Source organism: Onychomys torridus, chromosome 8 (assembly GCF_903995425.1).
Source record: "Onychomys torridus chromosome 8, mOncTor1.1, whole genome shotgun sequence".
Taxonomy (NCBI): Eukaryota; Metazoa; Chordata; class Mammalia; order Rodentia; family Cricetidae; genus Onychomys; species Onychomys torridus.
In genome coordinates, this window is record NC_050450.1 from 41,671,249 (window position 1) to 41,742,471 (window position 71,223).

General features: G+C 44.4%; 2 protein-coding genes across 5 annotated transcripts; one reads left to right on the forward strand and one right to left on the reverse strand.

Annotated features, from left to right (window-relative positions):
* The first annotated feature begins 2,172 nt into the window (after positions 1-2,172).
* Kif3a (kinesin family member 3A) lies at positions 2,173-41,175 on the forward strand. Of its 4 annotated transcripts, XM_036194876.1 has the most exons (19): positions 2,173-2,332; positions 5,128-5,401; positions 17,487-17,631; positions 17,744-17,828; positions 20,114-20,219; positions 22,758-22,897; positions 23,413-23,610; positions 23,875-24,049; positions 25,725-25,823; positions 27,216-27,287; positions 29,238-29,246; positions 31,953-32,109; positions 32,495-32,675; positions 32,863-32,973; positions 33,378-33,503; positions 36,200-36,253; positions 36,569-36,637; positions 37,159-37,283; positions 39,349-41,175. In XM_036194876.1, exons 1-19 carry the CDS (start codon positions 2,327-2,329, stop codon positions 39,395-39,397), a joined length of 2,181 nt encoding a protein of 726 aa, XP_036050769.1. In that variant the 5' UTR covers positions 2,173-2,326; the 3' UTR covers positions 39,398-41,175. The 4 variants fall into 4 exon arrangements, with proteins under 4 accessions (XP_036050769.1, XP_036050770.1, XP_036050771.1 ...); XM_036194877.1 differs by lacking the exon at positions 29,238-29,246; XM_036194878.1 differs by lacking the exon at positions 27,216-27,287.
* Positions 41,176-52,209: 11,034 nt separating this feature from the next.
* Il4 (interleukin 4) lies at positions 52,210-58,296 on the reverse strand. The gene is made up of 4 exons (XM_036195111.1): positions 58,165-58,296; positions 57,857-57,904; positions 53,657-53,809; positions 52,210-52,320 (listed from the first exon to the last, which is right to left on the reverse strand). Exons 1-4 carry the CDS (start codon positions 58,294-58,296, stop codon positions 52,210-52,212), a joined length of 444 nt encoding a protein of 147 aa, XP_036051004.1.
* Between the last annotated feature and the right edge of the window lie 12,927 nt (positions 58,297-71,223).

Genomic DNA, 71,223 nt, shown 5'->3' on the forward strand with positions numbered 1-71,223 from the left:
ATAAAGACATCTTTTGCTGGGTGGTGGTGGAGCTTGTCTTTAATCTCAGTACTCAGGAGGTGGAGGTAGGTGGATCTCAGTGAGTTCAAGGCCAGCCTGGTCTACAAAGTGGGTACTAGGACAGTCAGGACTGTTACACAGAGAAATCCTGTCTCGAAAAACAAAACAAAACAAAAAGAATAAAGACATCTTTTAAAAACTTTAGGGCCAGGGTTGGGGATTTAGCTCAGTGGTAGAGCGCTTGCCTAGCAAGTGAAGGCCCTGGGTTCGGTCCTCAGCTCCAAAAAACAAAACAAAACAACCAACCAACCAAACAAACAAACACTTTAGGGCCAGCACGATTGCTGGGTGCTTGCTACTAAGCCTGGCTTTAGTTCCATTGTGAGATCCATGTTGTGGAAGAAGAGACTGCCTCTTGAAGTTGTCCCCTGACCTCCACCCATATGAGTCATGGCATATGAATATTGGAGCACACACTCACATAAATAATACACAACTTTAAAGAAATGATAAGGTATTTTTAGAAAATATGATTTTTGATTGCTTTTGTATTTTATTCTGTGACAATGGATATCTTAAAAAATAGGTTAAGTGAAAAAAAAAGAAATGATAAGGTATTATCATGGATTAGCAACAGTTGTGAAATGGTGGTCTACTTTATCTTAAGAAATGGGCCTCTCCTACTCAGCATCATTGAGAAATACAGAACATTTTACTGACGTTCATGGCCAATTGTGTGATGTATTGAGGAACTTTTTTTTAAAGATTTATTATTTTTATTTATTTTTGAGACAGAGTTTCTCTGTGTAGCCCTGGCTGTCCTGGAACTTGATCTGTAGACCAGGCTGGCCTCAGAGATCTGCTTGCCTCTTCCTCCGACTGCTGGAATTAAAGGCATATGCCACCACTATCCGGCTATTTTTAAAAAATTTTTAAATTAAGTGTATGTGTGTGCCTGTGAGTGAGTATATGCATGTGAGTACAGTACCCACAGAGACCCGAAGAGGGTGTAGGATTCCGTAAAACTGGAGTTCTGATGCCTGACCTGGGCGCTGGGACCCTAACTCCAGTCCTTTGCAAGAATAGTATGTACTCTCAACTGCTGAGCCATCTCTCCAGCCCCAAGATGAGCGCTTTGAATGTTAACACAAAACATGTTTTATAATTATTTGCAACTTACACTTTCCCATGATGGAAATGCCTTTCATGCTTCGTAGGAGTCAAGAATCTCTCTGAGAGTTTAAGGTCAGCATGGTGAGACCCTGTGTCAAACCAAAACCAAAACCAACTCTCCCATAACTGAAAAATCCAAACCAGTTCTGTTGAGCAAGTGGCTATTTAGAAGAAGCTTCAGCTTTAAGCCATTCTCATGGTTGGATACTATTAGGTTTCAAACCCTGGACAAATGACTGAGGTGCCAATTTAACATATCAAAACTTCTCCAGCTGCCCTTCCTTATATAATCCAGCCATTTTGGCTATTTCAGTTTCTTTGCCCAGGCTACCCCTCTTGGTCAGCAGTTCCTCTCTCATCTCTCCTCTCTCCCCTTCCTCACATGGCCAACCTAGTCTGGTCATGTCCTCCTCCTCCTTATTATTTTTTAATTCAGATACCTCAGGCCAGAAATAAACCTCTGTCTTCAAAAAGCTCAGTTTGAAACAGAATTGCTCAGTAGTAGGGCTGTTGCCCAGCCTGCCTAAGGTTCAATTCAGAGCACCCCGCGCAACGCCCTCACCTGTCTAATGGAGCTCGAGACACTCAATTTAACAGTTGAGGAGTGCACAGACGCACACGTGTATGCACACAAAGGTCCCGCATCACAACTTTTTATTCAAAGTCTCAAACTGCTGGTGCAGGCAGATAGCAGAGATAAACAGAACCCAGCCTCTGATACTCCTCATGAAATAAGGATGAATCAGAATCTGATGCGCTATTATCCACTGTTATTTTTAATATTTGGGACAGTGCCAGCGCCAGAAGCTCCTCACAATCGGAGCCGGCCAGGTGTCCCCAGGGCCTCACCGTGAGCCACCTTTCCAGCGCGGAGGAACCGCACAGCGGCGCAGGCGCGCTGCCTCGGTCCGGCGTCCGTGGAGATGGACGCGGAAAGCCCTTGCGCATGCGTTCTTCAAGAAGCCGAGGGCAGCGGAGATTGGGCGGGGCGAGCTCAGAGTGCGCCTGCGCACTGCCCACTGTCGCTGAGTGAGCCGCAGTCTCTAGAGCACCAAGGTGTTTCGGTCTCCCGCGGCCAGCCTCGCCCGCAAACCCGGTGTTGTTGGGCTGCATCCCGAGCGGGGACATTGGCGGAGCACGGGACGCGGCCACCATGCCGGTGAGGACGGCCGCTCGGCCGCTGGGGCTCCGGCTCATCGTGGCGGCCCTGCTCGGGGGCGCGGCCGTTGCCATAGAAGCGCGCGGCGGGCGGGCGGGGCAGGGCGGCGGGGCCGCGAGGCCTGGGCGGGGAAGGGCGGCGGGGTGGCCGGGCTGGGGGTCCTGCGAGCAGGGAGCGGGGGACGGGGAGACACCTGGGACCCGCCCTGTCGCCGCACTGCGCGCTGCATCCCGCCGGGCCCGCGCTGCCTGACAGAAAAGCGTCGCGCGGCAGCGGGGGCTTGGTGGGTGCGCGCGGCCGCGAGGCTCGTGCGGATGCCCGCGACCCCAGAGTCCACTCCCGGTCCCTGACTCCCTGGGCAGTAAGCTGTCAATCCTCTCGGGCGCCTTAGCTCGTGGTGCAAAATGTAACCCGTAGGTGTCTTTGTGTGACTACGCGGTGGCGATATGGTTACCTTCAAAAATTTCACCGATCGTTATCGTGCCATAATAAGGAGGTGGTTGGAAGTCTCACTGGAGAAGGCTGGAGCCATAGAAGCCTATTTATTGGTTACGAGGCTCCTGACAGCTATTCAAAATGTCCGGACTCCTAGTTCCCACACAAACTTCTTGTGGTTTTTATCAGACACTTGAAGGACAGCGCTTGACATTCAGCACAAAATGCTCAATGTTTGTTTTTATTTATTGCTTTCACGGTATTCATTCAATAAATACTGGGCACCAGCCGTGTATATATGCTAACCATGAAGGTGGTAGGGTTGGTTGAGCAGTACTTGCCAGGCGTTTTTTAAATCTAATTTTATGTTATGTGCATGAGTATTTGCCTGCATACATGGATGTGCACCACGTGCCAGAGGAAGGCAGAAGAGGTCATGGGAGTCGGGACTGGACTATAAGCAGCCGCGGTGAGCTGCTGTGTGGTGTTGGAAACCCAACGCAGGTCCTCTGCAAGAGTAGCAGGGCTCTTAACCACCGAGCCATCTCTCCGGTCCCATTTGTGGAGTTTTTTGACTTTGGAGAAAGAGAATCTTGCGTTTTGAGGCAGAGGTCAAAACCATACATACTAACAGAGAAGTGGGTGAGTGACATATGATAGAAATAGGCTCTGGTGAATTGAAAAAGGTTACCATAAAGGAATGCTGGCTTATGAATAACAGATGTACTTTTGTTTTCAAAAGACTTAAATTGCAGCCTGGTGGTGGTGGTGGGTGGTGGGTGGTGGGTGGTGGGTGGTGGGTGGTGGCGGCGCTGGCGGTGGCAGCACATGCCTTTAATCCCAACACTCACCAGGCAGAGGCAGTCGGATCTCTGTGAGTTCCAGGATTTCCAGAGCTGTTACACAGAGAAACCCCCGTCTCAAAACAAAACAAAAAAACACCCTTCCCCCAAAAGAATTCAAGGCTATTCTTGACTTCATAGTGAGTTCCAGTCCACCCTGTGCTTCATGTGACCCAGTATCAGAACAAAACAAAAATACTTTGAGCCCAATAAAAGAATTTTATGGGCTGAATTCAGCCCCTTGACTACTTGTTTGGAACTCAGGTGAAGATAGAATGACAGACATCAATCAAGGATCAAACAAGAGTAAAACTGTATCCTGGAAAAGCAGAATGTGCTTTTAGAGTCTATTTAAAAAAAAAAAAAAAAGCATTTGACCTAGTCAGAGAAGTGTTCCCAAAGGAAGTGTCTGTGGAGCTGAAAACTGAAGGAAAAATAGATATTATCTAAGTGAAGAAGGATGTGAGGGATGTTCTAGGCTGAAGGACTCCAGGAAAAGTTCCTGAAACCCAGGGAGTTGTAGCTGAGAGGAGGCAGAGTATTTTGTGAAACCTAGAAACCTTTCCATACTACCTTAGCATTTTTTATTTTGGGCTTGTCATCTGTAGGAAAGTTTTACATTGGAGAGTATCCTGATTTGATTTGTGTTTACACCATCATGTAAGAGGACAGATTGGAGGGCAGTTCAGTTAGATAGATTCAGGAGTGTAGTTAGGAGATTGTAATGCAGGGCCCCGGTCATGTGACTTAGCTTAGGGTGATGAGGCTGAGCTGGAGAGCAGCATATTGATAGTAATAGGATTGTTTTGACTTAGTTTCTTAGTCATGTAAAATTTTGAAAATCAAAACTTTATACAAGCATTCGTTCATAAGACATTTTCCCCTGTATGTCATTGGCCTTCTCTGTTTTTAAATTACTGTTGCTTTCTGTAGAGAGGGTAAGTCATGTTTGAGTGTTTCATATGATTTTTTTTTTTTTAACAAATGCATTCTAGAAAATGAAACTAGATGTAATGGGAGAGCAAAGGACCTCATACTTTTTTGGTTTGTTTTGAGACAGGGTCTCTCTATATGTTATAGGCTGGTCTCAAACTCAGATCCACCTGCCTCTGCCTCTTGGAGTACTGGGATTGAAGGTGTACGCCATAGAGCCTAGCTTGACCTCTTCCATTCTTGATAAAACTTGTCAACCATGTTCAATGTGCTTTCTTTGCAGGCAGAAAATTCAGAGGATGTCGGGGACTGTTGAGCAAATGTCATACATACTAGTTCATTTTCTGCATCTGAAGCATTTACTACAGATGTAAACTAGAGTTTTCTCTCCTCTCTTTTGTATTGCAAAAGAAATTTCTTCTTTGCATCCTTTCTGTTATGTATAGATCTTTAATTGCATTTAACAAAGTCTTGTGAAGTCTTAGCACATTCAGGGTGCTGAGGTGGAAAAGTAGCATATTTCAATTATAAATTTAGGGCAAAATGAATGTTCTTTTCATTCTTTGTAAACGTTTTCTCTACCAGATCAATAAATCCGAGAAGCCAGAAAGCTGCGATAATGTGAAGGTGGTTGTTAGGTGCCGGCCCCTCAATGAGAGAGAGAAATCAATGTGCTATAGACAGGCCGTCAGCGTGGATGAGATGAGGGGAACTATCACCGTCCATAAGACCGATTCTTCCAATGAACCTCCAAAGACGTTTACTTTTGATACTGTTTTTGGACCAGAAAGTAAACAACTTGATGTATATAACTTAACTGCAAGACCTATTATTGATTCTGTTCTGGAAGGCTACAATGGTGAGTGAATATGCAGCTTGCTTAAAAAAACAAAAACAAAAACAGAACAACTTTATTATTGTAAAAGCAATGCCCAGAAAGAGAAGTAGCTTACCTATTGCAACTTTTATGGTTGTTTAATGAGTTATGGATATTGTCATTGTGTATGACGGTTGGATACAAGTTGTTAATTGTTAATGGTCAGGAAAAAAAGCTGAACAAGGAGATTAGATTCAGAGTTTTTGTTTAAAAAAAAGAAAAAGGAAAAAGAATATAGATATGAGGTAGATCATTGAATCTACTCTGAGAAAAAAGATAACGAAATAATAGGATAAATGGGTAGATCATTAAATCCAGTCTAAAAAGAAAAAGGGGAAGATATAAAATGACAAAAGGTAGATTATTGAATCTATTATGAAAAGAAAAAAGAGAGAATATGGATGTAAGATAAAAAGGGAGGTTATTGAATCTACTTTTAAAAAGGAACTACTTGTTTTACATAGGATAAGTAATGAAAATTTTTTGTCTGAGTTTATCAAATGTTACTGAACTGGACATTGTTATATATTAATGAAGTTTTTTGTCTGAACTGTCAAATGTTAATGGACTAGACATCGTTAATGTAATTCTTTTTTTGTTTTTGTTTTGTTTTGTTTTTTTGTTTTTTGAGACAGAGTTTCTCTGTAGCTTTTGGAGGCTGTCCTGGAACTGCTTTGTAGACCAGGCTGGCCTTGAACTCACAGAGTTCCACTTGCCTCTGCCTCCCGAGTGCTAGGATTACAGGCTTGTGCCACCACCTCCCAGCCATTAATGTAATTTTTGACTGTATATTGTATATACTTATTGGATATAGTTTTTCTTGTATTAGTTATAAGCTTTTTAAATTTTAGACAAAAAAAGGGGGAAATGTGGTGGTATTGTGTTCCCCAAAATATTGTGTACCCTAATAAACTTATCTGGGGTCAGAGAACAGAGCAGCCACTAGATATAGAGGCCAGAAAATAGTGGCACACACACCTTTAATCCTAGCATTCCAGAGGCAGAAATCCATCTGGATCTCTGTGAGTTCAAGGCCATACTGGAAACAGCCAGGCAATGTGACTCACACCTTTAATCCTATGAAGTGAGCTTTTATATCCCAGGAAGTGATGGCAGAAAGCAGAAAGGTATATAAGACGTGAGGACCAGGAACTAGAGCTGGTTAAGCTTTTAGGCTTTTGAGCAGCAGTTCAGCCACTAGCCTGGTTAAGCTTTCAGGCTTTCGAGAAGCAGTTCAGCCAAGAGGCATCCAGTTTGAGGAAACAAGACCAGCTGAGGAACTGGCGAGGTGAGGTTAGCTGTGGTCTGTTCTGTCTCTGATCTTCCAGCATTCACCCCAATACCTGGCCCCAGGTCTATTTTATTTATTAATTTATATATTATTTATTAATAAGAACTCTTTAAGATTCATGCTACATCTGAATCTTAAACAAAATGACCCCTTTTTTGTCTAAAATTTAAAAAAGCTTATAAGTAATACGAGAAAAACTATCCAATTAGTATATACAAAAACAAAAACAGAACAACTTTATTATTGTAAAAGCAATGCCCAGAAAGTAGCTTACCTATTGCAACAACAGCTTGATAAGTTATGGTTAACATATACAGCTGTGGGGCCTCACCACAGTCCTGTTTTAGAACCCTAATGTCATCCTCAAGCATTCCTTTCCACCCTGCAACCTCCCCTCTGCATCCTTTGATCTGCTGTCTTTGAAATTTCATTTAAATAACATAATAAAATGCCATTTTTTAAAATTTGTAAACATTTATTTTTATTTTATGTGTGTGAGTATTTTGCATTCCTGTAGGTCTATGCTTGCACCGTGTGTGTGCAGTGCTCATGGAGGTCAGAAGAGGGCAGTCAGTCCTGGGACTGAAGTTAAAGATGGTTGTGACCACTGTGTCAGCACAGTGTGGATGGGTGCTGATAATACAACCTGGTCCAGAGAGGGTTTCTCTGTGTAACAGCGCTCAGGTTGGCCTCCAACTCAGAAGTCCGCCTGCCTCTTCCTCCTGAGTGCTGGGATTAATGCCGTGCCCCATCACCACTGGGCTAAAATGCTTTCTTTTTAAATGCTGTTTCCTTTCTCTTTGTGTAATGTTTCTGAAGTTCACCTGTCTTTGCATATTATCAGGACTTTGTGACTTAATGAGAAAAAAGATTTATTTTTTTATATTATGTGTGTGAGTGAATGTTTGCTTGTATGTATGTGCATCATGTGCATGCCTTGTGCCCTCAGAGGCCGTAAGAGGGCATCAGATATGTGAACTACCATGTGGATTCTAGGAATTACACTTAGGTTCTCTGGAAGACCAGCAAGGGCTTTTAACCTCTGAGCCAAGCTATCTCTCCAGATCCTACCCATTTTATGTTTTTATTTTCCCCTGAGACAGGGTTTCTCTGTGTAGTTTTTGTGCCTGCCTGGATCTCACTTTGTAGACCAGGCTGGCCTCACAGAGATACATCTGGCTGGGATTAAAGTCTTGTGCCACTACCACCTGTCTGTGATTTTTTTTTTTTACACTACTGAATTGTGTTTTTTGTTTTGTTTTGTTTTGTTTTGTTTATTGAGACAGGGTCTCATATAGCCCAGGTTGACCTTGAATTTGTTAATAGTTCGAGGCTAGCCTTGAACTTCCTGATTCTCCAGTCTCAACCTCTGAATTGCATTCCACTGTATGTATATAACACACTCTGTCCATTTACCAGTTGATGGAAGTCCAGTCTTTTTGCTAAGATAGATAATGCTGCTATATGTTTTTGTAAAGATGTAAAGTTTTTCTTGGATAGATGCCTAGAAATTGGATTGTCAAATGGTAAGCACACATACAGATACATATATAGATACCCAGTTACTCCAGCATTGTTTGATGGTGGTGGCGTGTGCCTTTAATCCCAGCACTCAGGAGGCAGAGGCAAGCAGATCTCTGAGTTTAAGGTCAGCCTGGTCTACAGAGCAAGTTCCAGGATAGCCAGAGCTACACAGAGAAACTCCAAAATAAATAAATAAATGAATAAATGAATGAATAAATAAATAAGTAACAAATAAATAAAATAATAAAACTAACAAGAAGTTTATTCTTTTGCTGTTTTGGGGGTGGGGGAGGAACATCAAAAATCAGTTGACGTGATTGTGTGTACTTGCTTTTGACTGCTTGTCCTATTCCATGTCCAGTCTGCCTTGATCGCTGTAGCTTTGTAGTGCTGTTGAAGTTAGGTAGCAACTATGAAATAGCAATCATTCTCCAACTTGGCTGGGATTTTTTTGTTTTTTGTTTTTTTATTTGTTTTCAAAATTGGTTTTGCCCTTTGGATTTTCATATAGCTTTTCTAACCATCTTAGCAGTTTCCATAAAATACTTTTTGGGGACATTGATCACAATTGTGTTGACTTTCTGTATTGACACTATTGAGTCTTCTGCTTTGTTAACAAGACTGTTTGTCTTCCTTAAACTCTTTCACTTGCAATAGTTTTCATGTTATTCTTACAAACTTGAAAAAATTATGTTACTTATGTGAGGACATGTGTGGTATGGTATATGTATAACAACCAGAAGACAACTTGGGGGAGTGATTTCTTGCCTTCCACTACGGGATCCCAGGGATCAAACTTAGTTGTCAGGTTTAGTGGTAAGTGTCTTACCTACTCAGCCCCTCTTCGCTTACTTCTTAGCATTCTGTTGTGAATAGAACTGTTTGCATAATTTCATTTTGCGATTAAGTATTGTTAATATACAGAAATGTAACAGGCAGTAGTGGTACACGCCTTTAATCCCAGCACTCAGGAGGCAGAGGCTGGTGGATCTCTGTGAGTTTGAGACCAGCCTGGTCTACAGAGCAAGTTCCAGGACAGGCTCCAAAGCTAGGAAAAGAAACCTTGTCTCAGAAAAAACAAACAAACAAAAACCCCAAACACAACAACAACAAAATACACACATATATGTGTGTGTATACATATATGTATATAAATATATATATATAAAATATATATCTGTATATATACAGAAAAGCATTTAATTTTTAAAGGGTTTTTTCTTATTAAGTTAAAATTCAAGTGACATAAATCTACTCATCATTTTACAGTATAGGATTCATAGGCTTTCAGTGGATCACAGTGTTCGTAGACTGGGAAGGAATCTGGATCTCAGTTTCAGCCACTTGAGTCCTCAGCACCACTGCTTGCTGGAGTCCTGCCCTTGCAGTTCATGGAAAGGGACTCACATACCAAGCAGTCTTTTGTCTAACTTCTTTCATTAGCATAGTGTTTTCTAGGTTAATTCTTATCATAGAATGTATCAGTATTCATTCATTTCATACCAAATAATATTCCACTGTATAGATGCATTTTGTTTGTATATTTCATCAGTTGAACATTTAGGTTGTTTCTACTTTCTAGCTGTTAGGAATAATGTTGTTAAGCATATTCTTGTACATGCTTTTAACTTTTCTGAACATAACACACCTAGAAGTAGAGTTGCTGAGTCATGGGGTAACTTTCTTTGACCTTTTGAAGAATTGCCAAATGGAATTTCACAGTGACATCACCATTTTATATTCTACTAGCAATATGAGCATTCCAGTTTCTCCATGTCTTTGCCAGCATCTGTTATTGTCATTTTGATAGCATTGGCCTAATGGCACAAAGTGCTGTCTCATGACTTGCAATTGATTTTGTATATTTATATGTTTTATATATTATATATATTTATATATTGCAGAATGCAACCTTGCTAAACTTAGTTATTCTAGTTGATTTTTAGTGTTTGTCCCTAGGGCTGGGGGTGGAGATCAAATTCAGACCCTTATACTTAAATAAAAATTCTCTAGGATTTTTCTACATGCATAATTATATTGTCTGCCAGTAAAGACAGTTTTTACTTTTCTTTCCAATCTTTTGTCTTTAATTTCATTTTGTTGCCTGATACCCTGGCCAGAAACTCCAGGCAATGTTGAGCACAGTTGGAGAAAGTGGACACTGTTGTCTTCTGATCCTAGGGGAAATGTACTCATTCTTTGACTGGTGAGCCTTGTGTTAGCTGTGGATTTTTCACAGATGTTCTCAGTCAGATTGAGGACACGCCTTTCTTCTAGTTCAGTTTGCTGACAGGTTTGTTTTGCTTTGTCTCTTCCAGAATGTATGTTGCATTTTTTCAAATGCAGTCTTGTTTTTCTTTTTAAATTTGCTATTAGGTTTTATAAGTGAAGCCAGCTTTGTCACTTAGTCATGAAGTATTGTTCTTTTCAAATACTGTTAGATGTGATTTACCAAGTTTTTACTTGAAATTTTGCACCTGTGTTCATGAAGTATTAAAAATATCATTTTCTGGAAATGTTTTTTCTAGTTTGAGTATCAGAATAATGCTAGTTTTCTTAAAAGATTTTTAATTGTATATGTGGGGGGGGGCAGAAGGTGTGGGATGCTCTGGAGCCGGAGTTACAGGTGGTTGTAAGCTGCACAGTATGAATTCTGGGAATGGAATTTAGGTCCTCTGCAAGAGCAGCATGTGCTCTTAACCCCTGGGCCATCTCTCCAGCCTCTAGCTCTAGTTGCATATGACATGTTACAGATATTCCCTTTGCAGACTTCTAGGAGACTTTGTGTAGAATTAGTATTGTTCCTTTAGATATTGGAAAGCACTCATCAGTGGTGTAGGAAGGCTGATAAACTCTTCAGACGAAGTTATTCGAGTGGGTCCCTGCCCACCCAGGCTTCAGATGCGGTTGTATTGAGTGGGTCCCTGACCACTCAAGTTCTCCCTTTTTCTCTTGAGTGAGTTTTGCTAATTTGTCTTTTATAGAATTTGCCATTGCAGTTGTCATTTTAATCAGGAAACTGTTTCTCTGTGTTCGTGACTCTGAGTGTTAGAATGTGGTGCTAACCTTTCTGGTCCCCACGTGGTGATTTGTGTCTTCTTTTTCCTGACTAGTTGACTAGACATTTGTACTTGGGCTAGTTTCCACTTTTCCTATGGTGTTTCATGTTTTCTATCTTACTGATTTCTGTCATGATCTTAATTGCTTCTTTTCTCTGACTTTGGATTTAATTTGCTCTTTCTCTTTTCATTGTTGTCGTCGTTTGTTCAATGCTGGATCTTTCTATGTAGCCTTGGCTGTCCTAGAACTTACTCTAGACCAGCCTGGCCTGGAACTCAGAAGTTCTTCCGCCTCTGCCTCCTGAGTGCTGGGCTTAAAGACATGAGCCTCTATACCTGGTCTCTGTTTTCTTAAGGTGGGAACTAAGGGAATCATGTCATCCTTCTAATGTAGGAATTTAGTAATATGCCCATCCCCATATAACTGCTTTAGTGTCATCTAAAAGACTTTGACATACAGACCATGTTTTCACTTACATCTATTTCAGAAAGCTTTCTATTCTACTTTGTGTGTGTATGTGTGCACAGGTTTATGTGTTTGCACCTTCATGTTTGTGCCAGCATGCATTCATGTATTACAAGGCCAGAGGTCAACCTTGAGTTTTGTACCTCAGGAGGGAACTCCCTTGTTTTTGAGATAGAGACTGGGGTAGGCTACTCGTGAGTCCCAGAATCCTCCACAGTGTTAGAATCCAAGCTTTCTATGTTGCGGTTGAACTCAGGTCCTTCTGCCTGTGTGGCAGGCAAGCACTTTACCAACTGACCCATTTATCTCCCAGCTCCTTGATTCCTTGATACTTTATTTATATGTGTTATATATATTTAGTTGAGATATTTTATGGTTTTCCAGAGGGTTTTCTGTTGATTCTATGCTAATTTCATTTTAACTAGAAAATTTCATTTTAACTTTGTGTGATTTGAATCTTACTAGGTTTAATGAGACCAGTTTTCTTATTAAATGCTTTGTGTATACTTGAAAAGGCTGTGTGTTCTGCTGTTGAGACAGGGGTGTTCTTTTTAACATTTACTAATCAGTTGGTTTGTGAGTATTGGTCAGCTCTTCTTCTCTTTGGTCTACCAATCATTGAGAAATAATATCTGAGTATATTTTCTGATTTGCTTTGTTGTTGTTGTTGAGCAGGGTTTCACTAGGAACTGTTGGCTGTCCTTGAACTCAGTGCTGGGATTAAACATGTGAACCACTATGCTGGACTTCCTACTTTTCTTTCTTTTTCTTATACTTTGGAGCTCTGTGAGAAGGTGCATGAATGCTTAGGATTTATTGCCATCTTGCCATCTTGATGACTTTTTTTTTTTTTTTTTTACTGGAGCTGAGGGCTGAACTCAGGGCCTTACACTTGCTAGGCAAGCGCTCTACCACTGAGCTAAATCCCCAACCCTTGATGACCTTTTTTATTGAGAAATTATTCTTTCTGTTTTGGGCTTTTTTTTTTTTTTCCTGCCCTTAGAGGTTCACGCATGCTAGGCAAATGCTCTACCACTAACCTACATCCTCAACTCTGTGAAATCATCCCCTTACTCTTTGCTCTGGAACTGGCTCTGTCTGGTATTGATATAAACACTGTGGCTTTTTTTAAATTGGTGTTAGCATGGTGTGTCCTTTCTCCATCCTTTTAATCCATTTGTGTTTTGATATTGAAAGTACATTTTCTTTTTCTTTTTTTTTAATGGTTTTATTTATTATGTATACAGTGTTCTGCCTGCATGTCTGCCTACACACCAGAAGAGGGCACCAGATCTCATTACAGATGGTTGTGAGCCACCATGTGGTTGCTGGGAATTGAACTCAGGACTCTGGAAGAGCAGTCAGTGCCCTTAACCATTGAGCCATCTCTCCAGCCCACTAAATTTCTTTTCTAAAAAGTGTACATGTGTGTGTGTGTGTGTGTGTGTGTGTGTGTGTGTGTGTGTGTGTGGAGAGAGAGGGAGAGAGGGAGAGAATTGGGGGAAGGGTGTGTACATGTCAGGGTTTGTGTGGAGCAGAGGACACCTGTGGAGTTGACCCTCTTCTTGCACTTCACAGTAGTTCTAGGGTTCAAGCTCAGGTGACCAGGTTAGCATGACAAGTGCCTCTTTGCCCGCAGAACCTTCTCAGTGTCCTGAAAGTGGAGTTCTAATGAGGAGCTGCAGTGAGTCTGCCCCACTTCATCCCAACTATCCTTCTCTCAGTTGCCTGGAAGACTTCTCGCTTTATTGTTGGTTTCATTTTATTTGATTGTAATATGCTTATTAAGGTCTTTCTTATGTCCATTGTGTTTGTAGTGTTAAACTTTCTGGATTTGTAGATTATAGACTTCATCCATTGTGGGGAAATTTTCTGCTGTTCTTTCTTCAAATATTTTTAGTCTTCATCCTCCTTCCTTTTGGAAACTGCAGAGATACATAGGAGCACTTGAAACTGTGCTATGGCTGCCCGACCTCCTCTGCCATCCTCCTTTGCCCTTGGCACTCTCACTACAGTTCCCATCCCCCACTATGATCTCTGTCTGGATGCCTGGGGTCTTCATGTCCCACATCCATGTTTCCAGCCCCGTTGATGTGCTTGGACACTAATTCTGGCCACTCTCAGTTGACTTAGTTTTAGTTGACTGATTTATTTTCTTTTTTATATATAAAATATTCTTTTTTAAAGATTTATTTATTTTATGTATATGAGTGCTCTATCTGCATGCCAGATAGAGGGCATCAGATCCCACTATAGATGGCTGTGAGCCACCATGTGGTTGCTGGGAATTGAACTCAGGACCTCTCCTCTGGAAGAGCAGCCAGTGCCCTTAACCACTGAACCATCTCTCCAGCCCCGATTGATTTCTTTAATAGGCCATATCATTTTGCTTTTTTGTAAACATGGCAGTTTCTGGTTGGATGCTAGACATTGTGAATTTTACCTTAATTCTTGGTCTTTTTTAGTTCCTGTAAACATTTTCTCAGAGCAGTTACTTGAAAACCAATTTGATCCTTTTAGGGAGATGTGGTCTCATTCTCTATTCGTTTTCCCTCACTCACCACCCTCCTTCCCTTTTTCTTCCTTTCTTTCTTGTTCTTGGTTTGGAGTAAGGTTCACATGTAGCCCAGGTTGGCCTCAGACTCACCCAGAGTGTAGCCCAGAATGATCTTGAATCCTCCTGTTCCTGCCTCCCAACTTCTAGCATCAGGGACATGTGCCACCATGCATGGCTTCAGATTCTTCAAGATTGGCTAGTAAAGAGCAGAACAGTGCTCTCTCCTTCCCCACTATTGAGGTAAGATCCTCTTGTGCATTGTACTAAACATCCTGTGACTTGTGGGGTTTTTCAGTCTGTCTGTTCTTAACTAGTGTGAACACTGACCATTCTTCTGTCCAATCTTTCCACTTACTTCTCTCCCCCACCCCCCACTCCTACGCTGCCATCATTAGGTAGCTTCCTTCCTCTTACTTGTGTTCTGGTGGGTACTCAGCTGGATACTTGAGTACCCTCTGCCAATGTCCAGAGCTCTCTCTGCCTCTCTCTCCCAGGACACTGCCTCCTCCAAACTTCGGTCACTTTAGTCTCATTTTGGAGTTCTCACAGGAAGGCTGCTGACCTCTATTTGTGACCTTCTCTTGTTCTGGGACTTGGATTTGTTGGTCTTTTCCTAAGCTCTGTATTTGACCTTATTAAACAAGCATTTGCCTGTTTCTGCTGTAGGCTGAAAGGTAGCATAAGCCTCTCACTGTAAGCCCACCAAGGCCTGGCCAGTTCCTAGCTTTCAACATAAGGAAGTTTCCTCAGGGCTTCAGTTAAGGGCAGGAGCATGGAGAGTAGGATTTCATTTGGTTTTTGAGACAGGGTCTCTCCATGTATCTCTGGCTATCCAAGAACTCACTCTATTGACTAGTCTGACCTTAAATTCACAGAGCTCCACCTGCCTCTGCCTCCTGAGTGCTGGGCTAAAGGTATATGCCGCCACACCTGGATTAGATTTTTTTTTAATGAATTGTTTTGAAAACTGTTGCTTTCATTTTTTTCTACTTTTGGTTCTAGCCAGGATGGTTGGGTAATTTAGTCCTTGTTACTCCATCTATGTTGGAATCCAAAGTGTTACTGCTTTAATTTTAAGTTAACAGAATTATGTATTTTTAAAATAAATACAATGAAGAATGGTGTTTGACTTTCAAGAGTTTGTACCTATTTTCTGTTGTCTTTTTGTTTTTAAAGATTTATTTATTTATTATGAATACTATTCTGTCTGCATGTATCCCTGCCCACCAGATCTCATTGTAGGTGGTTGTGAGCTACCTTGTGGTTGCCAGGAACTGATCTCAGGACTTCTGGAAGAACCAGTGCTCTTACCCACCGAGCCATCTCTCCAACCCTATTTTCTGTTGTCTTGTGCCAACTCTGGAAATTGTAATAACAGTAGAACAAGTTGGAAAACATAATACTTAGGAATTATATAACACTTGGTGCAGTTCATTCTCCATGGTTGAAATGTAATTTAGGTATAATGTTTTGGGTTCTCAGAGGCAGATATTAATCTTTAACTGTTTTAAAATAGTATTATCAGCCAGGCGGTGGTAGCGCACGCCTGTAATCCCAGCACTTGGGAGGCAGAGGCAGGTGGATCTCTGTAAGTTCGAGGCCAGCCTAGTCTACAAAGCGAGTTCCAGGACAGCCTCCAAAGCTACAGAGAGACCCTGTCTCAAAAAAACAAAACAAAAAAAAGTATTATCTAGGTTCAGTGACATATACCTATACCAGCTGCTTGGAAGGCCAATATAGGAGAATCACCTAAACCAGGAGTTCAAGATTAGCTGGGAAACATGAGACCATATGTCAAGAAATAATAATAGACTTTATTTTAGAGCAGTGTTAGGTTCACAGAAAAATCCACAGCAAAGTATTGACAGCTCCGATGGAACTGTGGTGTTGTGGGCACAGAGCCTCCTCAGTGGGGCTGTCCCCACCAGAGCCAAACATCATCATCACCCGGACCCCTCATTCCCGTTGAGGTCCACTCCCTGCTGTGCAGGCCTTCAGCTCTTAACTGATGTGCCTCCGTAGCTTTCTCGACGGCTCCAGTTATTGGCACCTGGAGCCGCTGTGGTGATCTGGAATCTGCAGCTCCAAGAGAGGCACTCTGGCTTTGCTTGGCCTTAGGTCATGGCTTCCATGAGCTTGTGTGCTTAGGGCCTGCTGGTCTCTGGCTCTCTGTCAATCCATCCTCCTTTTCCATCCATCTCTGTTTCTTCCATCCTGGTGGCTTTAGTTCCTAGAAGTCTCTGTTCTTCTCCTTGCCTCCCTTCTGGATCTTTGTTGTACATTTGAGTCTCAGTGTAAGCTTACCTCTCCTAGAGTGTTCCTGACCTCTGTCATCTTCCTCCCCCAGCCACCCCCTGCCTGGTTTATGTCCCTATATTGTCTAGATTTGTTTCTTACGTAAGACCAGAGTTTGTAAATGACTTCATTTGATTCTTAGTGTGTGTGGAGTGGGTCATCTCACCCTGTCTACCACTGAGCAGACCTCTCTGGGAAGTTAATCTGGGAAGTTAAGATGTGCTGGACTCAAACAGATGTTTTTGCTCTGCAGCCTGTGCTCTGCATTCTCTTGCTGTGCTTTACAGCCTCTAATTTAATGACTTCCAACTTAATTTCTTAGAATTATATGTAAATTTTCTTTTCTCTTTTTGAGACAAGGTTTCATTGTGTAACCCCTGCCATTCTGGACTTGGGTATATAGACCAGTCTGGCCTTAAAATCCCAGAGATCCATTTGCCTCTCTCTCCACAACCAGCCAGTTTAAGAATTTGGCATTTAGTTGCTACTGAAGGTTGAATGTGTACTAGAATATGTTTTTGTTTTTGAGAAAGGGTTTCTCTGCATAACTTCGGCTTTCCTGGAACTCTCAGAGATCCACCTGCTGCTGCCTCCAAGTGCTGAGATTAAAGTCATGCACCACCACCATTTGGCTTTTTTTTTTTTTTTTCGAGGCAGTCTCACTGTGTAGCCCAGGCTGCCCTCAAACTTGCAATAGTCCTCTCGCCTCTTCCTTTCCAGTGCTGGGGTTATAGATGTATGCCATTGTGCCCAGCTTTAGAATGAAGTTTTAGTTTAGGGAGTATGTTACATAACAGTGTCATGGATTAATTTTTGAGATTCATTGTCCTGGATCATCAGACTCTGAAGTAACAGACTTTCTGCATCATTCTCAGGGACCATTTTTGCATATGGACAGACTGGCACAGGCAAGACTTTCACCATGGAAGGTGTCCGCGCTGTGCCGGGGCTCAGAGGGGTCATCCCCAACTCATTTGCTCATATATTTGGTCACATTGCAAAAGCAGAGGGTGACACAAGGTGAGAGAGTGCCTCTATTTCCTAATACTGAGAGGGTCAGACCTGGGAAAGACCTCGAGGCACCAAATTTATAAACACGTTTAAGACATGGAATATTCCTTTGTACTTGCAGGTTTTTGGTTCGAGTGTCATACTTGGAGATATATAATGAAGAAGTTCGAGACCTTTTGGGCAAGGATCAGACACAGCGGTTGGAGGTAAGGATGGAATTAGAGTTAAGATAAAATTTGGAGGGCGGGGTGTGTGGTGCATGCCTTTAATTCTGGCACTCAGGAGGCAGAGGCAGACAGATCTCTGTGAGTTCAAGGCCTGGTGTACAAGTGAGTTCCAAGACAACCACAGAGACAATACACAGAGAAGCCCTGTCTTGAAACAAACAAAACAAAACAAAAATTGGAATAAACTGCTATACTCATAGTTTGGTGCCTCATAGATGGGTGCCTAGCCCAATTGTCATCAGAGAGGCTTCCTCCAGCAGATGATGGGAGCACATGCAGAGACCAACACCCAAACATTAGCCAGAGCTTGGGGAACCCTGCAGAAGAAGGGGAGGAAGGATTGTAGAAGCCAGAGGGGTGGAGGACACCAGGAGAACGCAGCCCACAGAATCCACTAAGCAGGGCTCAATAGGGGCTCACAGAGACCAAAGCAACAATCACAGGGCCTGCATGGGTTTGTGCCTAGGTCTTCTGCACACATGCTCTGCTTGTTTAGCTTGGGGTGTTTGTGGGACTCCTAACAGTGAGAGTGGGGGTGTCTCTGACTCTTTTATTATCAACCCTTTTCCTCCCACTGGGTTGCCTCATTCAGCCTGGATAAGAGGGTTTGTGCCTAGTCTTACTGCCTCTCTGCCTTAATTAGGTTTTTATTTTTTATTTTTTAATTTTATTTTCTGGAGCTGAGGACCAAACTCAGGGCCTTGCGCTTGCTAGGCAAGTGCTCTACCACTGAGCTAAATCCCCAACCCCTTAGTTAGGTTTTTATTGCTGTGAAGAGACACTATGACCACAGCAACTCTATTAAAGAAAATATTTAATTGGGGTGGCTCACTTACAGTTGCTGGAGGTTCAATTCATTGTCATCGTGTTGGGAGCATGGTGGATGCAGGCAAATGTGGTGCTGGCTACATCTTGGCTTGCAGGCAACAGGAAGTTGACAGTAATTCTGAGGGAAGCTTGAGCAAAGAGCCGTCAAAGCCCACCCCCAAAGTGACACACTTCCTCCAACAGGCCACACCTCCTAATGGTGCCTCTCCTTTTGGGGGCCATTTTCCTTCCAACCACCACAATTTAGGCAGTGTTCAGTTTATGTCACTGGGAGGCCTGCTCTTTCTGAAGGGAAAGGGAGCAGCACTGGGTCTGGGGGAGAGGGAAGGATTCAGGGTCGAGGGAGATGGGAAATGGGGACTGAGAGGAATGGAGGGAGGGAAGGCTGTGGTTGGGATGTATCGTATGAGAAAAGAATAAAGAAAAAGAAATATGAAAAATATTTGAATAGAGTGCTTGCCAAATTAAGGTCTTTTTTGTACAAAAGGTACTTTTAAAAACTGCCTGTATATGTCACTTACAAGTGCAAACTCACTTGAGCATAAGTCACTGAAGCATAGCTGCTGAATCAGGTGGTAAATTTAGGAGATATTGCCATCTTAAAAATATTTTAAGATACAAGACAAATGGGCTGGAGAGATGGCTCAGGTTAGGAGCACTGGCTGTTCTTCCTGAGGTCCTCAGTTCAATTCCCAGCAACCACATGGTGGCTCACAGTCATCTGTAATGAGATCTGGCACCCTCTTCTGGCCCGCAGGGATACATGCAGGTATAACATTGTATATACAATAAATAAATACATTTAAAAAAAAGATACAAACAAGAAAAGATGAGCCTTTTAAATACTAGTATGGGAATTTTTTTATTTTTGTAAGTGCCCAGTTTGATTTTTCTATTTGAAGATCCTTGCCAGTGTTCTCCTATCCCAAACCGGTCAGCCTTCTATTATTCTTGCACGTTTTAGGTTAAATATCACATTGCAGAAGCTTACCCTGTTCCTTTTACTAGCTTGGTATCTTTGATACATTCCCAGGGCTGGAAAGATGGTTCAGCAAGTAAAGGGGCTTGCCACCAAGCCTGAGGACCTGAGTTTAATCTCTGGGATTCACGAGGTGTAAGGAGAGAACCGGTTCCTACATATTGTCTTCTGATCTCATGTGTGCCCTAGAATGCACAAAACACACATGCGTGCCCTCACATACATGGAATTTTAAGTGAACTGTTCTCTCACGCTGTCTTGTATCTTATTTGTGGCATCATCACAAATAATTGTGTGCAGTATTCATTTGTACCGAAGCATTATGACCTTCGTGGAATGTGGGCATTGCTCACAACCACACTCAATTGTCTTCCCATGTATAATAGTAGATACTCAGTAAGGAGCTGGAAAACTTAGTGTTATAAAGTCTTAGGCATGATTTTTGTTTGTTTTTTAGGTTAAAGAAAGGCCTGATGTGGGAGTATATATCAAAGATTTATCAGCTTATGTGGTCAATAATGCTGACGATATGGATAGAATCATGACGCTAGGCCACAAAAATCGTAAGTGTGGTACATAACTGTGATGAAATGCCTATATTTGAATGCTGGTTGAGAAGGAAATAAATATGGCTTTTGCCCCATAGAGGTTGAATTTTTTTAAAGTCCACTCATTTTATATACTATCTAGGGAACATATATGGGTGAACAATAACATAGGTTGTTTTTCATGTTGACTGAAGTTTTCTTTAGTACCAATCTTTATTTATTCAGAGACAGGGTCTTACTATCCTTTATTTTTATTGTATGTATATGAGTGTTTTGCCTGCATGCATATAAGTGCACCACATGTATGCAGTACCGACAAAGGCCAGAAGAGGGCAAAAGATTTCCTGGCACAGGAGTTACAGATAATTGTGCTCAGTTGTGCTAGTGCTGGGAACCCAACCCAGGTCCCCTGAAGAATAGTAGACACTCTGAACTGCGAGCCATCTCTCCAGCTTCTTGTTTGTTTGTTTGTTTGTTTGTTTGTTTTGTTTTCCTGATACAGGATCTTTCTACATAGCCCTGGCTGTCCTGGAACTCACTATTACATACCAGGCTGGCCTTGTACTCACAGATCTGCCTGTTTCTTCCTCACAAGTGCTGGTATTTAAAGCATGTGCCACCAAGCCCAACTCTCCAGCTTCATAATTGTGCCAGTTTTTTAAGCTGTCATAGTGTTACAGCTTGCTAGCTAAAATATTGATAACACTTTGATTGAGCACTTACTGATGGGAAGTCCTTGTGCTGTGTGCTTTATGGGGATGATCGATTAGTCTTCACTGTAGTGTATGCAGATATGAAATTCCTACTTTATGAATGAGGCGACTGAGATGTGGTTTGAATATCATGTCTAAGGTAATACAATTGCTAAGTGGTAGGGTGTTTGAACCTAGGCTATTAATCTGAGTTAGCCAGAATATATACTTCTTCCCTTTTGTTGAAAAATAAAGCAAAATTAAACTAACATTTTTCTCCTTCTAGTAATTATTATAAATTTTTCATCTAAAGAATAAAAATCTGGGCTGGAGAGATGGCTCAGAGGTTAAGAGCATTGACTGTTCTTCAAGAGGTCCTGAGTTCAATTTCCAGCAACCACACGGTGGCTCACAACCATCTATAATGAGATCTGATGCCCTCTTCTAAAATGAAGGCAAACATGCAGACAGAACACTGTATACATAATAAATACAATTTTTAAAAATTGTTTAAAAAATAATAAAAATCTTGCCAGGTATGATGGCATACCTGTAATCCCTGCATTCAGGAGGCAGAGACAGATGGACCTCTGAGTTTGAGGTTAGCTTTGTCTACATGGGAGTTTTAGGCCAAACCAAACTATCTTGCCCAGGCTGGCCTCAAACCCTGTGGTTCTCCTACTTCAACCTCCTAAGTACTAAGATTACAAGAATGAACCTCTACACTGATTGCTTAGCATGTGTTAAAATTTTTATTTGTTTTTGTTTTTAGTGGTTGGCCTGGAACTTGATGTATAGATGAAGTGGGCTCACAGAGTTCCACCTGCTTCTGCCTCCTGAGCGCTGAGGTTAAAAGGCATGTACCACCCATGCCCAGCTCTTCATGTTTTAACAAAATTCCTGTAGGATTGGCATCTTTTGATGTAACTGAATATGGATCCACCAATGGCCCTTTAGTGACTTAGCTGTTCCATAGTAGAGTAACCAGTGTTGTGTTGGATCTTTCTAGTCCTCACTGTTTCAGCGTTACACTGATTGTTCCTGCAGCATCTCATGTGTATGTGCAGATCATTCTACAGTGTAGAGTCCCAAACGTAATTCTCTCTAGAGAGTTGTCTGCAGTTTTTTCCTAGTTATTTAACACTTGTTTCTTTTTGTGGTGTAGTTTTTTTTGAAGAGAGAAGATCATGCTATGTTGCCAAGGCTGGCCTAGGTCACCTGGATTGATGGGTTCTCCTGTCTTGGCCTCCTAAGTACACACCACCATGTCCAGCTTCATAGATAGTTATAATCTTTAGATAGTAGTATTTGGGAATGAAGTAAAGAATGTTATTCTATGTTCTTTCTTTCTTTTTTTTTTTTCCTGAAGCTGAGGACCGAACCCAGGGCCTTGCGCTTGCAAGGCAAGCACTCTACCACTGAGCTAAATCCCCAACCTATGATTATGTTTTAATATTTGGGAATGAAGTGAAGAATGTTATTCTATGATTATGTTTTAATGTGAGTACATTACAGATTCTTTGGTTATAGTGTGAATTATAAAAGAAGTATATAGTGTCCCAACACACCTGTAGTCATAGTCAGTGGCTATGATGAAATCAAGTATTTTAAATGTTTTGGTTATTTAATTAATAAAGGTACTCTCTGGGTTGAGGATAGCTCAGTTGCTAGAGTGCTTATCTAGTATGCATAAAGCCCGGGGTCAATCTCCAGCACTCCATAAACTGGGTGTGGTGGTATTCAAGAGGTAGGAAATCGAAGCTCAAGGATAGCCTGGGCTACAGGACACCCTGTCGAAACAAAAATGTAAACATGAAGGCATTCTGTTACAGTTTTTAAGAGTTTCTTTTCTTTGTTAAAGGTTCTGTTGGTGCAACTAACATGAATGAGCATAGCTCGAGATCCCACGCCATCTTTACAATTACTATAGAATGTAGCGAGAAAGGTGTTGATGGAAACATGCATGTCAGGATGGGGAAGCTCCACCTTGTGGATCTTGCTGTAAGTAACGGGACAGTCTGTCCCTGTGGTCCACTTACCTGTCAATAAAAATTAAAGCCAAAAGAAATGGTGTACTTGTGATTTTAAATTGCTGGTTCTTGTGGGATATCTGAAAGTAGATAGAGTGGCATTATGCCTCTGCTTGTCTCACCTCCTGCCAAGGCTTTTTGTGTAGTCTTACTTCTTCCCTCATGATTTTGAAGTGAATTCTAGATGTTACATGAAACATTTTAAATTACTTTAAAAAAAAAAAACAACCAAAAACCAGATTTTATTAAGAAAAGTGCATTCCTTTTTTTTTTTTTTTCTTTTTGGTTTTTTGAGACAGGGTTTCTCTGTGTAGTTTTGTGCCTTTCCTGGAACTCACTCTGTAGCCCGGGCTGGCCTCCAACTCACAGAGATCCTCCTGCCTCTGCCTCTCTAGTGCTGGGATTAAAGGTGTATGCTACCATTGCCCGGTGAAAAGTGCATTCTTGATTTTAAAAAGCTTTGAGTTTTTATTTGTTTCTTGCTAGGGGTCAGAAAGACAAGCGAAAACTGGAGCCACAGGACAGCGCCTCAAGGAAGCTACAAAAATCAACCTCTCCCTCTCCACCCTGGGCAATGTCATTTCTGCCTTGGTGGATGGAAAAAGCACACATGTGCCGTATCGGAACTCTAAACTGACGCGTCTTCTGCAGGATTCCTTAGGAGGGAACTCAAAAACCATGATGGTAAGACCTCAGTCATGGCATGGTTAATTCATATGAGGCCAATTTAAGATTCGGATTTATTCCCATGATTGAAGTGAATAACATTTTATAAATCAATCCTTTCTTTGTATAAAACAACACGTGATTCCCATTGCTGTATTGTTTCCAAAGCTATATGATCAATACTGTTTTTAGAAGACAAACTGCATATGTGGCTCAGGCATTTGTTTTGGTAATGGTGGTGTAAGTAGCGATGTAGAATGATTTACGTTTCTAATTCAACAGTGTGCAAATATTGGGCCAGCAGATTATAATTACGATGAAACCATCAGTACCTTGCGGTATGCCAACCGTGCCAAGAACATTAAAAACAAAGCAAGAATTAACGAAGACCCAAAGGATGCTCTGCTTCGTCAGTTTCAGAAAGAAATAGAAGAGCTGAAGAAAAAGCTTGAGGAAGGTAACTTTGTACAAAGATTACTGTCAGCTGAGGCGTGCTGGGGACTACTGCATTTGCTTTTAAAATGACCTACCAAGCAATAGTGTCTAACATTGCTGTTTAAAGTGTCTGCTTCTGTGTGTGTTGGGCATGTGTGGGTGCAAGCATGCCATCGTGTATGTGTGAAGGTCAGAAGACACCCATAGGAGCTGCTTCTCTTCTTGCACTCTGGCTCCGGGGCTTGAACTCATGTCAGGTTTTGAGGGCAAATATCTTACCTACTGAGCCCTTTATTGGACATAGCATTGATATTTAAAAATAATATTTCTGAGGAATATGTATAAGAAAATATTTTCTAAGGCCATCTAGAAAGTTTACAAAGTTTGAAGTTCTAGCCTGTGGTGGTGGTGCATACCACCAGCACTCGGGAGGCAGGAGGATCTTTGAATACAGAGGACAGCCAAGGCTACACAGAGAAACCCTGTCTTGGAAAAACCAAAATAAACAAACAAAAAGAAAGTTTGAAGTCCTGACTGATGGTCCTGAGGAGCTTTCTAGTCAGTTCTGGGACTCCCATGCCATCAACAAGGGGATGAACCCTCTCTGACTAGTGTAGAGCTCCCTCTGCAGCAGGTGAAGGGCCTGGAGTCCAAGCCATTGGAGTCTCTGGGGAAAACCCAGAGTTACCAACCTGCCACTGGGTCTGGGGAAAAGTCAGGTTCTGATCGCAGGAGAGAAGCACTTCACAGATAATAAAGTTGGCGTTTTTGAATGGCCACTAGGTGGCATTTGTAGCTAGTTTGTTTTTAAAAGCTTTGATTTCCCTGTTAGTGCTGAGCTCATGCCTTCATTTTCATCCGAGCCACCTCCCCTCCCCTCTCATCTCCTTTCTCTTTGAGACAGGATATCTCTCTGTATGTAGCCCTGTCTGTCCTGGAACTCACTATGTAGACCAGACTGACCTCGAATTTTAGAGATCTACCTGCCTCTGCCTCCCAAGTGCTGGGATTAAAGGCGTGCACCACCACAGCCAGGTGTTGCTACACCTCTTGGTTCTTGTGAATGGTGTGGCTGTGCCCATTGGATACACATGTTCAAGTCTTTGTGCATATTGTGCTGGGCGTGTATCCAGAGGGAGAGTTGTATATTCATATTCTTTGTAGTGTGTTTCACTTCATTTGCATCCTTCTGACCCTATGCTCTGTAGGCAAAGGCATTAAAGAACTTTTTGTTTGTTTTTATTTTGTTTTTCAAGACAGGGTTTCTCTGTGTAAGAGCTCTGGCTGTCCAAGAACTTGCTTTGTAGACCAGGCTGACCTCAAACTCAAAGAGCTCCGCCTGCCTCTGCTTTCTGAGTTAGATCCTGTCTCAAAAATTATTTTTTCTTAAAAAGTAAGATAAAATTTCTATGTACATTGTGTGTGTGGTTGCATGTAAATATGTGTGTGTACATGCTTAGAGATGAGGACAGAGGGGTGTTGTCCACTTTTTTAATGGGCTGGACTGGCTTGTCAGCAAACCCCAGGGATCCCCAGTCTCCACCTGCTTGTCAGATACACTATCTGTGAACATTTCAATAGATGTTCAGTTTGTGTTTGAGCAACAAAAACTTAATGAAGAGAATGGATATAGGCATTTTATAAATAGTCGATGACTTGGCACAAACTAAAAAATCATTGTTAAATTTCTGTCCAAGGGGAAGAAGTCTCAGGTTCTGACATCAGTGGTTCAGAGGAGGATGACAACGAGGAGGGTGAGCTTGGAGAAGATGGAGAAAAAAGGAAGAAGAGAAGGGGTAAGTCCTGTCGAGTTCTAACCGGTCACAGCTGGCTAGAATTGTTCCCTGATGATGCCCATTTTATAGTTGGTATTTTTAATTATGGTAGTGGTTCCAGCAGGGAACTTCTGCTATGTGTGGTTAACTTTGTAAACGTTCTCTCTTGTTTATCTTGTTGACCCAGGATGCCATATTGCCTCTTGTAAAATTTTAAGTTGTAAAATTCTGCAGTTTCACGTCTGTGTTAGGTCCCTGTAGGCTTTTGAAATTAGGATAATGTGGGATTTTTCTTCAAATGATGTTAGCCTTTGCGGGTGGTGTGTTTGAATAGTTTTCACTGAAGTCCTTTCTTTGTAAATTTGTGTCATTCTCTCCCTTTGGGACAGCTTCCAGTGTGAACTAAGACTGCACAGCTAAGGCTGCAGATGGCATGGAGAAAAGGGTTTCCCTGCCTCATTTCTAACTCAGAGCTCTCCTCAGCTCCTGCAGGCTGCTGCACAGTCACAGTTAATCAGTCTTGTTGAAAACAAACCCATCACTGCTCAATGGGGAACCCAAATTAAAAACTGAAGATTTTGTACATCCAAAAGACAGAACAAGCACCATGTAGGGCAGAAGTCGGCAGAGTACAGTTTGCTGGCCAAATCCAGGTGGAACCTGTTTTTGTAAACAAAATGTTCTTAAAGTAGCCATGATCAGTTGTTCACATGTGGTCTGTAGCTGTTCACATCAAAGCGCATGGCCTGGCCGTTGGTCCTTTCACAAAAACTGTTATCAGTCCATGACTTAAAAAGTGTTTTTATTCATAGCTCTTTTTTCAAAGTAAACTATTGTTTCTTTGACTTGAAGCAGATAGTAGACTTACTAAAAGTAAATTTTATGTAGAAAAAAGTGCTACTGTTGAATATGCTAAAATATTTTAAATACATCTTACCTTGTGCAGAGAAGCTTAACATTTTTCACTGAGCCTTGTCAATTATGCTGGCAAGCTTTAGACATAAGTCTGGTATCATGATGTCTTGAGGGGATGGGGAATTGGAGACATACCTTGTTTATAATGAAGGGCAGCTGATTTCTGCAACATGAATTGTGTGATTTTTAAAGCTGTTTTTCTTAGCAGTATAAATAGACATTTTTGTCATTTCAAGCCTCTGAATAATTCTGTGTAGATGAGTAGTGAGGTTTGCCACTAGTGCAGATCTGTAAAGAAATGCAGTTTTAATTCCCGAATGGCTTTGTGACCAGGAAGCAGCTGGAGTACTTAGTGTTAAGTTAGAGTGAGTTGCTCTTGAATGCAAAGCTTGATTGTCCTCTAAATTCTTCCTGCAGAACTCAAGTTTTCTCTGTGTGTTTCTGTTCGTTTCTTGTTCCCTCTCTCTGGTTCCGTGGGCTCGTTTCTTTGTCTTGCAGGCAGTAGCAGCAGCAGTAGCTCAGACTCCACATGTTCTGTCATAGAGAAGCCTCTGGATGAGTTCTTGCCTCGTGAGTGGCGGCCCTCACCTTCTCTAACAGAGCTCTGGCTTCTCCATTACTCATGGGCTTCATTGGGAGATGCTGCCCCACTCCCTGTCATGACTGGTCCATGTTGGGCTCCCAGTAGAAAAGCATGTGGCCCCACCCTGCCATGGCTTCAGTTAACTGAAACATAGGCCAGAGCCTATGTTTGAGACAGTGGAAGAGAAAATCATGCTTTTGCTGCTGAGATAATGTAAAGAGAGCTAGTAAGCTGTGTAAAAGAGTAATTCTCGGGATTCTTTTTTATTCCTCATTATATGTTTTTAATTCTGGTCAGTGTAAGGGATTTGAACAACACACCTTGAATCTCTACAAGTACAAATGAATGTTTGTTGGTGCAGCAGCACCCAATGTAACAAGCCGTCTGTGCTCCAAATAAAGAGATGAGTGAAGCCCAAGGCAAGTGAGGAAGACAGAGTAGTGTTTCATTCCAGCTGGGCACTCCCCACTGTTAAGTTACTAGGTCAGTTTTAAGACTCTTTCTGAGGTGTGATTAGAAAATTCAGTCACACAGCATTCATAACGTCTGTGTAGACTTCTTTCTTCAGTCTTAGACTTTTTTGTAAACTGTAAGTTGAAAGCATTCTTTAATTTTGTCTGTTTCTACTTTCAGAAGAAAATGGAAGCGATGCTTGCTTCCACCAGCTTGCAGCTTGCTGTCTCTTAAAACATTATCTGTGTCCTCCCTTTTCCAGACTAATGGCAGAAACCATTGCTTTTAGTTTTACTAGGGAAACTCTGAAGAATCTCAAGACACTGTGTCTATTGACACTGCTGAAGCAGTTACCAGACAGCTGACCTCACCGGACAAGTTGTAAACTATGTGACACTGTGCGCACACCACTTAGAAGCACAGCTTTGTATTATGAACTGTGAAGTGAGAGAAAATATGTGAGAGGAAGCATTGTAACTTAATTTTCTGTTCTAAAACTTACCATTCTTAGAGAGTAGTTATATGAAAGTAGGTTATGAAATGAGTTGTACCTTATTCAATTCAAGACTTTTTTTTTTTCCAATTCAAGAGTTTTCATACCTAACATTTACCTTTTGCTGTCGTAACATGGATGTGTTGGGGAGGTGGAGAGATGATTGTCCCAGCATGTGGTTGCTGTGTGTGACTTGTGCGTATTTCCCCTCCCATTAAAAAATATGAATGGCTGTTCGATGTCCCTGCTTGAATCATCAGTGTCATTTATTTCTCTAGTCATTATTTAATTACCCATAACAATCCACCCATAGGCTGAATGTAAGTTTGCTACAATACAGGTGCACTTCATTTTACGTAATTAAAGAGAGCTGCTTACAAATCAAGTTGGGAAATCAAATATTGTGAACTTACTGCCTTTAAAATTCATTAACCTTTTTTGTCAGTCATGTGATTAGTATAACCTACTGTAAAATAGTTATCTGTTTTGTTGCCTCAGGTCTTCCTGGTGGTTTTTCTTAAAATGGGGGACACCTGTAATGGGTCTTTATATAGAAGAAACATTGAATTGGGAAATTTTGGAAACGGACAGTGAGAGCTTTGTTACTTTTACTAATTTTAAAAATTGACCCCATTTTTTGTTTTGCCCTTTTAGATATTTTCCAGGTCTTAGTAGGTTCCCAATTCCATGTCTGTAATCCATCAGCATATGCACTGAGCTGTTCCACTTGCAAGGGCACTGTGGGCACCTGGGATTGCGTGGGAACCACAGAGTGGATTGAGTCTAGCATTTGTGATTGTCTTCTTATGGAACATGCTTTCTTTTTCTGTGGACTCTATTTCAGTTGTGATGATTCGATTCATGTCTTTGCTCATGCTAAATGAATGCTGTTACACATTTTCTCTGTTTTACAAAGGAAATAATGTTTTCCTTTCTTCCCTCCTCATCCCTGTGCTTCCTGTCTGCGACTCGCTTACCGCTTCTTTGCAAGATCAAGCAGGTTGGTGTGATTGGCTTGCACTCCACGTGGTGCAGTTACTCATTTTCTCAAGACCTTTTATTTCAGTTCTTCACATTTTTTTAATTTAATAATTTTTACAAGGTAAGTATCTTTTTTAAAAAATTTCCTTTTAGCTACTTAAAAAAAAAACCTTTTCCCTAAATCCTTAAAGGTCATTAGACCAATTTTTGAAAATACACTTATAATTGGTTTGACACATACAGGCATTTTCCTTTTTTGAAGGCTGAGAGTCAGTTCCTGTTGCCCACACCATGGGTGCTTGTGATACAGATGACATTAATCCAGTTGGCACTTGTTATAGCTCTGCCCTTGCCCGTCCTGCCAGGTCACCTTCACTCAGGAACAACTGGCAAAGGGGAACAGAAAGGCTCACTACGTCTCTTTGACTTAGCTAAATACCTTTTATAATACCAACGTGGCTTTCTAGATCCCCACCCCCACCTCCCAGGCAGGGTTTCTCTGAGTAATAGCCCTGGCTGTCCTGGAACTTGGTTTGTGGACCAGACTGGCCTCAAACTCACAGAGATCCTCCTGCCTCTTTCTCCCAAGTGCTGGAACTAAAGGTGTGCACCACCACTGCCCAGCTGCCTTTTGAGATTTATTTACTTAATATTTTTGTGCAAAATTTTATCATGGAGAACTGGAAACGTTTCTGAGATTTTTTTTTTATTGTTGTTTTTTGTTTTTTTGTTTTTTTTAAGTTGACTTGGTTGAGGAGACTGTGTATGTGTGTATTGCCCTGGGTATGAACCCAGGGCTTTGCACGTGGTGGCCAAGGACTGAGCTACATACACCTCATCTCCTTTTAGTAATTCCTAGAAGTATATGTAGTCTCTCATCCCATTGGAGGATCAGAGTACACATTGACTGCAGGGGCTTGTATCCAGGGAGCACAGGGTAACAGTTCATTCCTTAAAGATCTGTCTACAAGTTTATCTTGGTCACCACATTTTTTACACAGTCACATTTAGCTTAAAGTGTTATTTGAAAAAAATACCGTGGCTTGTCATGGTGATTCTGGCTGCACCACATGGGACTTAAATGTGTGGACTTTTGAGCTGACCCTAGCTGTGTGGAGAGTGTCTTCGTGAAATCCTCTTGAGCACAGTGAGACACTTGCTTCTAAAGCACGGGTTTGAAGGGGTTACTGTGTAAGGCAATCAGTTCATCAAGAGACGGTGTTTATATATTTTTATATGCAAACTCTTTGTATTACTCCCTCCTGATGGGTTTTTGGAACTCTTTATAACTATTAGCAAAACAAAACACTACAAGTCCAAATTTCATATAGTGATCCATTTATGTGTCCTTAGTACCCATGCCTTCTACACACACTATTTTTTTAATGTATTTGCAATTTTTCTCTAAACATTTGTGGTACTGAGGTGGGAAGTTACATGTTTACTTCCTGTAAACCTCAACTTAGACTTTTCTCCTAAAATTTTTAGTAAGTGTTATTATGGATAGAAAATCTTTCCAAGTAATTCACTGGGAATAGAAGTTAACTTATTTGTGAAAATTACTCTTCTGAAACATAATTCAGAAGGTTCAAGGCAGGTGGCTGTGCCGATAGGCCCAGGCCCACCTCTGACACAGAGTGCAGTGAATCACACCACACCAGCCGCCTGGATCTTAGTTCCTCTTTGGTTTTGTGCCTATGATTTTGCTTTAGACTTTAGTTCTGTAGAAGGAAAAATGCCGTTAAACCCTTGAGATGTTGTCTCAAGAGTTGAAAAGCCTATGCATGACCCCGCCTTTCATGGTTCCTACAAGAATATGCTCAGATCTGTAGTGCCATCGTGATTGTTTTCAGTTCCTTTTCCTTAGCAGGAGGCGCTGGGGTGGGGGTGGAGACATTAACCTATAATCTTCCATCCTTGTCCCTTGGGAAGGAAGTTGAGAACGACAAACTCTCAGGAGAGCCTCAGGTCTGACAGTTCTATGAAATGCTTGTTGTTCTGAGGGAGCGTGTTTCTAAGAACTTGCATCAACCAGAAATGAACTGTCATTGGCTCAGTTTCAGAACCATTTTAATAAGCTAGTGTCTGTTTTCTCTTTTTGATTTTTTCATATAACTTCATGGTTTGGAGGTTCGTTGGTAAACTTCGTGTGAGCAGGCTGCATGCATACACCTACACATGTTTGGATGTGACAGTCAGTTGGAGCTGCATTCCACCATATTAGTTAGTAGTGCTACTGCTGACTGTTGGTTCTTAGCATGTTTGATCTGAGTTAGGGACTTTGGTGATCTAGCTTGTTATAGTAAGTTACTTTGGTGGCTCATTTATGATTTACCAGGGCAGCTTATCAGTGTGAAACACCTGCCTTAAATGAGTAATTTAATGATTGTGAAAGTGATTGAAGAATCATTTCCCTTTTTAGCATCTCTGCACCATTTGGGGACCCATAGTTTGCTTTTTTATTTGGCTTTCCTGTTACTTTTCTTTCCCTATTTTTCTGCTCATCTCCTTTGTTCTCTTTCATTTCCCCCTTACATATCATTACAGTTAGACAACAGTTTGAATTTATTAATGAATTAAAACATTCTAGGAACTATGATGCAGAAATGGAAGTTTAACATTTGCTGTTGAATGACTGGGTATAGACAGTGCTATACTAAGATAATTCTTATGTCTGAAACATTGACTACTTTTAGTGACTGCTGCAATTAAATGACTCAAATAGGTAAAAAGAAAGTTTCCCCAGATAAGATGGTGGAAATGCAAGCGAAAATTGATGAGGAGAGAAAAGCATTGGAAACAAAACTTGACATGGAAGAAGAAGAGAGAAACAAGGCTAGAGCTGAACTGGAGAGGCGAGAGAAGGACCTTCTGAAAGCCCAGTGAGTGTGGTGGGTCCAGATGGGCTCATGCTGGAGTTGTAATGTTCTTCATAGGACTGTGTGTCAGGAAACTTGATCAACTAAAAGATAACGAAAATCTTGATTTTTGTTTCCAGCATAGCTGTTCTAGGGTGGAGGGTCCCACTGTATGTGATACATTTTTAAAACTCGGATCTTTCTGATCATTTAATCTCTGTGTTGGAGAAAATATTGGCCAAGGTGGTTTAATCCTTAGTTGATGAGTTAATGCCATGTATAGTGTGCTTTAGAGAGGTATCACATGACTGAACTTTTCTAAGTGTACATCTTCAGTTCTACTTTAATAGGGGAATGAGATTAGAACGGCATATGACAGGGATTTAGAATGTTCTCCTTTTCCTTATAGACAAGAGCATCAGTCTTTGCTGGAAAAGCTGTCTGCTTTGGAGAAGAAAGTCATTGTTGGTGGTGTGGACTTGTTGGCCAAAGCTGAGGAGCAAGAGAAGCTTCTTGAGGAGTCCAATATGGAGCTGGAGGAGAGGCGGAAGAGAGCTGAGCAACTTCGGAAAGAACTTGAGGAAAAAGAGGTGATGCCACGTTGAGTGTGGTGTGTGCAGCACACTCACCTTTTCCAGGGCAAACTAAATCCCGAAAACAAAATGGAAAGCAGATTATGGATCATTTTGAAGACAGTAGTTACCAAACATCTAGATCATTTGTTACATGGAATTTGTGACTTAAAATTATTCTGAAGTTAACCTCTTTTTATCATAGCAAGAACGCTTGGACATTGAGGAAAAATATACCAGTCTACAAGAGGAGGCACAGGGAAAGACCAAGAAATTAAAGAAGGTCTGGACCATGCTGATGGCTGCAAAGTCAGAGGTTGGTGTCTTAGAAATCCCTATAATACAGTTTAGAATCTTAATGTGTGTTTACAGGTTTTTTGTTTGTTTGTTCTGTTTTTAAGGCAGGATTTCTCTATGTAGCCCTAGCTGTTCTAGAATTCGTTCTTTAGACCAGGCTGGCTTTGAACTCACAGATCTGCCTGCCTCTGCCACCTGAGTGCTGGGATTAAAGGCATCCACTGCTGCTGGCCACCACTGCCACTACCACCTGGCTTTGTGTGCTTACAGTTTTAAAGCACTCAAACACTCACTTCTCTCTGTGTATTTTAAATTTTACTTGTTAACTAGCCAGTGACAGTCTGTTCAAGAAGTGTTTGGGCCAGGGGCAGTATTTGTCCTTAAAGTCTTGTTTGCTTTATACTGTCATGGGTTCTCTGGCAGATGGCTGATCTTCAGCAGGAGCATCAGAGGGAAATTGAAGGCCTCCTGGAGAACATTCGGCAGCTCAGCCGTGAGCTTCGGCTTCAGATGCTCATTATTGATAACTTCATACCTCAGGATTACCAGGTGAGAGGAGCCTGATCTAGACATTAGGTCATTGAGGGCTAAAGAATAGCCAGCATAACGAATTAAGATGTTACATGTTCACATTGCAGCTATCCTCTGTGAACCTTTCTTGAACTAATGCCATCATATCAGTGTCTTAGTTATGGTTACTATTGCTGTGATGAAACACAAAGACAGACGAACTTGGGGATGAAAGGGTTTATTTGGCTTATACTTCCATATTAAGTTCATCTGTGAAGGAAGTCAGGACAGGAACTCAAACATGGCAGGAACTTGGAGGCAGAAGCTGATGCAGAGGCCATGGAGGGGTGCTGCTTACTGGTTTGTTTAGCCTGTTTTCTTATAGAATTCAGAACTACCAATCCAAGTATGGCACCACTCACAATAGGCTGGCTCCCTCAGCAATCACTAATTAAGAAAATGCCTGCCAGGCAGTGATGGCACACACCTTTAATCCCAGTACTTGGGAGGCAAAGGCAGGTGGATCTCTGTGAATTTGAGGCCAACCTGGTATATAGAGAGAGTTCCAGGATAGCCAGAGCTAGACAGTGAAATCCTGTCTCAAAAAAAAACAAAAAAGAAAGGAAGAAAGGAAGAAAAAGAAAGGAAGAAAGGAAGAAAGAAAGAAAGGAAGAAAGAATGAATGAATGAATGAATGAATGAAAATGCCTTACAGATGGATCTTATGGAGGAATTTTCTCAACTCAGGCTCCCTCCTTTCATATCACACTAACTTGTGTCAAGTTGACATAAGACCAGCTAGCACAAAAGGTGTTAACTTTCTTTAGAATGTAATTCTCTTTTTGAGTATCTAAGTATCTAAATAAGAATGTGTCAGCCCATTGAAAGGAAGGACCTTGCTCCATGTAAATGCATGTAGAATCAAGGTGAAGGTCCTATTGATTGGTTGACATACTTGATTAGAAAGCAAAGAGGGAGCTGGAGAGGTGGCCCAGTGGTTAAGAAGGTTGGCTGTTCTTTCAGAGGACCCAGGTCCAGCACCCACATGGCAACTCATCACCATCTGTAACTCCAGTCCTGGGGATTCAGCACCCTCTTCTGTCCTTCATAGGCATCAGGCAGACATGTAGTGCACAGATACACATGCAGACAAAACACTCATATACATGAAATACATGCATAAATACTTTTTAAATAGAATAAGCAGAATGTGCTGCTGTCCTCTTCCTTGATGTGTTCTCTCTCTCTCTCTCTCTCTCTCTCTCTCTCTCTCTCTGTGTGTGTGTGTGTGTGTGTAAAAATAGAACATGAAATTGTCCATTCTAGTCATTTTTATGTATACAGTTCAATAACACTAAATACATTCACTTAGTTATACAACCAGCCACTATCCCTAGTTGTTTTCAAACAGGTGGTAATTTTATCACCAGCATAATTTAAAAATCTTACCTTTTCCTTAGCAAGAATTTTTAAGTATGTATGTATATAGGAATGTGAGTTTGTATACAGAGTCTAGGATAGAGCATTGGGTCCCCTAGAACTGGAGTTACAGGAGGTTGTGAGCCGCTGGATGTGGGTGGTGGGCACTTAGCCTCAGGTGTCTGCAGGAGCAGTGAGCACTCTTAACCCTGGAGTCATCTCTCCAGCCCACCTTCCAGTATGTTCTTAATAAACTTACACCTGTGATTTTTTTAAAACAATGTTGTAAATCTCAGAATAGCTATGAGAAATTTTTCTGAAATTTTCCCTTCAGATCTCAGGTACCCCAGAATCAGTCCTGGGTTTCTGGAACACTCCAGAATGTCCTAGTTCCATGTTGTAACTCATTACCCCAAATCAGAGCTGAAATCTAGACTAACCTATTTCTAGCTGAATGGTTTCTCAGCCTTTCTACCCTTGTCTCTTCCAGCCCAGCCTGACTGTCCTCCTGATTTCCAGGATCCCAACTTTCGCTTTTTGTTTTTATGTAGTTGAATAGTATCCACATGTGTTCTTAAGAAATGTGTGTGTGTGTTTAAATTTATTTTTATTTTATGTATATGGATGTTTTCCCTGTATGTATATATGTGACCATGTGCATGCCTAGTGCCCACAGTGACCAGAAGAGGTGTCGGAACCCCTGGAATTAGAATTACATACTGTTGTGAGCTACCATGTAGGTGCTGGGAACTGAACCTATGTCCTTTGCAAGAACAGTTGGTCTTAACCACTGACACAACTCTCCAGCCTAAGGAATGTGTATTTTTAAATGCTTGATACAGTATATAATGCTTAGAAACAACTATTTTCACTTAACATTGATGAAAGTGTAGGTCAAATGATTCTTCAGCAAGTAAAGGCTTATTATGTAAACCTTGAGACCTGAGTTTGATCCCCGGAACCCACATGAAGAGAGAGAACCAACTCCACAAAGTTGTTCTTTGACCACACATAAGTACTATGACGTGTCCCTACCCCCATTGTGTGTGTGTGTGTGTGTGTGTGTGTGTGTGTGTGTGTGTGTGTGTGTGTGTGAGAGAGAGAGAGAGAGAGAGAGAGAGAGAGAGAGAGAGAGAGAGATATGCAGGACCCTTAAAAGAGCTTAGTTGAAGGCATGGAGAAGTCAAAGGGATTACCATGAGCAATATACAGTGACAGATACAGGAAAATGCCACATGTTTCTATTGTCACAGTTGTGTGTGTATTTTTCAATATTTTAACTATTAACTAAAAGCAGCCTTTGATTCTTTGTAAAGGAAATGATTGAAAACTATGTCCATTGGAATGAAGACATAGGAGAATGGCAGCTAGTGAGTATTCCTTTCCCCCTTGATGAAATTGTGGGGTGGAGCTGGTGCTGGCTGCTGTGGGAGGAAGGTGGTGTGGGGTGGATCAGATCAGAACGCAGTGGACCAGATGGGATCTTTTCCTCATTAACAGCAAAGTGGGAACCCTTCGTGGGAATGGGTTAGGCCTGGGGCTTCTGGGTACTGGGCGGCCTGTTGGATCCTTTCCGCCCCGGGTGTACATCATGGTTCCTGGAGAGATGTCAGGATGTCTTTCAGCAACCTTCCCAGGTCACAGTATTGATTCAGACATCTCTCTTCCCTCTTTCCCTTTTTGAGAAATGTGTGGCCTACACAGGAAACAACATGAGGAAACAAACTCCAGTGCCTGACAAGAAGGAGAGAGACGTAAGAGCACTTTGAACACTTGTTTGTCATCATCAGAGTGTGGCCGGTTGTTGTGCTGCTCCAGCGTGTGGGCTGAGCAGCTGCATTGTCCGTTGTGAGTGGAGGCTCGTGCTCTGGGGCGGGGGCTGCTGGGACAGGTCCGCTCTCGGGCACACTTATCCAAAGCTGCAGTTTCAGTCCTGCCTCAGGACCGGCCTGCTGTCACTCCGGTGTGCCCTTTCACTACTCTGGGCTGGGGGCTGTCCCAGAGACTAGGCTGCCTTGCTTCCCTGAGTCCTAGGTCAACCGGAGTGCTGGTTTGAGAAAGGAAGACCGTTTTCCTTTATGTCTGAGGAGCTTGATGGCATACCTGGGCTTCTCATTCTCCAGCTTTGAGTGCATTTTACACAGTAGCATGGAGGATGTCGGTGAAAGGTTATTTGATTTTGTCTTCAGTGGTCTTTTGCCCAGTGCCAGTCTGTGTTTTCAGTCTTCCCCGAATCTGATTTAACTTCCCTTGTGTGTGTGTGTTTTTCTTGTAGCCTTTCGAAGTAGACCTTTCCCACGTATACCTTGCCTATACAGAGGAGAGTCTGCGTCAGTCTTTGATGAAGTTAGAAAGGCCACGAACCTCCAAGGGGAAAGCAAGGCCAAAGACTGGGAGAAGGTGAGGACAGCCCCAAGTCCCCAAGTCCTGAAGTGACAATGTTGTGATACTATATTTAGACACATCTAAAGGAAGTCGAACTTTGGTTACTGTGACATGTGGTTTGAAATTATATTCTTTATGCAGTTACCATTTGATAAGCAAAATAGGGATAAAGATTGGTACTCTGTGAGTTTGAGGCCAGCCTGGTCTATAGAGCAAGTTCCAGGAAAGCCAGAGCTGTTACATAGAGAAACCCTGTCTCAAAAAACAAACCAAAAAAGAATTGCATTCTGGGATAGTTGTGATGGTACACACCTTTCATTCCAGGACTTAAGAGGCAGAGGCAGGCAGATGCTGTGAGTTACAGGCCAGCCTGGTTTGCATTACAAATTTCAAGACAACCAGGGCTACATACAAAACAAAACAGAAAAAGAACTGCATTCTTTCAGACTTCTGCCTAGGAGAGGAGCAGAGCTAGCTTCAACTCGCTTTGTTCTTTCCTAGTGTTTACCCACCACCTACTGTCTTGTGTAAGTCTCCTACTAAGATGCTAATTAAGTTGCCTTGTTTGACTCCCAAAATACTGTATTCATCTGGTCATTTTTTTTTTTTTTTCTGACAATAGGCATTGCCCCAATAGGACATTGATTTCTTAGATCTTAAATTAAGGGAAGCTTGTGTGACTCTCTAGCACCAGCATTGACAATTATGTAGTCTGTGTGCTTTATCACATAAGCTCAGTGGGAAGCCTGGGCTGGCACTAATGTTCCTCCTGTTCCTACAGGAGCTAATTTGAACCAGTTGGAAGACCTTTGCTTTACATGTAAGGTGAAGTTAATGGGTTTCATGTCTTTGTTACATAGTCGTTTAGATGTAATGTAACACTAAAAATGTCGAAATCATTAAACTAGGGCTAGAAAGAATGAGCTACTTGTTAAAATGTGTCAGATTTTTGCATTTTTTTTAGCATTTAGATGAAGGATTTAAAGATTTTCAAATGCTAAGTGAATATTTACATGGAATCTTTAAAAATATATAAATATTCCTGTAATAGTTGGTTGTGAGCCACCAATGTGGGTATTGAGATGTGAACTCAGATCCTCTGGAAGAGCAACAGGTGCTCGTAAGTGCTGTGCTGTCTCTGCAGCCCACATGTATAATATCAGGGAGTGAAGTAAGTTGTTCTCACACAGCTCTTGTGGAGTCCCTCCCTGTTACAAGGTTAGTAGATACCCTGCTCTGAGCTCAGGGCGTTAGGAAGATGCACTCAGATGTGGCCCATTGTAATGAGACAGTCAGCTTAACAGAGACAGGCAGAGGAGGGCAGGGGAGCAAGCTGGAAAGTAGTTCTGTCCCTTGTTAGTGTAGGAACAGAGACCCCATCATTGCTGGACCGTTGTCTTTATAAAGAGAATCCAGATTACTTACATGAGCTCTCTCACGTTCAGCCACATTTTTAAAACTGTGTAGACCTTAAAACAAATAATTTGATAAGCTATTTTGATATAGTTTCTATAATACACCACTGTAAAAATATGCTTTTTTGTTTAGCTTAAGTTAAAGAAAATATTTGTGGGCCAACATGTGATCCAGACTCGACTCAACAGAAACTGTGGTTTTTCTGGGAAATAAGCAAATATGTACAATAAGCGAGTGTCCCATGCAATGCTCATGAGAGGCATGCAGTTTGGTGAGCTGGACAGCAATAAAGAAGGCACATGAGAGTACTCCTGTAGGCCTCAGACACTGTGTGTCCTGCTTCTCTGAGGCTCTCTGTACTGTTAGCCTCCTCCGCAGAGGAGGAGATGACCAAGGGGCATCCCTGATAAGCTTAGCTGACACCTGTCTGCACCTTGTCTGACCCTGTGCTCAGCTACTCACCACTCTGGAACACCGTCCTTCCTGTAGCACTGTGTTCTTGTGTTTGCTTTTGGTGACCTTGCCTGCCTACTCTGGGTATCAATCAGACTGCTGTGGTCAAGCATGGCCAGTGCCGGTCCATTTGTGGACTCTGCCACATAATGTGTTGACGGTCTCTTAGGAAAAGCACTCACCTTGCTTTTTTTTCTTCTTCTCTTAACAGAAAGCGCTCTGCAAAGCCCGAGACCGTAATTGATTCTTTACTTCAGTAAATGTTACAGAATTAAGGTTATAATAAAAAAGAGTGATATTCTCATGCCTGGAGAGGAATCCTTAATTAAGACACTGAGGACACCTGTGTAATTCACATAATGGAAGCTGTAAATTATGGAGTGAGACTGGAAATGGCAACTTTCCTATAGACTTTTAGATTCTTAAGTCTCTGTACCATGGAAGTACACATAGCTCATGATTGTTGAGGATGCCACACTGTGCCGCAGTGCTCTGTGAAAGTGAGGTCCCAGTTCTTACAGAGCACTCTGGTTATATGCGAATGTGCATCTCTTTGCTATGTGCTCAACTATTGCGTATCTAGATAAGCAGAATCTCAGAGTAGAAGAAAGTCTGTCTTGTTTGTACACTGCGCATGGCAGATCGCCTTGTCCTATGTCCTGTGTCAACTCCTGGGCTGCCCATCTAAGTAAGCAGTAACTTGTCCTAACACCCAACAGGTCTGTCTACATGCATTCTGACTTTATACTAACGTTTGTTGCATTTAGGTATGAGATGACTGATTTTATGGATCTCCTATAGAAAACTGTGTAATTGGACAGCTTTGCAGGTTTACATTTCCAAGGTACAGTTTGAACATGTGCTCCAGCATCTGGCCACCCTCCACCAGTTCCTGTTACCCTGCATCCACATTCAGCCTTTGGTGTTGCTGCTGCTGGTTTGACTTCCCCACCAAAGCCAGCGGTGACCATTTGGCTTTGCTACACACACAGTTTTAAAAATTCCTTTGGACATATGGCTTACAGACACTCCATTGTCTGAATTTTAAGTTTTGATGGGAATGACTATATACAAATTGAAACCAATCTCATTTGTTCAGAAAATGAAGCTAAGCCAGAAAAATACCTTTTAATTTTCTTTATAGCATTTTTATATATATAAAAAATACTGTTCTCTGAATTTCTTCTATGGATTATCCAGTTAGGCCATATTCCTCTCCCAAAAAAAAAGTTATATTCAATATATAGTAAAATAAGTTATAATAAAATTTTTTATAATAAATGTTTTTATTTTTGTGTGTGCCTACTTATAAAATTGTTTTGAAGGTTATGTGCTTCTGAAGCCTATCCTGCTTTCTAAGTTTGAAATTGTGCAATCAACTCCAAGCTCTTGATTGCAAAGGTTTTTGAGACTTCCCAAGTTAGGATTCCTTAGGTTCCTGTGATTTGGACAAGTAGGGTAAATACTTACTTATCATTATGGAGGTGTGTGTGTAGGCTATGGCTGGCTGAGTGGAGGTGGAGCCCTGCTGAGGAATAGAAACTGTGGTCATACATTTGTGGAGCCTTCCAGAAGGACTCCTCAGTGTCCTGGATATGACCATGTGCTGATATGACCATGGCACTGTGGTAGTGTCCTCAAGGTAATGGATGTGGCCTGGGTGCTGTGACACACTGAGCAGAGTGTGTGTCTTGTAAAGTCTCATGTGAGCCAAGCATCTTGGTGGTGTCAGATTTCTCCTGGTGTAAACTTAACTGTTAGTAATTACAGAATCTTAGTTTTACCAGTAAGGAAAAAGAATCTACATGCCTTCATGTCCATGTTTCTTTCATTTAACAGTTTTGTTGGCCTGGAAGGAATATCTGCTGTGAATTAAACTAAAACATTAGAGACATTGAATCTAGTGTGGTAAAGCCTATAACAGTAACAAAAGAACTCCATAAAAATTGAAAATACTGAGAAAATTCTCTAAGCATCTTGACTTAATAATTTTGTTTGCTTGCTTGCTTGCTTGCTTGCTTGTTGTTTTGAGACTGGATCTCTCTGTGTTAGCCCAGGCTAGCCTGGGACTCATGATCCCTCCACCTCAGCCTCCCAAGTACTGAGATTGCAGGTGATGTTATCATGCCAGCAATCTTTATTAAAGCATGTGTGTTAAAACTCTAATCATGGTTCATTTTCTGAAAACCAAATTAGATTCTTGCCAGGTTGGGAGGTCTGTGTGGAGAGGAGAGGACACCCACTTCTTCTCATTTACTGTGTCTTTGTCCTCACAAGGAATCATTTGTATTTTCAGTGTTAATTTCATGAATGGATAGAGATGGAGAACAAACTTGATTAATGTTTAAAATAAATGTACAGCTTTTAAATGAGTGGGACAGATCTATAAATAGGATATTGACAAGTATCCTTTTTTTCTTAATTTAAAAAGTAGTATTTATTTATTTGAAAGGAACCCTAATAGGAAGTTATGCTGGCTCTGCACTTACATGCTCTACCAGCCAGGCTCTCTCCACTCAGTGTCTGCTCTTATGATGTTCAGGCTTAGCCGAGAGGAAGGCTGTGCAGCCGGTGTTTACCTGACAGTGAGTCCTCCCACTGGCGGTCTCACTGATGTTCTGGAAAAGGTGATCTTCTAGTTTATGTTTTTGGCAACTAGAACATCAAGGTTATTTTGGAGGGGAAAGTGTTGCTTTGTCTGCAACATGTTTTTAAAGTTATGATTATAGTTTTAGTATTTCTATTTTCACTTTAGGTTTAGGATGTATCCCATCCTCCCTGCCCCCTTTTAAGTTGTAAGACAGGGAACACCCTCTTTCCTATAGAGCTGTGAATTAAGTGAAGTTTACATTTACACACACCTGTGTCTGCCCAGTTTCTCTCCCACCCCTCCATTTTGAGATAAGAGTCCTATGTAGCCTAGGCTGGCCACAAACCCTGTATGTAGCTCAGGTTGGCCTTAAACTCCTGATCCTCCTCTACCTCCTCATGATTGCTGGGATACACTTGTGCACCACTACACCCAGCTCCCCTCCCCCCGTTTCTTAATATATATATAATTGTTTTCTTCTTCTTTTTTTAAACTACTAGAAAACCTAGTTCTTCCTAGTGCCTTTGAGCTGACCCTGCAGTTTTGACTAACTAGAATCAGTGGAAACCTGAGCAGCAGTACTATAATGCTGTTACCGACCAGGATACAAACTGTGTAGTAAGTTTGTTGTGTTAATTCAGAAGCCACAGTCACATTGTATTTTGTGTATAAATTGTATTTGTTCAAGCTGTATATATCAATGTCATGTGTACATGCAGCATGGTAAGATGAAAAATAAAATTCCTCCGCAATGCCTACCGTCTTTTAAGACATTTTTATTCTGTTGTGTCTGCCTACACATGTGTGCACCATGTGTGTGCTGTGCGCCTGTGTTGACCAGAGAATGTTGGATCCCCTGGAACTGGAGTTGCAGTTATGAGCTGCCATGTGTGTTAGGCAGACCAAAGAATTAAAAGTGGGTCTTGAGAAGTTTTGATTTCATGACTAAAGGATTTTCTTTCTTAAGTTAGTATGCGAAGTGACTGAGTTTCATTATGTCATTTTCAGACACCCATTTCACTAGATCCCTTTCATCCCCTTGGCTTGCCTTGTCAGTCCCCTTCTACCCAATTAATCTTCCCTCTGCTCTCATGCAAAGGACTTTAGTTTCTAAACCTAGGGTTTGTGCCCTTTCCAGCTGCTAGCTTTTGTAGAACCCCTGCTGTGGAGATGCCATGCACACTGTCCTGAGCCAGGCTAGGCCAGCTTCAAGTCCGCGGGCCTGATGTCTGTTGATGACAGTCCTGAGTGTCATCCCCAGCCGGCATGACAGCTTCTCCGTGCCTGTGGAGAGGAGACCTTCTCCAGTCCCTCCCAGAGACCCTGAGGCCATATACAGTTAGAGCAGAATAACAACTGGGGGGGAGGGGGGCGGGAACAGTTGGACACTTGGGAGGGCCCCAGGACAGCCCCAAAGCAATCTTCTCTAAAGCCTGGTGTCCTTTAGGAATGGACGTCTTCACGATTTCCTTTTCCTTTCTAAAGACTGAGTTATTTTTATGAGTTTGCATGTTTTGCCTGCATCTATGTATGTGCAGTATGAGTGTGCCTGGTGCCTGCAATGGTCAGGAGAAGGCATCAGATCCCTCTGAACTGGAGTTTGGGACAGTTGAGAGCCACCATGTAAGTCCTGGAAACTGAATTCCAGGCCTGTGAAAGCAGCTAGTGCTCTTTACTGCTGAGCTGTCTCCCCCCCCAGCCTTCAAGAATTTCTTTGATTGATTGAACTATGTGATCTAATGGCCTCCTTACCTGTTGCCTAGTTGACACTGGGTCACCATTTTCTACTTCCTTTCTTCTTTGAGACTAATAGCATTAGTTTTGAGAGGCACACAAGTACACTGTGTGTGTGTGTGTGTGTGTGTGTGTGTGTGTGTGTGTGTGTGTGTGTGCGCGCGCGCGAGTGAATGCAGGTGCAAGATTCTTACTGCTCTAGGACCTGGTGGTTAGGCCAGGATGGCAGATGGGTGAGTCCCAGGGATGCTCCTTTCTCTGCCTCCCTAGGGCAGATACTGCTATGCTCCACTGTTTACATGAGTGCTCTGTCAAATTTAGTACTTTACTTGCTGATCTACCTCAGCCATGCCTCTTCTCCACCTTTTTTTGTTTTGTTTTGTTTTTTGGAGATAGTTTCTCTGTAGTTTTGGTTCCTGTCCTGTCCTCTCTAAACCAGGATGGCCTCGAACTCACTCTGAAGACCAGGCTGGCCCCGAACTCACAAAGATCCACCTGGCTCTGCCTCCCTAGTGCTGGGATTAAAGGTGTGTGTACCACTGCCTGGCTTTTAAGATTTTATTTTTATTTATGTATTTGGTGGAAGTAGGGGTGGGGCGGTATTGGCACATGGATGCAATTGCCAGTAGAAGCCAGAAGAGGGCGTCGGATCCCCTTAAGCTGGGGTTACAGACATTTGTGAGCCACACAGCATGAGTGCTGAGAACTAAATTCCAGTACTTTGGAAAAGTAGTTTGTGCTTTTAACCTCTGAGCCATCTGTACAGCCCCACCCCACCCCCCTCATGGTTTTTTTTTGAGACAGTTTCTTACTTAGCCCAGGCTAGCCTCCAACTCTGTATGTAGCCAAGGATGACCTTCAGTTTCTGATCATCTTGACTCCACCTCCTGAGTGCTGAGATCACAGGCAGGAAGTACCGGGGCTAGCCATCATTGTGTTTCCTGTTCTCATCTTTTCCAGTGAATCACTCAATTCATCTGTAAAACTAGGTAGTATCTGAATGAACGATGTTCACCGTCAGCCCAAGTCCAGCAGCAACAGTCCAGAGGCTCTGACGCCCACTGAGGTTGAGGGGAGAGCCTCCAGACACATTTGTTAGTAGATGAGCAGAGTTGGCTCCTTCATAAACAGTTTCATTTGCAAAGCAAATGAGGTATTCCGTCTTCCTTCGGAAGCTGAGCCCTTGTGTGGGAAAGTGATGGTGTAGAGGCTACTTCAAAAACAACCTGTTTCCTCTCCGCATTTATCTTGGGCTTCCTGCAACCCAGCCTTCAGGTTACTTTTATCAGCCTTATCAGAACATCGGGTTGTCTTACCCAAACACGGTTATGGCTCTCTGAAGCATGGGACAGATCAGATGTTCTCCCACACCTGCTCCCCTCCCCCAGCCTCTGAGAGGGCTGGGGAAATTTGAGTTGTAATCAAAGGCTGCATTTCTCCCATTGTAGCTAAGAATTTAACTGGGACTTTACAACCGAATCAAATTTTCTCAGAGTGCGATACCAATCTTAACAAAGAGGATATTGCTTAACCCAGCCTAAAAGTACCATAGACGCTGCAGAAATCCTAGGCCAGCCTCAACTTCTGATCTCCACCTAGAGTTTTGCCCCACACTGGCCAGACTGCCTCCTTTTCATTGTTAATTCTTTAAGTTCGCATACAAAATGGTTGATTTAACTGTGGCTTCCTCATACACAAACACCATCAGAATGTGTTTAATTAGTGCCCCTTACCCCCTCTCCTTCCCCATCCTTCCTTCAAATACTTCAATTTTTGCTTCTCACAGGTGACTTGGTATTCCACCCACCCCATCCTTGAAAATCCCTCCTCCCCTAATTCCCTTTCGCTTTACCCGTGTGCACATGCTCTGAATACACACAGATTTAAATCCAGACTCTATGAATTGGAAAAAGTTGTCTTTCTCAATTTGGCTTTATTTTGTTTAACATAATCTCCAGCAACACCTGCTTTCTGTAAATATGATTTCATTCTTCATGCCTAAGCATGATTCCATTGTGTATACGAACAACACATCCTCTGTCTGTTTATCTGTTGATAGGTATCTTGGTTCCGTAGCTTCATGACTGTGCAGGGCTGCAGTGACTGTGAGTGTACAAGCGTCTCTGTGGTGTGCTCACAATTCTGGCTAATAGTGAGGAACTGAATCATATAGTGGCTCTATGTTTAGTTTTTTGGGAACCTCCACACTGGTTTCCACAATGGCTACCCAGCTAACTTTCCCACCAGTGGTGTGTAAGTGTCCTGGTGCCTCTTTTGAGTGTATCTTGGGATTGGGGTGATGGCTCAGTGGGTGAGGACACTCTCTGAGTGGGTGTGCGGATCTGAGTTCAGATCACCAGCGCCCACATAGAAGCTGGGAATGGCAGCCCAAACCTGCCCAGAGCTAGGTAGAAACGGGTGGGTCTAGGGCACTCACTGGCCCGCCAATCTACCTAATGGGATGAGCTCCAGGTTAAGTAAGAGCCTGTCTCAAGATGGAGAGTTGGGGAGATGAATCAGAGGGTAACGGGACTTGCTGTACAAACCTAATGAGCTGAGTTCAATGTCTGATACTCACCTGAAGGAGGGAGAGAGAACTGACTGTACTTCAACATGTGTGTCATGCCACACAAGTGCACACACATAGGCATACACTCATACATGCACAAACGTACATAGAGGCATACACATACACACATGTACACCCAGTCATATACTCATACACACATGTACTCATACATTCACACACAGTCATACACACATGCACACACAGGCATACACATACACACTCATATGCTCATATGTATAGGCATACACTCATACACACAGGCATACACACATGCACACACACAGGCATACACTCATACACTCACGCACACACAAGCATACACTTATATATATGCACACACACAGGTATACACTCATACACTCATATGTATACACACATAGGCACACAATCATACACACATGCATACACAGACATTTATAAAAAGAAAAAGTAAGACAGTGATTGAGAAAGACACATGAAATTGTCTGGCCTTCACATTGCAATGTAAAGCCACATGCACATACACGCTTGTGCGCGCGCGCACACACACACACACACACACACACACACACACACACACACACACGCAGTCTGGAGAGCTAAGGTGAGAAGGTCATAGTCTCAGGGTAGGAGGGAGACCAAGAAGGCTAGGATGCACCTCACAGTAAAGTGCTTCTCTACATGCACAAGGTCCTGAGTTCAATACCTACCACAGCAGGAGAGGGAATCTTTTTTAAACTGTTGGGGTATTTTGTTTGTTTGGTTTTTGGTTTTTTTGAGACAAGGTTTCTCTGTGTAGCTTTGGAGCCTGTCCTGGATCTCACTCTGTAGCCCAGGCTGGCCTCGAATTCAGAGATCCGTCAGGCTCTGCCTCCCGAGGACTGGGATTAAAGACGTGTGCCACCGCCGTTGTTAGTTTTAGAGGGGCCAGTTCAACAGGTGTCAACCATGACAGTTACTTAAGGGCCTACAGTGCCTGGGAGTGAACCTTGTGTTAAATAAATTAACCCTGCAAGTTAACAAGACGGCGGCCCCAAGACTAGAGAAGACCCTGCCTTGCCCTGGGTGGAGATCCACAGAGCTGAGAGCCTGGCCTATGTGTTGGTGGACCACGCTGTGCCTCTTCCACGAGGAGGCTGTGTGCTGCATTTTGCCATGAGCTGTGCCATCTTCAGAGGATCTGGATACTGTGGGGTGCCAACTGGGAGGACAAAGACAAACCAAGGTCACAGGTGATGGAGCAGTGACAAAAAGAAGCCCCGAGGCATTTTTTAGGTTACATTTATTTATTTGCATGTGCCCATGTGTGTGCATGAGCACTTAGGAATACATGTGTATGCAACAGTGCATGTGGTAGCTAGGGACAACTTGTGGAAGTCAGTCCTCTCCGTCTACCATGTAGGTCCTGGGCACCAAACTCAGGTCTTCAAGTTTGGCAATGAGCCCCTTTATTTGCTTGACTGGCACATCCCTGTGGCGTTCTTATTAGGGCCAACATTTCTTAATGCACCCCCCCAAAAGGTTGCACGTAAGACACAGCTATATGGTTTCATTAGGCATTTATTCACTAGATACTTATTATCCATTGCCAGATGCCAGTTAGTGACAACCTATCCAGTGGTTGAGGGCAAAAGCAGTGAGGATAGGAATCATGGGAGAGAGGGCCGATGAGTCTACCTTTGCTGTTAGTGACAAGGTACACTCCACCCAGCAGGTGCTGGCTGTGGCTAGGTGGCCTCTGTAACTGCTCCAATCACAAGCCTCATGCCTTTCACTTAACCCTGAAGTTTCTCCACTCACGTGTTTTATGTGTGTCCTTAACCTGTGGTCTTGTCCTGTCTTGGTCCAGTCAGAGGTTGGTGGCTGGATGTTTAAATCAAGAGTCTGGGACCCCCTGTCTGAATGCAAACAAGAAGGTTAGTGTGTCCTGACCATTCACTCTTACTGTGTCATCATTGGCTGACCTAGCGCCTGTGTGCATCCTGTGGTCTGTTCTAGGTCTTTCTTTTTGACAGCCTTTCCTTTATCAGCCTGGCCTCATATACCAAGTGCAAACCCACAGCTCATATCCTGTGGCAGACGCAGCTCACATTAGCTAGCTCATGCAAATGAGTTTCAATCAAAGGAGAAAGGAAATTAAAATGTTCACCGTGTATCTTCCCCAGTTGGCCTTAGACTTTTATTGCCCTTGGCACACTGGTATTTTATGTGGGCAGGGTGAAACTCACTGTGGTCAGGGTGAGATTTGAAGCTTTGATTTGTTCCCCTTATTTTGAAGGGGTTAAAAAGTTGGTATATATTTTTGGTGTGATTTTAGTATTGGTGTTAATTTTCGTCACGTGTATGACCGAGGGTCAAAAGAGTGCCAAGTCACTGTTCCTAGATCCATCTTCCTCCACAGAGTGCCTTCTGAGGGGCAAGTTCGATGCCATGGGCTTGGTTAGGTTCTCTCCTCTCGCTCCCATCCCTTTAAAATAGCAGTGTTAAGATATAATTCTTGCTCTTTAAAAAAATACATTTTCCTGGGCAATGGTGGCGCACACCTTTAATCCCAGTGCTCAGGAGGCAAAGGCAGGTGGATCTCTGTGAGTTCGAGGTCACCCTGGTCTACGAAGTGAGTTCCAGGACAGCCAGGGCTACACAGAGAAATCCTGTCTCAAAAATTTTGTTATTCAAATTTTATGCACATTTTGCCTTCGTTTATATCCATGTACAATGTGGATACAGTGTCTGTGGATCCCTTAGAACTGAAATTTCAGACAGCTGTACGCTGTCACATGGGTGATAGGAATCAAATCTGGGTCACCAAAACAAAACAGAATTTTAGCTCTTATGCACATGGACAAGGTTGAGCACACAGTCCTCCCCCACCCCCACTACACACACACACACACACACACACACACACACACACACACACACACACGACCTAAAATGGACTGACTGCCCATAGTCACTGTCCAGCTTTGTTTCATCCCCCCTTAACCCAAGTCCGTTCCACCTTCCCTCTGTTTTATATTCCTCCAGTGGCTAACATCACAAAATCAAAGATTTCTTCATTCATTCTCTACTTTTCTTCACTTTTTATTAAGAAAACTTTCGGGGCTGGAGAGATGGCTCAGAGGTTAAGAGCACTGGCTGCTCTTCCAGAGGTCCTGAGTTCAATTCCCAGCACCCACATGGTGGCTCACAACCATCTGTAATGAGATCTGGTGCCCTCTTCTGGCCTGCAGGCAGAACATTGTATACATAATAAATAAATCCTTTTAAAAAAGAAAGAAAGGAAGGAAGGAAGGAAGGAAGGAAGGAAGGAAGGAAGGAAGGAAGGAAGAGCTTTCAAATCTGTGTGAAAACAAAGCAGTGGCCTGTGACCTGTCCCCAGCTACAGCCATCATTAATTCATGGCTACTCTCTAAATGTTTTGAGATTTGTTCATTTTTATTTTATGTGTGTGAGTGTATTGCTTGCCTGCATGTCTGTGTTCTGCGTACAGTGCCCACAGAGGTCAGAACAGGGTGTCAGATGCCCTGGAACTGAAGTTACAGACAGATGTGAGCCACCATGTAGTGTGGGGACTTGAACCCAGGTCCTTTGGAAAAGGAATCCATGCTTTTAACCAGTGAGTTGTCTCTCTAACCCTAACTCATGACTACAACTATTTTCTTAATTATCATCTTTAGATATTACATACTAATTTCCTTATTGAAAATTTAAGATTTACTTCATTTTTTTGGAGGGTGCAGAGTTGAGGCAAAATCTTATTTATTTGGATTGGTCATAACTCACATTCTTCTTTTAAAAAATTTACTTTTATTCTTTTGAATTATGTGTAAAAGTGTATGTGTGCATGTGGTTGTGTACTCCTGAGTTCAGTGCCCTCAGAGGCCAGAGGCGTCAGATCCCCTGGCGTTAGAGATAATTGTGATCTACCATGTGTGTGCTGGGAAACAACTTGGTCCCTTTTCAAAGAGCAAGACCACTGAGCCCTAACCACTGAGCCATCTCTCTTGCCCAGTAACTTTTTTTTTTTTTTCTTCTTACAACAGTGTTTCTCTGTGTAGCTCTGGCTGTCCTGGAACTCACTCTGTAGACCAGGCTGGCCTCAGACTCACAGAGATCCACCTGCCGCTGCCTCCCAAGTGCTGGGACTAAAGGTGTGCACCACCATGCCTAACTAACTAATCCTGCTCTTAAACAGTCTCTCTGTTCTGTCTCAGTTGCTGTCTTTAGTTCCCGCTCTTGCTGTGATAAGACACCAAGTGAGACCAGGGCAATTTAGAAAAGAAAGTCTTTCCTTTGGGGCTTACAGTTTCTGGGGGTTGTAGTCCATGACGGTGGAGCAGAGGCATGGTGGCAGGGAAGGCTGAGACCGCACATCTTGATCCACAAGCAGGAGGCAGAGAAAGCACACTGGGTGGCCTGTCCCCAGGGACATGACTCCTCCACAAGGCCACAGCTCCTAACCCTTCCCAAGTAGTTCCACCAACTGGGGACCAAGCATTCAAACAGGAGCCTGTGGGGGCCTTTCTCACTCAGACCACCCCAGTCTCCCATGGGACCAAGGCAACACCCCACATCTGGCTTCCCTGTCGGGGGAAAAAAAATTTTTTTTCAAGACAGGGTTTCTCGGTGTAATTTTGGTCCCTGTCCTGGATCTCGCTTCTGTAATGCTGGCTGTCCTGGAACTCACTCTGTAGACCAGACTGGCCTCGAGCTCATGGAGATCTGCCTGGCTCTGTGTCCCAGTGCTGGGATTAAAGGCGTGCGCCCCCACTGCCGGGCTCCCTGTGAAATTTTTTGTAGCAATGTTTTCATAGTTCCCTTATGTTAACAGTTTAAACACTTAGATAACTTGTTTTTCTTTACTATGATTTGTATGTACATATGGAGGTCAGAGGGTGACCTTGCAGAGTTGGTTTTCTCTTTCCACTTTTCTGTGGGTTCTGGGGATCCATGCTGGCCTGCCTCAAACTGGATTGTAGGTACGTGCGATCAATTCCCTGCTCTTAAAAAAAATTTTTTTTTAAATTTCTGGTTCTTGTTTCATCAGCTGCAGGCTCTGTGGTCTCAGTGACTCCTTCCCAGGGAGAGTGGGGTGTGATACCTTTTTGCTTGAGTGTGTGTGTGTGTATGTTAGGGGGTTTGAGTGTGTGTGTGTGTGTGTGTGTGTGTGTGTATGTTAGGGGGTTTGAGTGTGTGTGTATGTTAGGGGGGTTTGAGCGTGTGTGGGTGTATGTTAGGGGTTTGAGTGTGTGTATGTGTGTATAAGGGGGGTTGAGTGTGTGTGTATGCATATTAGGGGGTTTGAGTGTGTATGTGTATGCATATTAGGGGGTTTGAATGTGTATGTATGTGTGTGTATGTTAGGAAGTTTGAGTGTGTGTGTGTGTGTGTGTGTGTGTGTGTGTGTGTGTGTTTGTGTGTATTAGGGGGTTTGAGACTCTGTGTGTGGTGGTTCAGAGGATAATCCCATGAAGTCAGCTCTCTCCTACCTACAGATTCATCTCCCTGGCTCTTCTATACTTATTTTATTTTATCTTGTTTTTATGTGTGGATAGGTGTTTTGCCTACATGCATGTTGTCTGTGTACCACATGTATGCCTCCATAGGAGGCCAGAAGAGGGCATCAGATCTGCTGGGACTGGAGTTACTGTTTTAAGCTGTCATGTGGGTGCTGGAGATTGAACCTGGGTCCTCTGGAAGAACAATAAGTACTCTTAGCTGCCAAACCATCCCTCCAGTCCCCTTTCTGATCATCTATTTATTTTGGTTTTATGTGCATTGGTGTCTTGCCTGCATATATATCTGTGTGAGGGGGTCAGATCTTGGAGTTACAGACAGTCGTGAGCTGCCATGTGGGTGCTGGGCATTGAACCTGGTCCTCTACAGAGCAGTAGGTACTCTTAACGGCTGAGCCATCTCTGCAGTCCCCTCCAGCCCCCACTTCTGTCCTTTAATGATCTTGTGCATTGTGTCCTTGAGAGTGGGGACTCCTTGAGAAGGAGGTCAGCTCTCTGTTCCGTCCTTAAACCACTTAAGTAACCACTGTGAATTCAGTGCTTTCTGTAACAGTCTAAACTAGGACCTCATTGCCAAGCGAAGTGTCGTTAATTGTCATTGCTGTTAGATAATATATTTTATTTTATGAATTATAAATATATAAATATTAAAAAAATAGAACCATTAAAAACTCATATAAGTTAAAACGTGGAACTTCCACACTGCCAGTACTTCTTTTGCATGATCCGTCTTAGGCTTTCCAAGAAGTCTTTCAGTGTTGTGTGCGTGGACTCATCCCCAGTACAGCTTCTCTACAAAAGAAACGTTTCATTGTGTGAGTATTTTCTTGGGTCTCACTCTCAGGCCCATGGGCTCCATCAAGCTGGCTCTGGGAGCCTCCAAAACAGTGTTCAAACCAGGGCTTCCAGGCTCTCTCAACCTGCATGTGACTTTCATGAGGCTAACAAGATTTGACCTGCTTTTTGGCACAAGGTATGATCTCTGGAGTGGCATGTCATAGATGGGAGGGAGGAACAGACAGGGTAGGCTCAGACTTGCCTCTGTTGCCACCTGGCGCATGGAGCAAGATGGAAGTCTCACTGCCGTCCTGCCCAGGAAGCAGATGCATTTCAGAGTGGGGATGCTGCACAGAGCCAGGAGTCTAGGAACCCCCTCCATGCTGATGCCACAGTTTGGGTCTCAGGGCCACCAGTTATTTGTCACATAGCTTACACCAGCCACCTTGCTTACAAAAGCTTCAGGTCGCTGGGCAGTGGTGACATACGCCTTTAATCCCAACACTCGGGAGGCAGAGCCAGGCGGATCTCTGTGAGTTCGATGCCAGCCTGGTCTACAGAGCAAGATCCAGGATAGCCAGGGCTACACAGAGAAACCCTATCTCGTAGGGGGGGGAACCCAAAAAACAAAAGCTTAAGGTCCTCCCCTTGGGGACAGCTGTGGGGTGGTAGTGCTGAATTTATCCATCAATGACGATCTAGCCACCTCCTTGTTTCTACCCTATACCCTGTACAAGCCACTGTCATCCCTGTCTTGGCCATGTGATGATGGCCCTCCATTGGGCTGTCTTATTCTCCACCCAGGAGCCAGTGTGAACAAATATTACTTGGAGCACCCATGGGCTCCATCCTGTCAGTAACTCTAGGTGTTTCCCTCCATCCCTGGGGCAGCGTCCAAAGGCTCCCATGAACCCAGTACTAAACCTACAGATTCTTCTCTGTAGCCCAGGCTGGCCTCAAATTCAGAGATCCACCTGCCTCTGCCTTCTTAGTGCTTGGATTAAAGGCATGTGCCATCACCACCTGGCTTAAACCTGTTTTCTTAACTCAGATCCAGCCACACTAGAACACACGCATTCCATCCACGCCTTTGTCTGTTAATCTCGCGGCCTGCTTCCTTACTTCATCCAAATGTCTGAGGAGGCTCACAGAATCAGCCCCTCCCCTGCCACCCACCCTCTTCATTGCTAGGTCTTTCTTCATCACACGAAGACAACTGGGCATTGTGTTACTCTGTCTCTTCTAGCTACTCCACTAGAACATTCTGTGAGAGCGAGAGCTCTGCCTGCCGTCTTTAATGCTGCTCCCACAGTGTCTAGTCTTTGGCAAGCTGTTGTCCTGCCCTGCTTACCTGTGGAGACAGGTTGCTGATGCTCCTGTGGAGTCTCTTCAGGGCTTTGAGAACCCCAGAATTGTTCTTCAAGCACGGGGTCACCTCATGTGGGAAATAAAACTTGCGAAGCACCTGGGAAGCCTTGCAGATGAGCTCCTTCTCGGTGGTGTTCTGCAAAGAGAAGCCATACAGGAAGCTGTCGGCTGCTTGGGTTTGAACTGGAGCAGGTGATGATTTTCCTACCCCTAAGGTGAGTCTGCTAAACTCAGAATCTATATGCAAATATTTCTGCAGAATCTCCCAGGTTCTTTTCCATGAAGGGTTTTATTTATGTTTGCTGAGTGTCTGCATGCTCCATATGGCCCTACCCAAGGAGAAGCAGTGTCTGGATATGCTCATAGTCTAGTAAAGGATGAAGGCATGTCCCCCAGAAAGCCAGAGATAGGAGCACAGTAGGTGGTCAGGAAAGGCTCCTAGGAGAGGGTGCCATCGACCTGGGCCTTGGCTACGGCTTCTGAGAGGAACCTTTGCTCATCATTGGTAGAGATAAGAGCTCCTGGCTCTTCCCAAGGACTCAGATCTCAGAAGACAGAATGCACCAGTGGGGAACCTGGGAGAGGGAACATCCCTGTCTCTCCAGGCCTCAAGTTTCCTCTAGTTTCCCCTGAAGCTCACAGACAGATCATGGAGAGTGTCAGCATGAGTTGGTCTCTGTATCCCACAGAGAGAAGATGTCTCTACATAACCCTGGCTATGCCACAGCCTGCATATGACATCACCAGGAGCTTGTTAGCAACTCGCATGGCCCACCCTTGACCCACGGAGCCAGGATGTGCCATGACTACACCAGGGCAGCCAACAGGCAGCATGCCACCCAAGCAGTTTCTAGCTGTTTTTACTTTTCATGATTGCCTACTTATTTTTTCTGACTATTATGGTATACTTAACAAAAATGAATTCACTTATCCCACCAGCCAGAGGTAACTCTTATACTGCTAATATTTGGGTAAATAATAGGACTGGGGGTGAACTCAATGGTAGAGCACTTGCCTAGCATGTGTGAGGTCCCAGGTTCAATACAGGAGAGAGAGAGAGAGAGAGAGAGAGAGAGAGAGAGAGAGAGAGAGAGAGAGAGAGAGAGAGAAACCAAATATCTCACTAGAGTATTGTTGGTTTGAGACAGGGTCTCACTGTGTACTCCTGGCTGGCCCAGAACTCACAGAGACCTTCCTGTCTCTCCCTCCTGTACTGGGACTAAAAGTGTATGCCATCATGCCTAGCTTATCAGTATGTAGCCTCTAAAACTAATTCGATTAAAAGTGGAATTGGAAAGAGACTTCGCTAAGTGGGGACACTTCAAAAGAGCCAGTCTCAAAGGCAGCTGAATCGGGGATCTTCAAATTTCAGTCCCATTGATTTTGCCACCAAGGATGCCATGGCACCCCACTCACTTGATTGTATCTCTGCCTGGCAGGTCTTGCGGTGGTTCACGGGAGCACACCATGACAGGCAGCCAGCCTTGCACCTCAGTCCTCACCACATGCAAGTCTGTAGCTCACAAGAATGGCAGGAAATGGCTAGCTAGGACGCGTCTTCTGTGGCAGCAACTGTTTCGGGGGCCTCTCAGGTCTCTACCAGCCTCGTGTGGGCCCAAGAAAAGTGAGTTCTCCTACCCCTGTTGTATTTCTTTCTCTCCAACTGGGCCCCGATCTCATCAGCCAGTGCTTTAGATGAGGTAATCCTTTAAAAGCAAATGGGGCCAGAGGAGGTGGCCCAGTGGTTGGGGTGCTTCCCTCGCAAGCATGAGGACCCGAGTTCAATCCTCAGAACCCATATGTTTTTTTAAAAGGCTGGATGTGGTGGTGTTTCTTAGTCATCCCGGCACTACAGTGACAGACAGGAGGATCCCTGAGGCTCAGGGGGCAGCCAGCCTAGCCTACTTGCCAATCTCCAGGCCGATGAGAGACTGCCTTAACAAAATAAAAAGGCAACATACAGAGGGTGCCACTACATGCATGAACACACACACACACACCCTCAGAGTATCTCCAAAGGCTTTGGTCTTTAATTCTTTTTCAGAAAGAGGAAATACCCTAGCTGATGGGCCACCCAGAGGCCCTTCACAAACCAGCCAGCTTGGTGCTTGCTACCACTTTTCCTGGTGACTGTCAGTGTCCTGGCCAGTATTGCCTGTGACACCAGGGCTTTATCTCTTCCCACCGCCAGCTGGGTGCTGCCCAGCTTGAAGAGGCTGCGAGCTTTGGTCCCCCCAAAAGTTAAAGTAAATGTACTAGAGTTTGAAAAGGGAGTCTCTTGGGAACCCCAAAGAAGTCGCCCCCCTCAAATCAATTTTGTGGCCTCTAGAGAAGGGCTCTTCCCTAGTCAGAAATGCCACACTATGAAGGTATGCAATGCCGAGTCTTTGGGGGGGCAGACAAGAAGGGGGAGGGGAGCAAAACCAGGAGGCCCTGAGCCCTTGGGGGAAAGCCCGCGAACAAGAGCGTGACTACCAAGGAAGGCTTGTTTTCAAGCACTCCAAAGTGTTGGGGGCAAACTGAGGAAGAGCAAGGCCAGCATGAGGGTGGGGCTGGGAAGGAGCACATGCAGTGTAGACCCCAGCCCACAGTGAGTAGGCCCAGGCTTGGAGCGTGGAGCCTTGGAGCCATGGAGCCTTGGCTGCCAACTGCCCTCCTTAGGCTCACGGCTTCTCTGCAACCGGGCCGAGCACTTGGTCAGAGTCCAAGAGCCTCCCACAAACACTTCCAGTGAAATTCCCAGAACTGGCCTCCAGCCCTCAGATGACCTTCAGAATCAACCTTTGCGTCTCCACATGTGGACCCTGAGGCTCCAAGATCTATGAAGATCTGCCAAATGCCAGGTGGCCAATGAATGGCTGAACCACAGCCCAAACCAAAGGCTCTCACACCCAGGCCTGGCACTTCTGCTAGGCCCAGTTTCCAGGAGCTGGTCCCTGCCCTGGGCTTTGCTAGGGCAGGTCAGTAGACTCAGCTTCTGGTAGCTACCATCTGAGTTGGAAGGACTCAGAGATCAATAAATACTTAAGGTTACACAGATATAAAACATGTGTATGCATATATATATGTGCACATACATATATGTATTGTAGATAGACATATGTAGACACAACTACACATATATATGCATATGAGTGTTTACATATATACATACATATATACATACATGTGTATTTGTCCTTCAGAAACTCCTCCTGGAGTAATCCTGAATAAAATGAGATCATCCAGATAAAGTCATGAGGGCAGTACCCCTGTGAATCAGGATGAACCCTGTTCATGGCCTGGGTGCTGGGCTATGACCCCAGCTACCCCCGAGAGCTTCTGTCCTGACCCCGCCCCCGTCCGGCGCATGTGGGAAGCAGGCAGTGGGGAGACCACTGGGAAATCAAGGCTCTGGGGCTTTTCATTCTCAGGTGCGTGTTTCCATGAAAACAGGAACTGAAGTGCACAGAGCTATCGATACGGAGGTAGCCAGTCATGTGTTTGTCAGAGAAAATGCACTATCAGCTGTCACATCTGTCCCCTCCCACTACAGATGGAGAGGTGGGGGGAGGCAGTGCAGGAGGCCAAAAGGGGAGGTAGATGCCCAGGCAAAAGCAGAGATGGGCAGACTCCAACCAGAGGACAGTTCCAAACTAGGCTGAAGGGAAGTGGGTGGGGGGACAGAGGGAGCTGAGGAGCCACAGAGAGGGCCACCATCCCAGCTGGCTCTTAGGTGACCAGGCTGAGAAGGAGGCGATCTGGCAGTACCATAGGAAGTCTCTTAGACAAAGTGAAAGCCTTCTCAACCTGTAATCTCCATATCTGTTTTTGAGAGAGTATTCAGTTTTTCAGAAATGCATAGGCCAAAGGAAGAGAGAGAGAGAAGACAGAGAGAATTCTCTCATTCAGCAGGCACAAACTGTATCTCCTACATTCCAGATACTGTGCCAAGACTAGGTAGGACTCTCGGGCTGCCTGGACCCTAAGTTAGGATGAAGAAGGCAGGCATTCTCTAACATGTCTCATGAAATCCGAAACTGCAAAATACACTGGAGAGGAACTCAGCCTCCACAGTGTGTAAAAATGCCTCCTTTGGGCTTGCCAGTTTTCTGTCACAGAAGTTTCTTATTCAGACACTTGTGGGTGACGCTCTTCTCCCACCTACCATGTAGACCAAAGCTGACCCCACGGCTCCACTTACCTTCCTTGCTGTAAGGACGTCTGGTACAACCATCTCGGTGCATGGTGTCTTGATGATGGAAAGATGGAAAGATAAGAGTTCAGTCCAAGCAGGACAAAGAAATCATTGATCCACCTCTCTCTTCCTCACCCCAAGGAAACTCCCTACAGCCCCGAAGTTGGAAGTAGCAGGTCTCATGAAGTCTGCCTGTGTCCCGAGTCCTGCTCCAATCCCAGCCGCCGACCTCACTAACAACTCAGTTCTCCTAGCCTAGAACCGCCCAGCATCACCTGAGCATCTGGGGAGATGGTGCCAGATAGGGTACTCACCCCTTTTTCTGTGACTTGGTTCAGAATATGAATGATTTCTTTCAGGGCTTTGTCGCTGCATCCGTGGGTACGGTTCCCAGCACATGCTAGAAGACAGAGCAGGATGGCAGCTAGCTGGGGGCTGAGACCCATCAATAGATCTCTACCGTCAGTGATGGGAGACAATTAAGTTTATCAAGAGACGCTAACAATGCAATTCTGACAGAGATCTCTCTATATATAGAGTTAAAATTGCTGAAATCAAGGGAAAATGAGTTTACATTGGAAATTTTTGTTACACCAGATTGTCAGTTATTTTGAGCCAATCAGCACCTCTCTTCCAGGAGAAAAAATGCCTCAGAGAAACAGGTAAATTTTCCTGTGAAATCAGACCAATTGGAAAATGAAACCCTTTTAAAAAAATCTACAAAGTTTCAGCATAGGAAATTACACCATAATCGGCCCTGCAGATTAATCTTATCAGCGTGGGGTTGCCACTGGCTCTGCCTATGCACAGAAAGAAGAGGTCACAGGTGTCCAAGTGTGCTGGTGCCGTCCAGGGGAAAGCAGAGTAATATCAAGAGCGTCTGGCGTGTGCAGCATCTGGGGTTGGCCGCTTCCTGCTAGGGGCACCTTGGAAACTCTGGTGTCTTGGGAAAGCTGACTCTGGGTTCTTCATTGATAGAAGATGATGGAGGCAGACTTTCTCCCATCCTAGCCCAGCTGTTCCTACAAGTTTGAGGTCTTTGGAGACAGACAGGTGGTGTCAAGTGGGGCCTCTATTGGGACCAGCAGGACCATGAGGTCTTTACCAATAAGGAGGTTCAGGGAAAGGTTGATGATTACCCCTCCCGAGGTAGAAGCCTGAGGAATGGCTGTTAAAAAAAAAAGAAAAAAAAAAGTTTTAGGAGCTATAGAGATGGTTTAATGGTTAAAAGCATTGACTGCTCTTTCCAGAGGATCTGGGTTCAATTCCCAGTACCCACATAATAGCTCACAAGCATCTATAATTTTAAATGAAAACAAAACCAAAAACCAGTGATTGTTAAAAACACAAAAAGTTTAAGAAATAAAAACAAAAATAAAAAATTTAAACATCCTGTCTCAAAAAACAAAAAAATTTTAAAAAATGTTTTAAAACTTAAACATTTGTTTTGTGTGAGTGTGTATCTGTGCATGCTACAACATGAGTGTGGAGGTCAGAGGTCAACCTGCAGGAGTCGGTTCTCTCTTTCCACCATGTGGGTCCTGGGAATTGAACTCAGGTTTGCAGGCTTGGCGGCAAGCGCCATTCCCCACTTAGCCATCTCGCTGGCCCAAGAATGTCTGGCTGCTTTTAAGTGAACTTAAACCCACCCCCAACTAATCAGGAAACAGAGCCATGTCTCAGCAATTCCCCAGCTGTCACCCACCCACTCTCTCAATCTGATGTATCTGGACCCTGGTGAGGTGCCCATCGCCCCACACCAGCAGTAAACATGCTGACCCTGCCATTCACCTGGGAGTCTCTACAGTGACCCCTTCATTCCCAGCCTCTGTAGAAAGGGCTCTTCACATCCACATGCAGCGCCCCTGGGGTTCCTTATACTGGGATTCCTGCCTCTAGTTCCAATGTCTACTAACTTCTAGAAGATCATCTAGAAACATTTGTTGCTAAAGTTACTGTTGGATTACTTTCCCATTATTGTTATTTAATTAATAAAAATTGAATATGTTTATAGCACACAAACCTTCCTTCACTCATCCCTCCAGCCCTTCCTCCCTCCTTTTTTCCCTTCTCTCTCTCTCTCTCTCTCCCTCTCTCTCTCTCTCTCTTTATTTTTAAAATAAAAATGTTTGAAGGGTCTCACGCCAAAGCCTAGGCTAGCTTGGAAGTCATGTAGGTAAGGCTGGCCGAAGATACATAGTAACCCTCCTGCTTCTACCTCCCAAGTGTTGGGATTCTAGGTAGGAGCCACCACACCTAGCTTACACATGTGTTTTGTTGAACTATGCCTGTTGTAAAGACGGACAAAGCAGCGTGTTCCTGTAGTGCCAGAGACGCATTCAACACTTGGGAAACACTTACCAACCAGGCCCTGGCTACAAACAACAGGCGAACTCTAGGTCTGTTCCCCTTGGCCAAGAGCCAAGAATGTTCACTAAAAAATAAAAATGTCAGACAGTGGTGGCACATGCCTTTAATCCCAGCTCTCAGTGGCAGAGGCTGGTGGATTTTTGAGTTCAAGGCCAGGACAGCCAGGACTACACAGAGAAACCCTTCTCCAAAAAAAAAAAAAAATTAATAATTAATTACTAATTAATTAATTAATTGGTAAATTAATTACTCAGCATTGGGGTTTTTTTCCCTTCCCCTTCTCTGTGGGTCCTAAGGCTCACACTCAGCCTTCATGGCAAGCCTTTCCTTGCCGAGCGTCTCGATGGCTTTGAAGTTGATCCTTCACTATGCAGATAGAGGAGGAGTATTTTTGGTTTTGTTTTTAGAATTATTTTTATTTTTTATCTTCTTTATTTATTTATTTTGGTTTTTCAAGACAGGGTTTCTCTGTGTAGCTTTGGAGCCTATCCTGGAACTCATGCTGTAGCCCAGGCTGGCCTCGAACTCACAGAGATTCTCCTGCCTCTGCCTTCTGAGTGATGGGATTAAAGGCGTGTGGCACCACCGCCCGGCTATTTTTATTTTTTATATGTCTGAGTATTTTGCTTTCATGTGTGTACCAAATACATACCTGGTGCTTGTTGGGGCTGGAAGAGGGTGTTGGAACCCCTGGAACTGTATGAACCTCCTGAGCGCTAGGAACTGAATCAAGGAGCTATCCTAAAAGGGGCAAGGTTCTTTGTTTCCTTTTGCTTTTTGTTTTTGTTTGATTTTGGTTTGTTTTTTGTTTTTTCCGAGACAGTGTTTCTCTGTGTAGTTTTGCGCCTTTCCTGGAACCCGCTCTGTAGACCAGGCTGGCCTCGAACTCACAGAGATCCTCCTACCTCTGCCTCCTGAGTGCTGGGATTAAAGGTGTGTGGCACCACCGCCCGGCTTTTGTTTTTGTTTTTCTAGACAGGGTTTCTCTGTGTAGTCCTAAATGTCCTGTGTCAGGGTACTTCATAATTAATCACTCTGTAGACCAGGCTGGCCTCAAACTCACGGAGATCTGCCTGCCTCTGCCTCCTGAGTGCTGGGATTAAAGGTGTGCACCACCACCAGCAGGTCAAGGGTGGGGTTCTTGAGAAGAGCATTTGGCAGGTTGCTTCTAGGACAAGCAGCTGTTCAGCTTGGGTCAAGATAGAGATGAGGTTGAGCTTGCAGTGAGCAGGGGTGGGGGTGAGCTTGAAGTGAGCAGGGGTGAAGCAGGGGGAAAATGAGACCCAGCAGGAGCTTGTCCTCCTTGGCTGGAGGAACCCTGCTAAGAAGGGACGCAGAAGGACAACGAGGGGAGAGCTGGGTCCCACAGTGTCCCAGAGGCAAAGAACAACCATTCGGGTTTCCTCTGAGCACTTAACCGCTGTGGCCCTGTGGGAACAATGATGAGTCAGAAAGGGGTATAATGTGGAAACTCATCGCTCAGGAGCGAAGTTTGGTTTGTCTGGTTTGTTTCAATGGTTGGATGAGGCCAGAGAAAAGAGGGTGAACGTCCCAGACACCAGCGAGTCTTCCCAAAGGGTAGGAGGGGATCGTCCACAACGCCCCACAGGGACAGGTGGCTGTGAATGGAGCTAATAAGGCAGAAAAGTTGGTGCCTGCCCTGTCTGGGATGAAGGAGAGAGTGGAAGGCAGGAATTGTGAGCAGCAACTGGACAGGGCAGGAAGGTGACTGTCACAGACCCTGTCCTGCCCTTCGAGTAAGCCAAGAGCCACTGGACAGTTATGGGCAGTGAGTGTGGAGTCTAGTAGACAGCTCCTTGTGACTGTGACCATGGGAGGATCGTTAACGCTGGGCCTCAGTTTCCACAGCTGCGTGCCTCCTCCACTTAGGGCTCCTGTGAGCACCCAGAGACCCATGGAAAGCGATTCGTTAGCCCTTGTCAACCCATGACTAGGAAAGAAGACTCGGTCGGCCTCAGCAGCTTGTTAGGCTAGGATGTTCTGTATCTTCCCACGTGACCTTGGGTATACCATCAGCCACACTCCCTAAACTGAGGAACAACAGCTGTACTTGTTTTTTTGAGGTTGTCTTGAGTACTAAGTTTAGGTACTTAGATAAGCACTCGCATACAGTGGGTTCTGTGTCAGGGTACTTCATAATTACATATTTTGGTTGGATGACTGACATCCGAGCTCTGTCACCTGGACGATGTCCACACCTGCCTCTCCTATATGTATCTCTTTTAAGTCTTTGGGCCCTACGCTTGTTTCTGAAGAGTTGGAGTGTCATCTCCTCAACCCTCGGCTTCATGGACCTGCACAGTGGAGGAGGAGGGGACTACCTCTTGCCATGGGCACTTTATTCAGTCAAGGGAGGTGGGTGCAGGTGCAGTGTTGAGGGGGCAGCGGACACAGACTGGGCCGTGGACCCTGATGCGGGCCTGGAACTTGGCTGGTGCAATGCTGAGATGCAGCCATGCTAGCCTTCCAACACCTGCCGAGTCACTCCAGGAGAAAACTTGGTGTCCTGTTCACAGCCCATGGGACAAAGAGGACAGCATCACCTTCCTTCTGCCATGCACAGGTCTCTGGAGAAACCAGCTCCATGAAGACTCACTTCAGTGGATGCCCAGACTTGGCACTAGAACAGTTAAGCCACATTGTCACAGGCACTGTGGAAGAGAAAGGAACAGAACCGAGGAGGACAGTTGTATCCTTAGATCTGGTGTCCTCACGCCTGCTCACTTGAGCCGAGGCTTGCCTTCCCTTCTCTCCCTGAAGCTGAGGAAGAAGCCCCTTCCAGCTCTTCATAGGCTAGGAGCCAGGCTGGCATTGTGGGGCCAAGTGCCAGGACGATGCAAGAGGCAGCATGTGGGAGAGCCACATGTGTGGGCCTCTGGTGTGGTGTCTCTGAAGCTCTGGAGGAAGTGATGGGTGCCTGGAAGGGAGACCAGGCAGAGGGTGGCAGTTTGAATCTGCACTGGTCCCGAGAGTCCACAGAGTGTGAGAGTGGGAAGGAGCCTGGGCTTCAAGTGGCTCAGGAGCATCATGTCAGAGCTAAGACTGGAGTCAGACCAGGCGGTGGTGGCACACGCCTTTAATCCCAGCCCTCTGGAGGCAAGGGCAGGCAGATCTCTGTGAGTCTGAGGCCAGCCTGGTCTACAGAGTGAGCTCCAGGACAGCCTGGGCTGGTACACAGAGAAACCTTGTCTTGAAAAACAAAAACAAAAAACAAAACAAAAGACCCAGAGTTGAGTGCTAGGAAGATGACTCCATGGATCAAAGCCTGATGACCTGAGTTTAATCCCCAGGGTCCACACAGAGGAAGGAGTAAGGTGACTCCCTGTAAGTTGTCCTCTGACTTCCACACACATCTGTACATACACACATATGCACACACACCTATACACACGCATATGCATACACAAAGACTCCAATCAGCCTCCTCTGAATCCAGCTCCGGATGACTCTCCAAGTGACTTTGGGAAAGTTATTCTGTCCGGGTGTCCCAGTAAAGCCAGGCTGACAGGAATGTAGGGGTGTGGGAAAACTACAGGTGTTAATAAACACCAAGTGTTGATGTAGTACCTGGAACATTAGGAAAAAACACAAGCATAAACACATTAGAAAAGAAAACCAAACCACCCCCGCCCCGCTGCAATCATCCGCCGCAGCTGTGTTAGTAATGTGTCTCCAACTGAATGCACTTAGGCGTGAGTGAGGAGTCTGTGTCAGTGACCTAGGCTTCTGGCCCAGGGAGCTGCCCTTTTGGAAGACGGCAGTTTAGAAGGTGCAAGCTAGGGTCAGAGGTCCGCAATGTTGAGCTGAGGGGCCACTGTGGCTCTGAGCGTGGAGGAGTTTCCACAGACAGCATTCTATTGGGTTGTGAGATGTGAAGGGGTAAGAAGAGACCCACTAGTCCGGCGGTGGTGGCACACGCCTTTAATCCCAGACCTTGGGAGGCAGAGGCAGGCGGATCTCTGAGTTCAAGGCCAGCCTGGTCTACAGAGTGAGTTCCAGGATAGTTAGGACTAAAACAGAGAAACCCTGTCTTTAAAAACAACAACAACAACAACAAAACAACAACAACAAGGAGTGACCCACTAGGCACAGTAATGCTGAAAGAAGGGTAGATGACCTGACCAGGAGTCCTGCACAGGCAAGGTCAGAACCCCAGGAAGTGAGAGTCTCAAGAGCAGAAGTGAGGGGTCATGGGTCATGGTGATGGGAGATAAGAGCGATGAATTGAGAAAATGGTGACATCAGCACAGTGGCTTCTGGGTGCAGTGGGAACAGAGGCAGAATGGAAAGATCTAGATGGCATAGAACCTGTGGTGTGGCCTCACACTAGGGAGGGCAGGCTGTGCCATACTCAGGCTTCAGGGAGGCACCCGGTGTCCACAGTTCAGCTTTGATGGAGTCCACCTGAGCTCAGGGTTCTCACACATAGGCCATACAGGCCCCACTTGCTGTATCCAGCCCATCCCAGCCTCTGCTCTCACCCGGGTTCTGGATATAGTCAGTAGAGGGGTAAGGAGAGTGGAGATCAGACAGATTGGTCCTCACATGCTAACCACTATGGTTGAGTAGTTGATACCAGAGGGTACTTTTGTAAATGTTGGAAATTTTCTATATTTTTTTTTCCAAGACAGGGTTTCTCTGTGTAGCCCTGGCTGTCCTAGAACTTGCTCTGTAGACCTTGAACTCACAAAGATCGGCCTGCCTCTGCCTCCTGAGTGCTAGGATCAAAGGCGCGCGCGCCACTACTGCCCAGTTTATAATACATTTCTTAGAAGGTGGGGAGGTGACTCAGCTATTGGTGACTCAAAGGTGACCGAGTAGTTAAGAGTGTGTATTATACTTGCAGAGGACCCAGTTAGGATCCCAGCACCCACATTAGGTGATTTACAACCACCTCGATGTAACTCCAGCTTTGGGGGATTGGATGCCCTCTTCTGGCCTCCTGGGGACAATGCACACACACACATACATGATTTTTTAAAAGTTAAAGATTTAAACAATACTGATATAGGGGGCTGGACACAGTGGCCTCATGCCTTCAATACCAATACTTGGCAGCAGAGGCAGGAGGATCTCTGTGAGTTCAAGGCCAGCTTGGTCTACACAGCAAGCTCCAGGACAGCCAGGACTACCTTGTCTCAGAAAACACAACAAACAAACATCAGAAACAAAACAAAACAAAACAATTGATATGGGGCTTGGAGATGTAGCTCTGTGGTAGAACACTCGGCTAATGTGTAAAGCATTGGGTTCACCTCTAGCTCTGCAGAAAAGTGTGTATGGATAATAAATTTAAATGTATGAGGCTGGGAAGATGTTTCAAGGATAAGAGAACTTGTTGAGCAGGCAGGAGGACCTGAGTTCAGCTCCCTACACACAAATAGAAAAATCATAAAAACCATGTGTATGTAGTAACATGCAGTACATATTTTATGCATGTTTCCTTTGTATAATATAGAGGTATAAATATATAATTGCACATATATTGCTCACACACCTCTCCAGAATTAGACTGCCTCTCACCCCTCTACTGATATGTCTATCCATCTCTCCCACCTGGGGCTCTGGAGGAGCCAGGTGATCAGTCTTCCTAGCCCCCACCCTAGTGTTCCCACTTTGCACAACTGTGGGGGATCAGCCCCCACTTTTACAACCAGGGAACTCTCAAGCAGGGAGAAGTGGGAAACATTTAGATAGAAAGAGATATCTAGACGATGAGAGGAAAGACAGAAACACGGGATAGCCTCGGGAGGGCCTGGGTCAAAACCCACCAACCCAGAACTTTATTCAAAAGGGCTTTTTATAACAATGTCAAAGGGCAAGGCAAAAAGACCTCCCTCTGCTAGATATAACCAAGTGTAGAGACCCTTTCAAACACCTGGTACCCAGGCTCATGGCCCAATCATCCTCTTAAGCAGTCCTGCTGGGTAAAGCCTCTAGGAAACCTCGGTGGGCTCCAACACACAACTACCAAAATGGCTCTGCTAAAAACTGAATCAGAAAAACAAACAAAACCGAGTCAGGTCGGGTGTTGGTGCACACACCTTTAATCTCAGCACAAAGCAGGTTCTAGGACAACTAAGACTGTTACACAGAGAAACCCTGTCTCAAAAAAACAAACAAACAAAAACCAAAAACCAAAACAACAACAAAATCCAAACCTGAATCAGATATGGCCTAGCTGAGCCCTTTCTCACAGTCCTCAAACTGATCCTCCTGAGTGCCGGAGTTAGGCTCAGCTGCTTCTGGTCAAGACTTGGGCCCTTACAGTATTCCCATCTGCTGCCTTTCTCCTCCTAATGCACAGTTTTTCTCTCACATGAGTTCTGTCCAGCCAGACCTCTGTTTTCATCCTAGCTCATGAGTGAGGCACTCTCGGATTCCTGTGCTCTCCCCTGCCACTGGCTTCTCTCTGTGGTTTCAGAGGTGCCTGACACCCCTGTGCTGTCTGCTCTACTATCTCACTAGATCTGACCTTGCAGTGGTACCTGCTAAGGCTGCAGTGAATTCTGGATGGATGGATGGATGGGTAGATCGGTGGATGGATGGATGGGTGGGTGGGTGGATGGGTGGATGGATGGGTGGATGGATGGATGGATGGGTAGATGGGTGGATGGATGGATGGATGGATGGGTGGGTGGATGGATGGATGGATGGATGGATGGATGGATGGATGGATGGATGGATGGGTGGGTGGATGGATGGATGGGTGGGTGGGTGGGTGGGTGGGTGGATGGATGGATGGATGGATGGATGGATGGATGGGTGGGTGGATGGATGGATGGATGGGTGGGTGGATGGATGAATGGATGGGTGGGTAGATGGATGAATGGATGGATGGGTGGGTAGATGGATGGTTGGAGGGATGGATAGGTGGGTGGATAGATGGATGGATGGATGGATGGATGGGGATGGATGAGTGGATGGATGGATGGGTGGGTGGATGGATGGATAGATGGATGGATGGGTGGATGGAGCTCTGCTTCAGAGTAGCACCTCAGACTTGGCCCAAGTAACATTTTTTACAATCAGGGACACCATGGGACTTGAAGCCAGAGTTAATTTAATCCTTCATGAATTCCTTGCCCTGAACCCTTGGCTACATGTCTAGCTATGTCTTCAAAAGGTCTGGATAAGGGATCCTGATCACAGACACAGAGAGGACCCCACCAAAGCATGTGCCCAAGAGAAGAGGTAACAACAGCAGCCATGTGTGTGTCCATGACCCCACTGGGAATGGACATGTACTTATTATAACAAAGTATTTAGCAGAAGTGAGAACACAGGAGAATGAGTACATGAGAGGTTGTTTTTTCTTCCTTGATGTCCCTTGAACTCCAGCGTGTATTGGTGAAATTATTAAGGCCACTCCACGCAGTTAAAAGGGAGGTTTATTTTGTGGGGTAACTTACAAATGAAGGGATAGGTAGGTTGTAGGGTCTGGCAAAGGTATGGCACAGTCCGGCGGTGTTCTCTGGAGAACTCTGCTCAGTCTACCTCCAGCGTCCAGGGTCCCAGAACCAAGAGAGACCTCTCCTCTCGATCCTGGGTCTTCCGCTTCCTCCCTCAGCCCCGCCTTGTGGGCGTGACCATTACCGAAGCCTCATTGGGGTTGGAACTTCCAGGCCAATGCTGGGATGGCTACCCACTACAAGTGTGGGCCTGAGTAGGCCAGGGACCAGAGAGCTGCAGGTCCAGGTAGCCAGTAGCCAGGCTGCAGGGGACAGCCAGGCTGCTTCCCTAAGGAGGACTTCAGGAAGAGCTGCACAGCCCCCACGCACTGGTCCACTGTGATGCTCAAAGCAGAGATGACGAGATCTGCTCTATTTAATTTTGGTACCTGCGTCACCTCTGACCACACAACGGCCCAGGGAGGGTAGGACTGGAGGCGTTTCTTAGACACTCTGTGAGGGGATCACTTTCCACTCGAGATGGCACTGTGGAGGGGAAGGGAGAGAGGGCAACAGAAAGTGAGGTGGTAAGTAGAAAACTGGTTCTGGGATTTCAAATGGCCTCGTCATGGGGCCCCTCCCTGGCTGCCGAGAAATCAGTTGATCTGGGAAAGTTCGTTGCAAGCCATGCTCTCTGTCACTTTTGGGTGGAGCTGAGAAATGAAGATAATGAGACCTCCTGACTTTAGTTTTCAGAGTAAGAGAGGGCAGCGTGGGGGCGGGTGACTGTGGACACAGCTCCAGTCTGCACCAGCCTAAAGTGTGGGACCACACAACCAGAGTGTCCCAAGCCAGGACACATGGCCAGTGGCTCCTGCCGCCGCCTCTCAGTAGGGAGAAGCAGGGCTGAGGCTGGTGTGCAGGAGCAAACACTGACTGTGGTGTAAGCGTGACAGCCCATGGCTTCATCAGCCCCATCCTCCTAGCCGCCCTCAACACTAGGGACAGACACAGTCCTTTGCCCGGGCCCTCTTCTCCCACTCCGGGGACTGGCCTCAGAGAAACCCTTGAAGTGACTGTGTTTTCAACACCTTGCCTGACCAGGAGAAGTGCTTGCTGTTGAGTTCCACAGAAACTCAGTGTGTGTATCACTTCTCACCTGAGCCCCGGTCCCTCCCTCCTCCAGTGAAACCTCCTGAGCCTGAGGTGCGGAGGGGCCACTCACCCCACGCCCTGACGGGCTTTGCCTCCCCCCTTCCCCCCCCCCCCCGCTCCTCTGGGGCCCTCAGCTCTTCTCAGCTCCCCTGTCTCTGGGCACTGCTGAGAGCTGCCCTTGTGTATAGGAGAAAGCTCCCAGCAGCTTCCCAGGAGTCTAGGTGATGCTCCCAGACTGACATGTCTCCTCTTTCTTCCTCCTCCTCCTGTTCCTGACTGGGCCACCTCCTTGTCAGGTGTACCAGCTTTGTTCTGTGGCAATGTAAGTTATCCTTTGTTCCGGAAGGGCCCAGCGCACCCTATTGAGGACCACAGGTCGGCCCCTGCCTGAGGCACAGTCTGGGTGAAGGACTGGGGCTGTGGTGGGGATGTGGCTGCAGCTAGCTGTGGACCCCTAGTGGCCAGACCTGGCACGGCTGCATAAGTACCTTGTATTAGGAAGGCTCCCTTTGGAATCGTTGTGGGACACACACACACACACACACACGCACACGCACACGCACACGCACACACACACGCACACACACACGGGGCGGGGGGAGGGAGGAAAGGAGGGAGAGGAGAGAGAGAGAGAAGAGAATGCTTAGTGGTGTGTGTGTGTGTGTGTGTGTGTGTGTGTGTGTGTGTGTGTGTATGTATGTATGTATGTATGTATGTGTGTGTGAACACATTTTTAAGTGCATGTGCACCTGTGCCACTGTGTACAAGTGGAGGTCAAAGGACAGCTTTTGGTTCTCTCTTTCAACCTTAAATTTATTTATTTATTTATTTATTTATTGTTTTTTGTTTTGTTTCATTTTTTTGAGACAGGGTTTCTCTATGTAACAGCCCTGGCTATCCTGGATCTCACTCTGTAGCCCAGGCTGGCCTCAGACTCACAGAGATCTGCCTGCCTCTGCCTCCTGAGTGCTGGGATTAAAGGCGTGCACCACCACGCCCAACTGAGATTTTATTTATTATTTTATGTGACAAGAGTTTGCTTGAATGTTTGTGTACCATGTGTGTGCAGTGCCCATGGAGTCCAGAAGAGGGCATCAGATTCCCTGGAACTGGAGATACAGTTGGTTGTGAGCCACCATGTAGGTGGGGGCAAGGAATTGAACCCAGGGCCTCTGGAAGAGTAGCCTGTGCTCTTAACTACAGAGCCATCTCCCCATCCTCTTTGGGAGGTAGCTGATCCATGAGCTTCTGGCCAATTCTCCCGTCTTCACATCCCATATTACCCTAAGAGTGCTAGGGTTAAGGTGCCACCAGTGTGTCTGACCTTCTGCCCGGGTTCCAGGGATGACGTTTAGGTCATTAGGATTGCACAGCAAGTGTGTTTGTCCCCTGAACCATCTCCCTTATTTTGGACAGCTGACTGACACCTTGGTCAGGTAGAGGGGACCTGGGTAAAGATGAAGCTATATTGATGGGAGGATGCACAGAAAATGATTTTATGTTTTTCAGAAAATCATTATTCTGGGGCCTGGGGCGCTGGCCCAGTGGGTAAATTGTTTGCCTTGAAAGCATGAGGAAGAGGGTGGGATGGTGCAGACTTGCAACATCAGGGCTGGGGAGACAGAGGCTGAAGGATCTCTGGGGTTGTTTACCAGCCAGCATGGAAGGCCTAACAGGCAGTTCAAGACCAGTGAGTGAGAGACCTATATAGAAAAACAAGGTTCAGCTAGTGGTGGTGGCGCACACCTGTAATCCCAGCACTCGGGAGGCAGAGGCAGGCAGAGCTCTGTGAGTTCGAGGCCAGCCTGGTCTACAGAGTGAGTTCCAGGACAGGCACCAAAGCTACAGAGAGAAACCCTGTCTCGAAAAACTGAACAAAACAAAACAAACAAAAAGCAATAAAAAAAAAAAAGGAAAAGAAAACAAAATGAAACAAACAAACAAAAATACCAAAGTGGATCATTCCTGAGGAACACCACCCAAGGTTGACCTCTAGCTTCTTACACACACACACACACACACACACACACACACACACACACACACATATACATGCAGTCTCTCTCTCTCTCTCTCTCTCTCACACACACACATACATGCAGTCTCTCTCTCTCTCTCTCACACACACACACACACATACATGCAGTCTTTCTCTCTCTCTCTCTCTCACACACACACACACACAGGCACGTGCGCACTCACTCATACACACATGCACATATATACATGCACAGTCACACACACTCATACACACATGCACATATATACATGCACAGTCTCTCACACACACACACACACTCATACACACATGCACATATATACATGCAAGTCTCTCTCACACACTCATACACACATGCACATATATACATGCACAGTCTCTCACACACACACACTCATACACACATGCACATATATACATGCACAGTCACACACACA

Bases quoted from the DNA above. Each gene is read 5' to 3' on its own strand.
- Kif3a (XM_036194876.1), top strand. The intron at 17,632-17,743 runs GTGAGAGAGTGC...TTGTACTTGCAG, and splicing joins AAAGCAGAGGGTGACACAAG to GTTTTTGGTTCGAGTGTCAT. The intron at 22,898-23,412 runs GTAAGTAACGGG...GTTTCTTGCTAG, and splicing joins TCCACCTTGTGGATCTTGCT to GGGTCAGAAAGACAAGCGAA.
- Il4 (XM_036195111.1), bottom strand. From the start codon at position 58,296: ATGGGTCTCAGCCCCCAGCTAGCTGCCATCCTGCTCTGTCTTCTAGCA. The intron at 57,905-58,164 runs GTGAGTACCCTA...TCCATCATCAAG, and splicing joins ACCAAGTCACAGAAAAAGGG to ACACCATGCACCGAGATGGT. The intron at 53,810-57,856 runs GTAAGTGGAGCC...TTCTCTTTGCAG, and splicing joins ACGTCCTTACAGCAAGGAAG to AACACCACCGAGAAGGAGCT.